Source organism: Ictalurus furcatus, chromosome 23 (assembly GCF_023375685.1).
Source record: "Ictalurus furcatus strain D&B chromosome 23, Billie_1.0, whole genome shotgun sequence".
Taxonomy (NCBI): Eukaryota; Metazoa; Chordata; class Actinopteri; order Siluriformes; family Ictaluridae; genus Ictalurus; species Ictalurus furcatus.
The window spans coordinates 7,510,799-7,572,547 of NC_071277.1; the positions used below are offsets into that span (position 1 = coordinate 7,510,799).

The window sequence follows — 61,749 nt, forward strand, 5'->3', positions numbered from 1 at the left end:
GAAATAAATAAATAAATAAATCACTTCTCTAAAAACTTATTATGCCAATCATCTATCAATATCTATCATCAGTCGTCTTGTGTAGTTGCATAAGAAGGTCTTGATAAAGGGTTTATTTTAAAGGCTGTTGTACAGTAAAAGCATCGTGACTAACACAGATGGATCACTGAGTAACACTGCCCCCTAGTGTACAACTGCATAAGAACCCAGAAACGTATGGAGAGGTCTCAGGGCAAAAAGGGATAATGAAACCCAGAGCACGGACTAAATAAGTTTGTGTTTTCAAGAGATGGGAAGAATCAGTATCAGAATACAAAGCAGGAAGAGGACTGGTACATGTTATGTAAGGGAACACGACAAGATAAGGAGTGCTGTTATAGGAAAAGAGTGTAATCCTCTTGAATCTATCCTGAAGACTTTCCCACTGACACTGGAAACTCTTTCCACAAACGTTAAAGAAATGTCCCCTTACAGACAATTTCAGCACAGCGACAAGCATATGAGCGAGTTTTTAAACCCGTTCAAATAATAAACATTTTAGTTTATATGGAGCATCCTTCATACAAGTGATGACATAAAATGATAACATATTAGCTCCTTAATATAAACCTGAGAATTCAACAGAAGTGTGGTAGAAATAAATCTATAAAGAGAGATTTCAGGAAATGATGTAACTTCCGGTTGGACATTCCTGTGGAATACTCCAAATATTTCATAGGGGTGAATGTGTTCAGGTAACAGAGTTGAGTGAAAGTAGTGGGACATTAAAATGTACATTTTTCATAATGTGTAATAATAATAATAGCAAGATTTACTTATATAGCGCCTTTCCACAAGCTCAAGGACACTTTACACTTCATATACATTTAACAGGACAAAGCACATTAATATAGATTTCGAAAGAAGTTATAATCTCAAAAGGTAATCTATTTACAATCTATTATGATCTATTTAAAGATAATGTGCACTTATAGTGGGCTGGGACAGGCAAAATGCTAAAAAAAAAAAAAAAATGTTTTTTACCTTTACTTTATGAACATATATTTTTTTTTAAATACAGACAGTGACACAAATGGCAACACAATCATGGAATCAACCAGCGGTTGATATACTGTGTATAGAAACAGTATATAACTACACACACACACACACACACACACACACACACAATCTTCCATATCAAATTGTTTACTATATATACAGTTCTACTCGTGATAAAAACTCATGCCCTAGACGTGAGAAATGTATCTAACAACAAACTTTTCGTTCATGTGTGCAAATATAAATTGTGTATTTTTTAAAAAAAAAGATACTCTTTTGATAGACAGCAAGTTGGCATGAAGAATTTTTTTCTTACAGTCATGTGAATATGACAAAATCTGATTTTAGAAACGAAGCATTGAGTAAGACTTAAACAATATAATGTAAATGATGAAGATAAACTCTATGGACAGGGACTGAGGGCCTAATTAGACTCAACTTGTTACAGACTAATGATCATCTCTCTTATTACGAAAAGCTTGTTATTGTGTAGTACTCAGGTGCAGATGTTATTTTTTCCAAACACTTCTCTTTAACACAGTCAGGTGACAGTGTGTTCATGTGGCAATGACGCAACATCACCTTTATGGGTCATTTATTCCCACTGACCTTTACTTAAATATGCTCATGCTCGCTCGCTCTCTCTCTCTCTCTCTCTCTCTCTCTCTCTCTCTCTCTCTCTCTCTATCTATTGTTTATATACAGTAATCACTCCATTACCAAACGCATACATATAGACATTTAATTAGTATACATTAAACAATATGGCATTAAGGGCATATTTGAAGAGTCATGTGATTTAAGTAAACATTTGAAACAATTATTTGGTGAGATTGTTGCTTAGCACCTGGATCCCTTGTTGACTTGGGTGTGTGGGGGGGGGAAAGGTTGGGACTGCGAAAAGAGGGCTGAATTTAACATGGTTTATTAAGTAAAGTGTGAATTTCGCTCGCAGTAACTCAGGCTTTAGTGTGCAATATGACTGAAAGGACTCGCAGCAAAGTGGATGTCAATGTCCTTGGTGATGTAAATGAAGAATCCCAGACAGGTAGGGCATTAAAACAAATACAAGCCTGTTTTACTCATTATTTAAGGATTTTTACTTACAATTGACTTAATTACAATTCCTCGAGCAGATGTGGGTCGGTCGAAGAGCTCTGGTTTCTGTGGGCTTCTCCTCACGGCTCTGTCTTATCTTCTCATTCTCATGACCTTCCCAATTTCTGTATGGTGCTGCTTAAAGGTAAGAACACATCATTTGTTTTGTTTTCTTTTTTAATTTAGAGAACTGTCTTGGTTTTATTTTTTAGATATATATCTATAATAATAATCTATAATAATATACTGTAATATGTTCTTAATGAACATGGTAACACTTTACAATAACAGTACCTGAATAATCCTGCACTAATACCTGAATTAATATTTACTTAAACATGAACTAATGATGAGTTAAGGCATGTACTAATCACAAACTAATATTTAGTCTATCATGAATTCACAAGGTCGTGTATTTATTCCTCATAATCAATTGTCCTGTTTGATTCAAAGATTGTCAAAGAATATGAGCGAGCAGTTATTTTCCGCTTAGGGCGACTCCTCGGTGGAGCGAAGGGACCCGGTGAGTTCAAATTCTATCATACACCACATCTCTAACATAGACATTTATATACTCTTAACCCTCCAATTATGTTATGGGTCAATTTGACCAATTTCCACATTTGAGATATCTGATATACTGGTTAATTTGTCTTTTTCTCCTTCAAATTCTTTGACCTTTTCCTCATTTTAGGGTCATGAGCATATATGCAAATTGTGGACACACTGATGTGTTGTGGAAAGTCTGAACATATTTTGTATACAAAGATGATGTTATGGGTCATTTGGACTCTTAAAACATTTCTTTGATTGATATTATGTCATGTCTTGTTCTCACTGCCCTGTGAGGATGAAAGGGAGCTTACTCATATTTCCATATTTCCAAGAAATGGATTCAGTGGATACAGGTGTTGGCAAGTAATGGAAAAGATGGTCTGCCCCCCTTCAGAAACACAATAAAACATCTCTACAGGATCTGAAACTAAGTTTACAAAGCACAGAGCTTACACAACTAAGGTTACAAAGCTTTACAACATCCTATTTAGGTCAAATCTATTATCCTATTCTGCAACAGCCTAATTTTTAGGTAAATTAAAAATCTTTACATTACAGTTACAGAGAAAGAAAAGGTTTAATTGTCATGAGAGAGAGTCCTAACTTGATGCAATGCTCCAGCAACTGAGGAGAAAAACCAAGGTTAAATAGAGCACTAATCAAGCAGAAGAAACTAATGAACAAATGGGTATGGTTAGACAGGAAGTGAGGGAGACAACAGAAGAAGAAGTTTTGCAAGGATAGTCAGGGTGGCCTCTAGTGGCCAAAGGTGGAATTGTCTCTGGGGGCCATGACGTTAATAAACAGTTAAGTGGTTCAAAAAAGTTAAATACAGTTAAATGCATTAAAAATAACTAAATACAGTTTATATATCATATTGTATGTTCTAAAAAATTCTTCTTTTTGAAGTCGCTGACAAGCCATAATAAAGGTTTAGTGTTTTAAGCTGTTCTTTGCTGTTTTTTTGTGTGTGTATTAAAACTGTGGAAGTCATTTGGACCCATAACATAATGGATGCAACTTTTTTTCAACATAATATGAGGGTTAATTCATGTATTTTTTTAAAAAGGTATCTTCTGGATCCTTCCGTGCGTGGACACTTTCCGCAAGGTTGATCTGAGGACGGTGTCGTTCAACATTCCTCCTCAGGAGTTGAGTATCTTTTAGTTAGCTTTAAAAGTGACTCAAATTCAGTTCAAGTAATGACCGTGATCTACAGTAATACTGTTTTGATTTTCGGCTTCTGCTCACGTTCTTCACTACAGGTGCTGACCAAAGACTCGGTGACCATACTGGTAGACGGCGTTGTGTATTACAGAGTCTTTAATCCTACAATGTCTATTATTAAAGTGGAGGATGCTAATCTGGCTACGCAGATGCTGGCGCAAACCACTCTGAGGAACATGCTGGGCACCAAGAGCTTGGCGGACATTTTGCGAGACCGTGAGGAGATGGCAGAACAGATGGAGGTAGGAGATCCCAAAAAATGTCTTCTTACTATTACTATTCCTAAATTCCTAAATATTCGCATTTAAAACACGCATTATAGAAACTGCATTACACATTGTGGTGTGCTGTTATAGGAAAATAATCAACGAGCAGCTGGTGTGATGAAGCAGTGATACTCTTACCACCCTGAAGTTGACTATTTTCCTAGAACAGCACATTCCAAAGTATCTTATTCCTTTTACCACAGCACTTTCTCTACATTTACATTTTTTATTTATTAAAGAACACCACGTCATACTTTTTAAAAAAAATCCATTTATAGTTCCTGGATATTTCTTTCCATTTGAATGTTGCAAGTCTTTTGAAATATTAAAGGACCTGCCTACATTCAGTGTTTAATCTTATAACTTTAACAATTTATTCACATTTGAACCTAAATTACATCACACACGCGCATAATAATTGAGCTAAAATGTCTAAACCTTGAAATCATCCATCACCACTTTTGTCTGACAGGAAGTGCTCTATTCTGCGTCTAAGAACTGGGGGATTAAACTTGAGCGGGTGGAGCTGAAGGACGTCAAACTGCCCCAGACTTTACAGAGAGCCATGGCTGCTGAGGCTGAGGCCACCAGGGAGGCTCGCGCTAAGGTCAGGGTTCATGCAGCTCTCTGACTGGCTGATGACTGATGGTAGAGGATGCTGACCAATCCGGCTGATTATCCGTTAGACACATCTTCACATTCGACCATGCCTTTCTGCAATATTAGGAAACATATTTAGAAGATACAATCAGCGCTAAAATTAAAGGCATCCTTTTGGTGTGTATTGAATGCTTGGGTTTATAACATGAGTAAGCATGCTATAATCTACTTCCTGTTCGTCTTTTCCAGGTGATAGCTGCTGAGGGAGAGATGAAGGCCTCATGCGCGCTGAAGGAGGCGGCAGACGTCATGTCCGAGTCTCCGGCTGCGCTCCAGCTACGCTACCTGCAGACGCTGGCTGAGATCGCCACGGAGAGGAACTCCACCGTGGTCTTCCCCATTCCCATGGACCTCATTACCAGCTTCATGAAGAAGTGACCTCACAGCTCAAAATCTTAACTCCTTAAAGTCCTGGATTATTATTTCATTATTTATACTAAAGCATATTGTTCAAAATTGCACTAATAGGAAATGTGTGTAGTTACTAGAATAAAGGCTGGAAGTCTGGACTTAGCAACAGGATATTTTGGATATCCTGGATATTTCAGATGTTTGAATTACATGTAAACTAAAAAAAAAACAACAAACCTGACATACTTATAGGTATATTTAAATATAAATACATGTACATAACACTTGCTTACTGTTTATCAGAGGATTTTAGACTTTTCCCCCCCATTTCAGAAAAGCAGATGAATAATTTGATGTAAATGTAATATTAGATATAAATATTATATAACCGAACACTTTACTATACTTTGACCAATTTTTGGTTTAGCACACTACACCAGATCGAGTACCACATCAACTTCACAAAGAAAAAAAAAAAAAAAAAAAAAAAAAAAACACCATAAACTGCAACTACAGTGCTGAAATGAAAACTGAAATCTAAAAGAGAAATTGTTCCTGAGATCTTTAATGAAGAACCGTATCAGGGCAGCGATTCGGCTTTAATAGGTGCATATTATAAACGATTTATTAAAAGTGATGCAAAATACGTTGTGAACCGAGTGAAATTAAAAGTGTAATTTTATGTCGGAGTGGTTGAGATCACCTCTGCTGAGGAAATGTTCTATTTTATTATTAAATTGGAGACTAACTGATTTGTAAGTGTCTGAATGTCAATGCTGAAGCGCATTACACACAAAACACTGAACTCGTTCTGTAACAGTCCTGCTTTAAATTAATTACTGTCAAAAAGAAGAAGAAAAAAAAAACAAAAAAAAAACAAAAACACTGAATAACGAGTTCATGTTTCATAAATGTGATTTAGTGTAAGGAAATGAATCCTAGTGATACACCAGGGCACTTGAATTGCAAGCACATTACCAAAAGATGAATGTATGTAAACGTGCTTTCGCTAGTAATATCGTGTTAGCATGCACAAGATATCCAGATACATATTTACTGATATCTGGAAACACACACACACACACACACAAACAAACACACACACACACACACACACACACACACACAAAAGATTAAAAATGTAAATGTGGCATTCCCAAGTGGAGGGAAACGTTTATCCCAAATTTAGTAAATCCAACTCCGCCACCCTGGGGGAGAACCAGGGAAATACTCCCAAATTAAGGTACACAGATAAATTCTACCAATCAAGGCAAGGAACATGAGAGTGAGACACGAGTATGAATATAAAAAATTATATTTTATTATGACACTTAAGCATCATTAAAACTTGACATGTAAATATCAAATCTCTCCCATGAAGCACAATAAGGATTTTAAAACTGAGCAGTTCTCCAGGCCCAGGCTTGTCAGGAACAAGGCAGGTCAGCTACAGCTCAGGAGGTCATCCAAACCCACTGCAAGTCACACCAAAATCATCAAACACTACCTTCAGCATAAGGAAGGTGTTGTGTTGGCACACTGAGCACGCTGTGAAGCACACACCACCGAATAAATGCAGCTAGCCTCTCCTGTCCCACCAAGACTCACTGGCTCCTGTAGAGAAAGAAGATACCAGTTAACACAAAATTACACAAAACACTAAACAATAACCAAAAAAGAAGCAAATTACAGTCACCATGGGGTGGTGGCTAGATCACCCAGGCCCATTAACACCACCACATGAACTAGAGGCAGTTAACAGCACCTAGCAGGATCAAAATGATAAATATAATGAAAATATAGCAACTATAGCATGGAGACAGTAAGGTTTAACATACACCCCATCAATAGTAAAGTGGTTGTGTGGAACAACAAACCTGAAACAGGTTGGAAGCTGGAAAACACTAATTTACCACTTAGCCTCTCAGACTATATGTGGTTGCAGATCATAAGCCAAACATACATCCAAAACTAAAGTCAACAAAAATAGAGACACTAGCACAACAAACAATACTTGACAAAGCAAGACAATAAATAAAAGCATGAAGCAAAACAAGAAACCGATCAAGCAAAACAAGTCAGATGAAGCAAAACAGCAGCAGAGTCACGTAGCGTCTTTGGCTAGGGATTTGCCTTAGAGTAGATTTAGATGCTCAACTCCCCACTCTTACCTTAACACAAAGATCGCAGTGTCAACCTAAATCTACCAAGTCCCAATGTGAAAAAGGGAGAGGTGTACTTACCACAGAGGTTCCCAAACTTTTCCAGGGCATGGCCCCCCAAATGGCATTAAGATTTGCCTGAGGCCCCCCTTTTGCAAGATGTCTTTAAAACACATTAAAAATACAGACTTCTGAATGTATCCCCCTTTTAATTAATAATTACATCTTAACATTACATTAGAAATTGACTGTGTGTGTGTGGTTGTCTGAGAGTGAGAATTTATTTTTCACACCAAATTGTTGAGGCCCCCCGGACGCCCCCTGGCGGCCCCCACTTTGAAAACCACTGACTTACGATTGGGTTTAACAAACACCAGACGCGAAGTTGAATGATTACTAAACAAATTAGCCTTGAGATGTTCACCTCATTACACCGTGAGCAGAGCCTGAACGGAAATGGGAACTGCCAGGAGAGCGAGGAACTCGGAATCACCGAGACACCTATGCGCCTACCAAAATAAGGGTCTTTAAATAATCGGGTAGCTCCCACCCTATTGGTCTGCTGAAGCCACACCCCGAGCAGAGCCGACAGGAAAGTTAAATCACTTACCCTACCACATGAATATAAATATAAATATAAACCGTCTTCATACTCTACGCATTCATTTAGCTGATGCGTAAGATTTGGAATTTTGGAATTTTGGAATCTGGAATTTTCGGTGGTCATGATATCTCGGTAGCTCATCGCTTATAACCCTGTTGCTACGAGAGTTTTGTTTATTTTCTGCGGCACGGCAGTGTTTTATTCTCGGCTCTCGCGCAGAGATATTTTTCGACAGCGAGATCTTGTCTGAGTAGAAACTGCGGATTTCCTTCAGAGACAGGTACGTGGACCACACACACATGTCGAGCAGAGGAGATATTAGAAATGTATGTAGAAACTGTTGTCTCTAATTTGACCCATTTACCAAGATTTAAAACCAGTTACTTACATCAAATTGAGGATGAAGAAAAACACGGAGAACAAGGAGTGAGAAAAGAAAGGTTCCAATTTACTGTGAGATCCACACATGGAGGAGTCTCAAAGTGCTCTAAAAATCCCCAAAGACGGGGATTCCTTTTATACAGTTTTTAAAACTTAGTATACGCCTCCTGTTTTGCCCAAATATCAACATGTCTGATTCCTGGGTGATTTCCTCACCCATTATGTTGAATTCCGAGTGTTTTCCAACAACCTTTTTATATTTTCCTTTCTTTACTTTCCGAAAAGCGTTAAAATCATGTTTCAGGTGATTTCCACAACCATTAAGTTTGACCTTGCTCTGCTTTCCTTTTTAGAAAACCATCACTGAGAGTGGACCTTAGCTGTGTTTCGTGCTTCTTCTCTTTTAATCATGTGTAAGTACATTTATGTTTACACACACACACGCACACACACACACACATATATATATACACACACATATATATAATGTATATGTGTGTATACATAATGTATATATGTTTGTCAATTTTATGTATAGTATGATTATTGAATAAATGTTAGCCACTTGTTTAACCTATTCTGTAACCCTGTGTGTGTGTGTGTGTGCGCGCACTTTTGCTGCTAGAGCTGGGCAATGATTAATCTTGTGTTTTCATGTGTAGCCGGAGATTGATTTTTGTTTTTACTGGGTTTTTCCTATAAAGAAAGAGTGTGACTCTGTTCTTTTTGTGTTCTTTCCCATCTTTAGCGGAGCAGAGACCTTTTCTCCCCCCTTCCTTTAGTGACACAGGCCTTGACCTGAATACTCGCTACCAGCTCGCACACCTTACTGCAGATCTGTCACTTCTGATTGAGGTCCTAAAAGCTGAGCCAGGTGTTTCTGGGTTCCCTCCGCCCCTGAGATATAGAATTTTTCCGGTTAAGGCATTTGCGGATGCTTCTACTCAGACAGAGTTATGTTTGACGTTTGTCTCTAAAGACTTACCTGCCCCCTATGAAAATGATGTCATTACGTACTCTGACCTTTTACCTTCTATGCCGAGCAGTCCTGACTTCTCCTCTGATCAATCTCGTTACACTCGAACGCTATCTCCGACCAATTATTCTCCCAGCAGTCCCCACAGCCCCCATTATTTTCATTAAAGTTTGATTGATTACAGATGTTTCCCTCCTGTTTTATTTCTTTCATAAATTTTATCCAACAAACTGGAAAAGGATTTGAGATACTTCCTACGGTCTATAATAGTCGATAAAAAGAATTAAAATGTTTTATATTACTTCTACGTTATTTACGACCGTTTTAAGTGTTACTCAGAAGCGACCATGGGACTGATTTCTGTGGCATGGGTCTGGTCATGAGTCACAGTCAAACTGGAAGAGACGGATATTTAAAAAAAAAAAAAAAAAAAAAAAACAAATCTAAAAATCTAGTCAGTGAAATGAATGAAAATAAACTGGAACTGTAGAAGTGATTAAACCTGAACATTTAAAATTCTAGTGTTCGATAGCTTTCTGAAGCCTTTTGAGAGCGATGGATATGATGACGGTCTACGACCTTTTTAGTCCACCCTATCCTGTAGAAGGACATGGAGCTGCAACATGCTGGAAAGGTAGGACACACGCACAGACACATACACACATACACTGCGACCTCGCCTTTAAGACCAGTGAGGAAATATCTGATGTGCCTGTACCGCTACAATGCTACCGGTCTGGAGGTGAGAAAATGCAGAAGCATCACATTTAGACCTGTAGAGTGAAGCCGTAAAACAAAATAAATTCCAACAAAATGATTATTTGTTTGTTTTTCTTTTCATTTTCATTTCTATCTCATCACTGCACACACAGACTGCCAAGCTCTGAGCTCAGGGTGCTCTTGACCATAAGGGAAAACTGATTTCCTGCTTGATTGTAATATCTAACTGTATGTTGTTTGTTGTTTTTATTTGAAAGATCTTACTCAGCCTGAGGAACAGAGTGAACTAGATGTGGGAGGAGATCCATTGGAGGAAATGCAAGGCGTATATTTGACAAAAAAAAAAACATGGTTAGCCTGTTGAGTAACCACACAAGCAACACCAGGATTAAGAATGCTCTGTTGTCCTCCAATCAGCTTTATCCCTCCCCTCAACTCCAACCTCCCTTATCTGTTCTCCACTATGATCCCTCATGTTGTGTCTCAGACAAATTCAGCTCATTGCAGTGTCGTCCTTTTCAACTTTTTGTCTGGTAACGATGGCTCTTTGGTGGTTTCTGGTTCTGGTGGGCTTCTTCTTGCTTGGCAGAGGTAAGAGACGAGACTAGCTGGTTGTCTGATCGGTTAGTTCAGTGCATCTAGCTGGTGAATCTGAAGCTAGCCGGCTAATATTAACGATAAGAGCGATTGTGAACTTTAACATTCATGGCTTAAGGTAAACTATAGGATCAATATTATAGTCTTAACCCTAGCTGTATTTGTATGGTGACCGATTTAAAGCAAATATCTCAGTTAAAAGCAGAAAAATGGAGCTTTATTTACTGTAAACATTGTGTGAAGCCATGTTGATATGATGTCAGAACCAGGGGTTCTGAGTTTAGGCAGTGTTTTGTTTTGGTTCTTCCTAATCAGGGGTCAGAAATTCTTTAGTTGGACACAACTTTACTACCCCCTGTAATCACCTTACACTTCTCGGAGGTCAGGCGGGAGGGACTGAGGTCAGCATGCAGAGAGAGAGAGAGAGAGGTGGGATGATCTGCTTTTTATAGCACCATGATCCAATTGTGCCTCTTACATGAATGATAATTACAGGGCTTAGATCGCTAAATACTGGGGCTTGTAGCACAGCACCTGAGAGTTAGCATTGCTCATTCCTTTCAAAACAGGAGCAAGGAGAATGACGTGATGATCAAATGGCAGGGATGAAGGAACTGGGTGGAGTGGGTAAATCCCTGGTTTACGATGTTGTGGATCAATTCGCTAAACTGAAAATAATAATAATAATAATAATAATAATAATAATAATAATAATTACAATGCCTTTATGAACTATTTGGACCTTGGAAGTTTTGGTTACTGGACTGTAAATGGAGGGACAGAAATCTCCCAGGTTTCATTAAAAATCTCTTAACTTGTGATGAAAGTCTTACGGGTTTGGAACGACACGAGGGTGAGTAATTGATGACCGAATTTTTATTGTTGGGTGAATTATCCCTTTAACAGTCCCTCCATGATTGTGCGATTTTTCTACCAACATAATTGTTGTACATGTTGTTATATGGGGCACGGTGACTAGTGGTTAGCACGTTTTTGTCGCACCTCCAGGGTTGGGGGTTCGAATCCTGCCACCGTCCCATGTGCGTGGAGTTTGCGTGTTTTCCCCGTGCTTCGTGGGTTTCCACTGGGTACTCCAGTTTCCTCCCCCAGTCCAAAGGCATGTGTTGTAGGCTGATTTGGTATTTCCAAATTATCTGTAATGTGTGAATGTGTGTGCGATTGTGCCCTGAGATGGGTTGGCACCCCGTCAGGGTGTCCCCCACCTGGTGCCCGAGTCCCCTGGGATAGGCTCCAGGCTCCCCCGACCCTGTGTAGGATCAGCGGTACAGAAAATTGATGGATGGATGGATGGATGTGGTTATGCAAAAGGTGAAAGTGAAATTAAATTTTGGTTGTCCATTCCAACCAGGCGAAGACAAAGAGTGCGACAACTTCTCCGACGTGAACTTCCATGAGGCGTTCATTGGAACCAACCTGTACGTGCGTCTGCTCCTGTACACACGCACCAACCTGGACTGCGGCCTTGAGCTTCCTCACCACAACTTCACCAAAGTGCCGCTGTTCCATGTGACCCGACCCACCACCTTCGTCATCCACGGCTACCGGCCCACCGGCGCGCCCCCCATCTGGATCAACCACATCACGCGGCTGCTGGCCGAGCAGGCCGACATGAACGTCCTGGTGGTGGACTGGAACCGTGGAGCTGCCAACCTGAACTACTTCACCGCCGTGGCAAACACACGCCGCACCGCCACCAACATCACCGCCTTCATACGCAGGATGACCGTGAGTCACGGGACAGCCCACAAGTCCGAATCCACGATCAACAACCTGTTTTATTTCATCTGATTTCAAACTAATAGAAAATTCAATGATGATGATTACAATTAAAGAATACCGTTTTAACCAAAAAACAAATCTTCATATAAAATGTCAAACAATATAACACACTGTTTGCACAGTAGATGTAGTTTTTTAAACTGAAACATAGTGTTTTCCATAAGTATTTCAAGTATACTTGAACTTTTCCGCATTTTGTAGCGTTACAACCTGGAACTCAGGAATCTACACAAAAATAGCCCATGATATTGAATTTGGGGGTAAAATCGTAAGATTTGTTCAATTATTTACAAATATTTTTTAGTCTTTAGTTTAATTTACTATGAAACAGAGTTTAATGCAAAAATGCTTTCTAGTGTAATGACAACCAAATGAGAATTTTTGGCTTTAGCAGAAGTGCTACAGTTCATGGAACCCCAACACTGCTCTTCACCCTGAGAGCACTATCCACACTGTGAAGCATGGTGGCGGCAGCATCACGTTCAGACTTACCCTTGGCCTCTTGGGTGCTTCTTTGACTAATCCCCTTTATACCCAGCTCTGACTTTTGGTGGACAGCCTCCTCTTGGCAGAATCACTGATGTGCCACCTTCTTTACATTTGTTTACCAATGGATTTGAGGGATATTCAAAGTTTGGGATTGAATACTTATGCAAGCCACCGAAGCTAGCAAGTAATAGAAATCTCACCCAAATCTTTATATATCCAGCTATATGTTTCCATTATTGACGTGTACGTATATGTGACTTATTGATTAAATGTTTTCTTGATAAATCCATAAACGAAAACTTAAATGTATGTAGGAGTGTATTCAGACTTTTAGATGCTACTGTACCTATAATGTGAATATACTGTATGTATATCAGTAAGCAAGGTGGTGGTAAGGTGTGTGCCTATGTGTGTGTGTTTTATTCAGGATGAGGGAGCGTGTCTCGACTCGATCCATCTCATAGGAGTGAGTCTGGGTGCACATGTGGCTGGGTTTATAGGAGCTATGCTGGGAGGCCAAGTGGGACGAATCACAGGTCGACGCTAATCCTTTAAATAACATTTAACACGTTTAACGTTTTCTCCACCCTATCTAACATGTCTGTAGTGTATATGTGATTACCATCGCCAAGAAATTCAGCATTTCCCTTCATATGATATGACGTGATTGGGCAGAGTGGGTGGAGCTTCAAGTCTTCATCATTGTTGCTCCTTTTTTTAGATAATATGGTGGCCACAAATGGACAGAAACAGTGTAATAAACATAGCACTGATACATTTTGACATATTTCTACACGTTTAAGAGTAAACTTTGTATCACAGTTGATAAACAAATGATAATTTCTACCTCCAAATGTCTTGCCTTATCCACTGCTGACTGAACTCTCCATTCGATCAGGTCTGGACCCCGCCGGCCCAATGTTTGCAGGCGTGCCTCCTGAGGAGCGTCTGGATCCGACCGACGCTCAGTTTGTAGACGTCTTACACACAGACATGAACTGTAAGCACCTAAACTACAGGTTGAATACAAAACCATCCATCTTTTCTCTTTCTCATTCTCTTTGTGCTTCCCAATCTTTAATGTGCAGTAGTCCTGGGAAATAATATTCCATTCGCTGCCGTGTGAAAAGTACAGATATATCAATATCTTTTTTTTTTTTTTTCAGACTATGAGTACAAGTACATGTTGTTTTTTTTCAATACTTTTTATACAGTATAAACACCGATTCTGATAATCTCTCAGGGCATCATGTAATATTTTATTTAGCTCTGTTTATGTTTAAAATAGTGTTCATGAAGAGCGCACGTTTGTTTTCACACACAGTCTCATCCTTTAATGTTAACGAGTTGATTTGAAATAAAGTGCATTAGCTAGCTACATTAGTTAGCTAACGTCCATCTGTCACAGTTATGTCCTGCCATATCCACATGGTATCGGATGAGTAAATGCCCACAACGTCAGGATAGCAGTAATGGTATTGATGTATCCCTAATGAAAACACGCTCCTTTGTCTTGACAGCATTTGGCCTCCAAGGAGCTAATGGTCATATTGATTTCTATGCCAATGGAGGACTAGACCAGCCTGGCTGCCCCAAGACCATCTTCTCAGGTCAGGTCAGGTCATACGAACATTAACAACTGTATTTAAAGACAGAACTTGCTGAATGTATAAACATGATATCGCTTTCTCTCGTCCTTAGGAAAGTCCTACTTTGTTTGCGACCACCAGCGCTCTGTTTTTCTCTATCTGTGCTCTCTAAACCGCACCTGTCGCCTCACTGCTTTTCCCTGCTCCACCTACACCGACTTCATCAACGGCCAGTGCTCGCGGTGTGAGGCCTTTAAACCAGCATCCTGCCCTGTTCTGGGTAACGCAAACGTCTCTCACGACATCACGGTGAATATACAGATGGGTGACGGATTAAAGGAAAATCCAAGCATGAAGTGTAGGATCACTGTGAGCCACTAGAAGAGCTTCAGTGCTCCATGGTGTTTATTCTTCATGTCAGTGGAACGGCACGGCAATGATGAACACTGTTCTTCCAACTGATCTTCCCTCAGTGTTTAGTGTTTTGATGATGATGATGATGATGATGATGGTCGTGGTTTCCTTTAATTTATCACCCATCCGTATGTATGCAATAACAATAAAAGTGACTTAATGATATGATAATGAAGTTTATGTTAAGGTTTTTCCTCTAGGATATGACTTGAGCCAGTGGAGGGACAGACTGTTGAAACTAGGACAGACGAAAGTCTACTTCTCGACCACAGCAGAGCCGCCATACAGAAGTGAGTTTACAGAACCGTGACCTCTCGATAAAATCCCGTTTTAATCTTGAAGGAGCACATTTTTCATTCTGCTTGTGTGACAGAGACAAGCTACATCGTGGACACGGTTACGTGGAATCAGTACCGGCGATGGGGGTTAGTTATCCTTCGCTTCCTCAACGGCAAAAACGTAACAGAGACAAGGATCGACCAGTGAGTAGCTATAAATTCGTATTGGTTTGTTTAGAACACTGGAGAGATTCTTCCTGAGGTTCATGAGAAACGTGTCTGTTGTCGCATAGTAAGCCGCTGCGCTTCGAGCAACACACGTCCATGCGACTGCTCGCCCAGTTTGACGAGGACTTGTATCCGGTTCGGAAGATCTCCTTCCGGATCGTCACTGCAAACGTGATCGGACCGCAATATAAGATTCGCCTCCTTCGCATTACGATTACGCCACTGGATTTGCCAGAGAGGTGAGCGCCAAAAGCAGGCAACTGCATTCGAGTGATAAAGAGAACAGGACTTTCCATAATATTATATGTAACTATAAGGCATGTCATCCATCCTACTGGGTCGTGTGGAAGCTGGAGTCTATCCCAGGGAACATTGGGCACAATGCGGGGTCTACCCTGGACCGGGTGCCAATCCCTCGCAGGGCACAATCATACACACACACGGCATGTCATGCTTTAGTAAATTTTACATTTTAAAAACCTGTAAACTTTAGCAAACTGCTGTGGTTTAAAACACAAGGAATTAAATTCTTAGGAATGTGCTCATTGGAAAAAGAATCAAATTCAGAGTAATATCGGTAACTCCTCTTTACACCGGGTTGCCTCACACTAACTACCCCACTACTGATTATTTTCTTACAACAGCGTACCCCCAAACGTTTTACTCCTTCATCTTGCAATCCAGTACGCAAAATCCTGTACGGACTGCTGTGACTCTAAGGATATCTGTCTAACTAGCGCGTCTCCGTTAGATACTGTTGAACATTTCCTCACGTTAGCAAACAAAATTCATATACATGTGAAAATTTATATCAAATAAGCATAGCTTGTCCTGCACTGTGCGTTGCTCACTCTTTTCTTGTGTCTCTGGTTGGTAGGAAGAGCCAATCACATTTGGTATTGTGAATACCTTTTTTGATTTTTTTTTTGTTTTTGTTTTACACTGTTACTAAGGAACGGCGTGTACATAAAGTTAGCGCGCGGTATGAAATATCCTAACACAATATCTTCCATCTTCTCCAGGCCTCCGATGTGCCGATACGACCTGGTCATGGAGGAGAACATGGACGTGACCTTTAAACCGCTCTCGTGTGACGAGTCTCATCTGTAAGCCTTCGCAAAGTTGTCGTGTGTTACAAAGTGCGAACCAGCTGAGGAGCACGCATGATCTGGTGAGGAAGCACCGAAGACAACGTCGTATTTTGGATGATCTCGTGCCTTTACACGAAGACATTTTCAGTAGTTGAAAAGATGGTCAGGTTTTACAAACCAATCTGCATCACAGTTTTCATTTTGGCACTGATGAGATGGTTGTGGATTTTTTTTTGCAGTGACATTCATGATTTATAGTGCATGTACAGTATATAAGGAATTGTTCCTTCTTCATATCCTGACCCAGAGTCTCTCACAAACTAATTCCTGAACACGAATCAGTTCTTGGACTTCGAAAAGTTTTAGAAGCTCCACCCATGTACTTTGATCTCTTTTGAACAAAACATCAGCATCGTGAAAGTAGAAGAGAAGCTGATTTAGCAGCTTCTCAGCTTTAGGATCCCAGGTTCGATCCTGAGCTCGGGGCCTGTGTGGAGTTTCTGTGCATGGTCAGGTGGGGTTCCTCCAGGTTCTCCTGCTTCTTTCTATGCCAAGTAGGTGGACTGGTTATGAAAAATTTCCCCTAGCTGAGAATAAGTGTCTTCTATCCCACCACCCAGGGTATGTCCCTGCCTTGCACCCAGAATTCCTGGATTAGGCTTGGGATCCACTGCGACCATGACCAAGATAAAGTGCTTACTGAAGATGATTATTTTTGGTCATACTTGTGTGCCAAGATTTAAAGGCCAAGATTCCATGCCAACAGTTAAAGGCAAACCATTGTTGTGTATATTTATTTCATACAAAACTATATGTACAACAATATTACCTACACACAGTTGTTTCTCTTAAAACAGATTAAAACACAAAGCCACAGAAATGTACCTAAACATAATCTGAACATAAGTGAACTTTATAATTTTTTTTTTTCAACAAATGTAAATGAAATCCTTTAATATGAACAATACACTCTGGACAATTTCGTGAATAATGATTAGGTTGTGAAAAAAGCCACGGCTTTTATTCTGGTAACAGCTGGTTAACAGGGAGACGGGCTTTAAATGTTACAGGGTAGGTGTGATGTGATGGTAATCAACGTCTGGTGGCTCTAAAAACAAACACAAACGACAGCCATTCAGAAACACTTCCCTCGTTGGCGCTGCACATGAACACGTTCTTTAAGCGGGCGATATAAAACCGCTCCGCTGTCTGGTGCTCTCTTCATATGCTGATGACCGAACCATGAGAACGTCACGTCAGTAATCGAGCAATTTATGATCGACTAGCAGTGAAATTTCACATAAAATGACACTTATTATAATCTAGTGTCGAACGGTAAAGCGAGAAGCGCTTGAGTACGATACTGGAGCATCACTTCGGTCCTCACCATCGGGCGCCTGGAAGGGAAGAGACAGACGTGTTGAATTTTACAGTGTGAAATAAAGCTTTACAGCATTCCCCGAGTGTGAAAGGTTTGTACCGTTATTCGCGTTCCTTTTCGTGCGCTGGCCGGGTCGATTCCGGACGCGGTTCCGTTTGGCGGTGAAATTCTGGGCGGGTCTTTTCGGACGAGGGTCGTTCTGCGGCACATGCACGCGACGGTGATCAGAACACAGGACTCGAAAACGTTTTCTACACGACCCGGTATCGACAAGAATAACAAATCCACTCACCCAGTGTTCGGTTCGCTGAGGCGCCTCTTCGGACCAGCCTGTCTCACGCGGGTCTTCGTCGACCACGTATGTGGACTCGTTCTCCTGACTAAGCGTCGACACGAGTATATAGTACTTTAATTTAATAAAGCAATTAACGAATGTATCCGTTAATAAAAGGTCATAAAGCGGGCTCGTTACCTCTGAGGCAGTATCTGAGAGAAGCTTCCTCCAGCGATCGTGATCTTCACACCTTCCAGTCTCTCCTGTCTTTTCCTCTCCAGGTCGTGCCGGAGATCTCCAGGAGCAGGAACGTGCGGCTTCCTCTGGGACTAAACGGGGAGGATTTTGATAAGCGATTGATGACTTTAAACCGAGCCGAACCATGTTATTTATGCAGATGAGATTATGTGCACTGATTTACCTGCATCGGCGCAATCTTGCAGAAAATCTGAGTGTCTAAAGATGTGGAACTGAGTGGCCTGCAGGATTCATAAATACAACAAAGAAAACATTTAATTTTCCATCTTCATCGGTGAAGTAATCGGGCTTCGTCGGAGACACTAGGGGATAGCATTGGGCATGATTTAAGGATGCAAAAGTCACTAAAAACTGGTCAATATCCGATACTGACCTGGTGCCGAGATAATGACATAATACTACGGCCTTTACACAATGACCGTGTTCGCCTCATAACCGTTTAAAACAGCCACTAAACAGGTTGTTCGACAGTCTTTGTGTAGCTAAGAAAACGGCCGTTTAGAGGATAAGTTAATAACGAAGGGAGAGTTTGTACTGCTGTACGTTACGAACCTTTTATGGTGTTACACATGGAGTCTTACATCGCTTCAGAAAAACTGATTCAATTCAAAAACCAAACTGCTCCGAAGGAAGCGTGTCGCAATCTCGTGTAAGTTATAATTCGAATTCAGCACTGCTTAAGTGTCAAATCTACAGCGAATGGTGTTTTTGCTGTAATAGAATCACAGTCTACATCAGCAAGAAGTAGCGAGTCATTATTACATTAAACAGAGATAAATTTCAAGACAAGATAGACAAGTATTATTGAAACTGCTCTCAAAAGACACTAAATCCGTTGTAGCATGGATTACAGAAACACAGCTTTTCAAAAATCACCCCAATACCCATGCTCACTGGCAGATTGACATATTAGCATGATGAGAATTATTGTGCATAAAGAAGTAGTTTTGCATCACGAGACAGCTACCTGTTCACGAGTCCCTCCGTCTCCTGCTCGTCTTCTGCAAACTCATCCACCATAGAATACTCTTGTTCGTTAGAGAACCGTTCATTAAGCGTGACACCATAACCCTGAAAATAATTTTCTGATAAAGAACAAAAGAACGTTAAACCAAACAAACGTTCTAAATGCTAATTAGCGTCAAACAACTCGATTAACCCAACTACATCAGACCTTTGACTTGATGCACCAGAGTGATGATCTCTTGCGCGAAGGTCCCAGAGTGCATCGGCGTCTCCCTGAACGTCCCAGAGTGCTCCAGCATGGGCAGGAAGTCGAGACGCTGTCGACCCACATTGACCAAATCGAGTGACAACTGCCTTTCAGAGGAATAGCCCAACTGGCTGCATAAAGGATTGGGGAAGGCAGAGGATGAAGAAAGCCATCACGATATTCAAAGGCATGGCAGGTTCTACGAAACGGAATGACTATGAATTATGCAACTGACCAGTCACTAAACTCTTTGCTAAAAATAAAGCAAAAAATAGCAAACGACCAATCGTAACTTAGCAACCGTATCCAAACACTGGAACCTCTGACGAGCTTTCAGGACTTTTATCTGATGTCCGGACGCTACCTGGAAGTCTAACTTCACCCCTTTCATAAACCCAAGAGACGTAAGGAGAGGTGTGGATTAAAATACATTATGCAGGATAGCTTTAAAACGACTTTAAATAACTGACTGCTGCAGTTATGGGGCTTGAACGCCTTCCTTAAAATCCCATAATTACCTGCTTGTCCTACATTAACAGAGCTAGACTTAAATTTACAGGTCATCTCCAAAGATTTCCAGTTGACGAAGCGGCTAAGGTGTGTAAGCTGCAGCTCTGCTCTTTATCCTTTAAACATTTTTACACCGTCGAATGCTATGTCATGGATGTTCCTTTTTTTTTTTTGTTTGGTCCTCTTTGAAAGTCTAGATCTATTGCATCGTTAATATCATGCGATTGATTACGATCAACATGGTACGTCACGATAAAAACTCCAGGCTTGAAAGCTCGTCAGATGTACCAACAATAACCAAAAGGTTGTGAAAACCTTCGTGAAAGGTCAACAGTCCCAAACAGAACTAATCCTTACTTGCCATTTCTTAAAATAAAGCGCTTTTAAGTCATCTCTTTCCCCAAACAGCTACTCAGTTGAGGATTTTTGTACTCTCTGGCTTGGAAATCAGTTGGGCTTCTAATCTACACATCTACTGTTCAGCGTGTTGGGTTTTCTACAACAGCCACCAAATCTACCAACTACACAGAACAAACCTAAACCACCCTCGGGGGAAATTAAAAAAGGTGTTCCTGCATTGTTTTTGTTTTGGGAAAAAAAAAGGCTCAAATAAGCGTTTGAACCCGAGTGTGATGCGAAACGTTTCAGCAAGCGCATGTAAACTAGAAAACATTACAAAACTCTCTCTTTCTTTACAGGGTGTATCTAAAAAGCAGAGGTGTTTCTGAGCAAGATACTGATCAGTTTTAACATTAAATTGGCCTCTTTCTGAATTCAAGCTTAAATTTAAAAGGTGATCTTGTGTTATATTACTTTACTTTGCACCAGGTTCAGGTTCTCTTTAGAACTTTGCTGCTTTTAAGTACACCACTGAGTCATAAATGGATGGTGAAAAGTTCATGCCTCTTTCACACTCTCCGTTTTGTTCCTTTGGTGTGCACTTCGACGAGCTTCTTGATAGTTGAGGATACTGAATGTAGAATTTTCCAGATTTAAGTATGATATAAGGAGTAGTTAGGGTGAGCACAAAGGAAAGTTCTTCTGTCTGGGTTTATTCCTGGAGAAAGTCTTGTCCAGTTCAGGTAGGCTTCATGCTTTAATGACTTCCAGTTTTTGAGGACGTTTGATCTTGTTCCTAGGTTTCGAGATTGAAGATTTGGAACAATTGTCCCAAGAAGAACCCTTGCGCTAGTCAGAGTTAAATGAACAAGCAGATGTCGAATAAAGACGGAGAAAACACCACCACCACACATTGGTGAGCCATCGTTCTCGGTCTTTCCAGAGCTCGATGGATCATTTTACCTTTAATAGATCACACCAAATGCGAGCTTGCTTCTTTGCAGTCTTCTCTGTGAGGAGTTGAATTTGATTTCATCCGTCTTGTGATGCGGGCGTCCACTGACGGGTCTTTACGTCAGCGAGAGACAAGAACTAAGCCTTGAGAACCGATCAATGTTCTTCCGAAAGTCCATTTCCAGTCTGGAAAGTGGACGATTTTTGATAAAGTAGATCCTCTTGCAATCTTTCAAGTCCAGTTCAGGCAATGTATTAATGCCCCCAAAAAAAACCCATCGAAGTAACAGAAACTAACCCATTTTATTTTCACGTTTTGCTGCATACATGACTTCAGAAAAACAGATCCACTTACAGTAGACATCATCCACAAAGTGTTTCACTCGTTCGTTCGTTCATTCATTCATTCAGAAAAGAAATCTCTTCTTTGCCTTGATGTTAAAAACGTCGATGCGTCCTGAAACGAAGGCGAGCGCCAGCTGGCGGTTTCAAAACCTTCGTTTCCAGGTGCGATATCAGCCAGGACCGTCTACATCTCCATCAGGTTCCAACGTATACCCAGAGTAAGTTTTCACAAAATCGAGGACTGATAATTAAAAGAATTCTGCGGACTTACCTTCGGACAGTATCGCTCTGAAAAAGGTAGCAGGTAAAAAGTTTAGAGCTGTGGATACTGGTATTTTGGTGGACGCAACATCTTCACTTCCCTCGACCAAAAGAAGCCGATAATCCAGTCTTGCCCCACACCATCGGAGTAAAGATCTCCTCAAATCCGTCTCAACGATCAGGCGCCTCGATTTGGACTGCGATGTGCAAGTATCGGACATCGAGTAAGCATAGCCGACTACGAACTGCAGAATGCTATAACCGTTGGTTGCGATTTAACGACCTCACGTTTGGTTCCTCATCTTCATGCAACGTGAACATCGTCCTCTTCAGTGTAGCTGGGATGAATCCTAGGCAATACGAACGTTGCTACGAAGCGTTCCTTCTTCTGCCACCCGTGTCCAAATTCTTGTCCGTAACCTTGGAAAAATGGTTGAGTTGTCTCACTTGATTTTCTTCCTTCGACCTCCTGAAATCCTTCAATACTGTGGCCAGAATCTTGAATTTTAGATTCCTTCAACAATGTCCGTATTTCATAAGTATGCAATGCACGTTTGGCTAATACCCTTGTGAAACTCAGCACACCTCGGAAATAAGGTGGTGGCAGAGAGACAGGATACGCGATATACTGACTCAAACATCATCCACCAGGTTAAATACCTGGTACAATACTCAAGGGAACATCAGTTGGGAGTCCCAGGTGTCAGGTCACTGTCTACGACCACCTTCGGCTCCGCTATAAAGGGTACCCGGGACCCTTCTCATCCAGAATAATGTGAGGTTTCATCTCGTCAAGGACTTATATGGAAGAGTCTGAAGTGATCCAGTGCGTAAACCATCAGAAGACCTGCGTACACTGGGGAGTTAATCTGGGGGGGTGGTAGATTAAATGCAAAGCTTGAAGGTCTGATGAGTTGAGTTATCTAACCAGTTTCCTTTAGCTTCCTGCATCCTATTTAGAAAAAATTTCCATTCTTGCAATGGTCCAAATTCCAGAAATGGGCACGTTTGAACAACAGGTTCAAGTCTTCTTTATGATGTAGCTTCATGCTGCGTGTCTGGAAAAGAGGCATGAACTTTTAACCATTCCCTAGAGTACTGCTGCGACGATACTATACCTGCTCTGGCCCACAGGACGACTCATGTCCACTTTGATCTTGAGGGTCTCGGCAAAATCCATTCTAGTTCCAGGATAGCTTGGGCTCCTATGTTGAGCATTTCTTTTCAGAACGTCTCCTTGTCTCAGCACACCACCGTGACTCCCTCTAGTTTGCATCTCCTCCTCCCAGTCATGAATGGAGGCTCTTGCCCTATTGCTCTCATCCATTCTGAAGTCTGTATCATCCACTGCCCTTTGTCCATGGAGCTCTCTAGAAAGTGATCCCATCCTAGGTTGCTCCTTGTGGTGTTGCAGGCCTAGCAAGGGACTTCCTCTTTCAGCCGAAGAGGTACGGAATCTTGCGTCTTCCCGAACGTGATAGTTTGAAGAACTGCTGGAGCCATCATGGGATGTTCCTGCATGATGGTTATAATCACTTCCATGTTTATAGCGTTCCTGGCTTCTTGAAGATTCTCTTCCCCTGGTGGGATCTCTGCCCCTTTGTAGTTCACTGCTTTTTGCATAATCTCGGTCTCTTGACAGATCAGTGGTTCTCTGAGGATCACGACTCCTTGGACGATCTCGGTCCTTAATCGGATCACGGCTCCTTGGATGCTCCTGGTGCCTAACAGGACCGCCGCTTCTTGGTTGCTCTCGGTCCCTAACCAGATCACGGCTCCTTGGATGCTCTTGCCGGCTAGGTGGATCACGGCTCCTTGGATGCTCTCTGACAGGACCGCCGCTTCTTGGTTGCGCTCGCTGGCTAACCGGATCACGGCTCATTGGATGCTCTTGGTCTCTGACAGGACCGCTGCTTCTTGGTTGCTCTCGGTCCCTACCCAGATCACGGCTCCTTGGACGCTCTCGGTCCCTAACCGGATCACGACTCCTTGGACACACTCGGTCTCTACTTGGATCGCGGTTCCTCGGATGCCCTCGCTCCCTAGCCGGATCACGGCTCCTCTGACGTTCTCTGTCCCTACCTGGATTGTGGATCCTTGCATCGTCTTTTGGGATTCCATGATCATGCTCCACTATAACAGGGGCACAATGTGGACTGAAACCCCTAGGCGACACAGTATATCCCTCACGTGGATCCAAATCTTGGTATTCTTTAAAATGTAGTTCGTGCGCCGTATAATTTGACTTCAGTGACCTGTGTTGGAAAAGCAAGTACAATATGTTCAACATTAAAATTATAGTAAAACAAACAAAACAAAAAAACTATGCTTCCTTATCAAGCGCCCATTTTAAACACTAGCCATAAGTGGTCTAAGAAATATACACACACACACACACACACACACTGCCGGTCAAAAGTTTGTGGACACTCAGCCGAAATGTTTCTCATGATCTTAAAAAGCTTTTGATGTATAGGCGTGTGATTAAATGTGTGAAATCGGTGTTGTAGACAAAAATATAATTGTGCCGACGTATTCATTTCTTTCATTAGAAAACTAACATTTTATTTACAAAAATAATATTGTTTTCAAAGGACGACTCGGAGCGAAATATTCCGAAAAGCAGCCGATAATCCTTTAATACTGTTTAAAAAACATCTCAGGGAAATTCCTCAAGAAATCGGTGAGAAAATGCCAAGAATATATTTTTGGAAATTCTAGTCAAAAAGCGTGTCTACTTTATTTTGGATTTTTCTTTATCACAATATAATTCCCATAGTTCCATTTGTGTTACTCCAGAGTTTTGATGAATTTATTATTATTATTATTATTATTATTATTATTATTATTATAAAACATGGGAAAATAATTGAAAATAAATAAAGAATAAGTGTGTCTAAACTTCTGCCCGGTAGTGTACATCTTTTACAATGTGCAAAGTGCTGCCTGGTGATCAGGAACAGCACCCAAAAATGAATAAAGTAATACATTTTAAAACGGCATTATGTAATAAATAATTTATTCGTATACATTCAAATATTCTAAAATCTAAAAACTAGAGACTTCATAACTGAATCCCATGTTTTTCTCCACTCCTTTCCTTCGCTTCAGTAGATCAGTGTTCTTGTACCTCTCGCTATAGGAGCTTCTTTCATATCTATCTTCGCGTTCTTCATTGTGATATCCATGTTCCGCTCTGTCGTGTCTCTTCGCTTGTGAATGTCTAGGACTGGAACTTCTTGAACAGTGCCGGTCTACGAGACCGGCATCGTGCGCGGTCCTCCTCTGGCCTGGAGACTGAATCCTCTGAAGCGTTTCCACGCCGTAGTGCGAAGCTTCCGGGGAAGACAACCTCTCCCTAGGCAGCTGTCTCGGAGAGCGTCCCGAGTCCTCTTCGAAACTCTGGACGCCGTCCTGGTCATGGTACCTCGACATGGACGACGAAGCTTTCCGCTTTCCAGCACGACCGATAGCCTCGATGAACTTGGCCCAGTGGTCAACCTGCTCCACTTCTTGAGAGGACCCGCTATCCCAGCGTAGGCCTCCTTCCACGGTTCTGTTGTCAACATTTTCTGAACCTCTCCACAGATCGGAACGCACCAACGCGTGGTACTGCTCACCGTAATATCCGTCACGCCTTCCGAGCAGCGTCGAGGGTCTGCATGAATGAAGTTGTTAATAATTAAATAAATTTTAAAAATTTAAAAAGAAGCCCCTCCCCCCCAAACAAGATTACACTACAATGTGAATTTAATTTTTTTAATTAGGTCAAACTAGTTGAACCCAAATACCTTGAATGTAGAGGGGATCTTGAATGTTGCCGTGACATTGTCACCTTAAAAACAAAAGAACATGAGCCACACCACCAGGCGATGTATAAAAGAATTGAACCATGACCAAAATTAAATAAAGTGCTTGACAAAATAAAAATAAACTTTCCTTTTCTTATGTTTAAAAAAGTGCCACACGAGGCAAACTACCGAGCACGGGACACGCCGAGTTTACCGCTCGCCAAAGCCGGGGGTGCCAATACTTTCCCCTTGGCAAAACGAAGAATATCCAGTTTGAACTTCGTTCAAATACAACGACACTTTTTTTTTTCTTTTTTTTTTTTTAAACGTGGAAGAATCTCAAAGCCACGTCCAATTTAAGAGAAGGCGGATTTAAAGATGATCACAAGAAAGAAATTGTTTGGAAAAAATAAAAAATAAATAAGTTTAGAATGGGTAAAGAAAAAAACAAATGTTAAATTTGTAGAAAATTTAAATGCGCCTTAGTACGGTGTGTGTGTGTGTGTGTGTATGTGTTTGGGGGGGGGGTCGTGGGAGGGGTCCTCTGGTGGTTAAATGGGTGATCGAATGATACTTTTTTTAAAATCCATTGAACCCACCCCATTTCCATCCATGTACACAAAGCTCCGCCCCTAAAATACAGCAGTTCAACTACCATACAGTTACCATTACAAAAAAAACTTAAAAAAAACAACAACAACAACAATCGTGTCAGTTTCACGTTCGCTCGGGTATTACACCCCTGGAAAGACGAGTTACGATTCTATAAACATCTCATAACGATGTATGAGGATGTAAAGGGGTGCTGGGGGCGTGTCTATAAAATAAATTGACAAGAAGCCGATCCTAATACTAAACACACGCACACACATTTGCATTAGTAAGGATGGAATGAAAAATATTGATTACTGCACCTTTAAAGTACAAAATCAACAAAAAAGTTTTATATCACCTGCTTGCAGTGAGCCAAAAAAAAACATTGAAATAAATACATTTAAATCAGGTAAAATAATAATTTATCTCGATATAGTGATCATCATCATATCAGCCTAAAGTTATACAGCTCCAACAACACTTCAAACACATGCATGGCTAATATACACTACAGGAAGCTAGCTAGTCTATATATAAAATAAATAAAACAGACTTTTTAAAAAATAATAATAATAATTGCATTATATGTTCCCTTATAATGTCCGCTACAGCCTAAATAGTGCGGTGTCTAAAGGCAAGCCATTTGGGATACAGTGTGTGTGTGTGAGAGAGAAAAAGATTATTGTGCCAAATTATCATTTTAATTAAAAAAAAAACCTTACTAATAACGAATATTTAAAAATGATTAAACAGATAAGAAAATGCTATTTATGTCCTTGTTATACTTTAGCTTAGCCTCAGAAACGTTTCCAGCTGGCAGAGTTAGCTTTAAAGCATTCTGGTGTAGTTTGTTAGCCATTAACTTGTAGTAGCAGCTATTCTGATAATCAAATATTAAATATACAGACGGTTTTTTTTAAAATGTTGTTTATTTTCCCCAAGACATGCTCACAAAATAACATTCACTGAGCTAAATCAGCACATGAGAATTTCTCATCCTAGCGAAGATAGTAGGCCTGCTAGCGTTAGCATTAGCACTAGCTCCTTACCCTGTCCACTTCTCACTGCTGAAAACGCTAGAAGTAGAAGACGGATCGTCCACCAAAATACCAGATTTCAGCACATCGTACGTGAATGTGTTGTGAGTGGAAATAAACGCTTTTCTGTATGTAATAAAGTGCAATAATGCAATAATGTAGATTGAAGGGCACGCGCTAGCTCCCTTCCAACACACTCCATGAAGCGTGAACCGGAAGTACGTCAATGGTGTGTTTTCATAGCCGGAAACTCGAAGCAGATTCTTAAAATAAGTTTTTCCCGGAGACCCTTAACCATGTTTGTCAGTTTACACACACACACACACACACACACACACCTTAATTTATATATATATATATATATATATATATATATATATATATATATATATATATATATATATCCCCTTTTTTGCAACATTTCCACAACTTGGTTATTTTATGACGTGTGTTTTTTGTTTATTTGTTCTAGTTTTTGTTTATCACATTACAACTGAATGTATTTTACTGTAAATGTCCTGCTGCTTGTCTGCTTCTGTTCTTGTGAATATTAACGTGTTATCAGTAAAACATAGCCCTAAAAATGTCAAGGCAGATTTCCTTCTTTTTTCTTTCTTTCGTTCTTTTTCTTTCTTTCCTTCTTTCTTACTTTCCTTCTTTCTTTTCTTTCTTTCTTACTTTCCTTTCTTTTTCTTTCTCCCTTTCTTTCCTTCTTTCTTTCTTTCTTTCCTTGTTTCGTTCTTTTTTCTTTCCTTCTTTCTTTCTTTTTCGTTTCCTTCTTTCTTTTTCTTTCTTTCCTCTCTTTCACTTGCTTTCTTGTTTACCTCTTAAAACTGATGCAACAAAACAACAGCAACAACAACCCTGCCATAATGATCCATCCATCCATCCATCTTCTGCCGCTTACTCCTTTTCAGGGTCACGGGGAACCTGGAGGCTGTCCCAGGGAGCATCGGGCACAACCTGCCATAATAATAATAATAATAATAATAATAATAATAATAATAATAATAATAACCCTGTCCAGGGTGTACCCCGCCTTGTGCCCGATGCTCCCTGGAATAGGCTTCAGGTTCCCCCGCGACCCTGAAGAAGGAGTAAGCGGTAGAAGATGGATGGATGGATAATAATAATAATAATAATAATAATAATAATAATAATAGTTGCGTAATTCTAAGTGTTTCTAATGAAACTGGAGATTAGCGACGGTTGCATTTATTTACATTATATTTATCCCTGAAATTATAATCTTTCTCAATATATTTTTTGATTGAAAGAATATGAACCCCACAAGTGAGGGGGAGACTACTACTATGACTACTACTACTACAAATAATAATAATTAGTTGAACATTTTGTCAAGAAGTAATTCCATATAACAAGGCACAGCTTCTTCCATACAAGTTCTGCGTAGCTAATAAAATGCATCTAACTGATTCTAATTCATCGAATTAATCTAATTGTGTTGGAATTACATCTAACATTTCACGAAGTATTATCACTGCGATTTTCTCTGTTATTATAATAAAAAATGTTTAGCAAAATATACATTTTTATATTGTTTAATATGATAACCTTTACTATATATATATATATATATATATATATATATATATATATATATATATATATATATATATATATATATATGTGTGTGTGTGTGTGTGTGTGTGTGTGTATATGTATATATATATATATATATATATATATATATATAATATATATATATATTATATACACACATATATATAAAAAACCTGAGAACAAAATTAATATTAATCCTAGTTCATATTCATGATTCATATTAATCCTATTTTGCTTTCAATGTAATTCCACCCGGATAAATTTGATTTGAAATGCAATAATCCTTCACGAGAAATCCTTCGATGCCAAACATGGAAAATATAAACCTTGTGTGTAATATTCATTACCTTGATTTTTATACAGAATCTTTAAAAATCAATTAAAAAAATTAATTTATTTCTACTATTAATTATTTGACAGAACTGAAATCGACAGAACACTAAAATATGTCGTCACTGTAAGCATTGTCTACTATAATGTTATTGCTGTACTACTTTTTATTTATTTTCAATTCTTTTTTTGTTGAAATTGATGTTCTTAGTTCTGTTTTTAACATAGATGTTTTTTTTGTGCATATTACAGCAATACAAAAAAACCCATGTAGATGCAGTCATCCTTGCCCACCGCTTCATGGCACAATAAAAGCAACGTATATTTTATTCTCTAAACATTTTCGATTGAAGAAGCAATGACGAGGGGTGTGGCTCAATAACTTTATTGTCATGTCAATATCCCAGGTTTTTTCTGCAATTCCAGAGCATTTGACTCATGCACCATTTATCACCATGAAGCAACGGATTGACGTGAGAATGAGAATGAAAATGAAACGGACCCTTTCCTCAACATGCCCCAGAACCCTCAAGCCTGAAATGCCATCTTATTCATCCTTAACCTTTCCTCAAGAGTTCCTCAGGAGTCTTACACATCTTGAGCATCGTTCACGTCACGTAGGACCACCAGCAAACCGGAACGTCAGGAATCCATACTACTGCACTGGCATGCAAAGCTCAAAACAGACCTCCCGAGTACGCAAGACTGTAATAAACAGAGCCGTTTAACAAGGTAACACACATATTTAGCGTATTGGAGAGCGTTGAAGTCGGTATGTTTACAGCTGTAGCATTGTGTTAATAATTCATCACTAGTTGTTCTGACATCACTTGTTTCAGATTTACACTTCCTGCATAGTTTACATCTTTGCAAAGTCTTTCCTACTTTTATTTATTTATTTATTTTGAGTTATGGAAAAAAAAATAAGCATACTATAGTGTTCTAACAGTTTTTATGCTCGCATTGACTTTTTTCGCATTGGAGAACCGCGAAACCCTGATACATGACACGTCACACTCGACACACATATACACACAGTCAGTTTGCTGGTCATTTGTGCTCTCGCAGCAAAACTGTATAAAGTTGCTTGCTACAAGGCTCGTGTACCACTCTACACTGTGTTTACAGGAATATAAAGATCACTATGGCTGCAAGAGTTGCAATACAGTTGCTTTCCCCAGCCATTACTACAGTGAAATATGTTGAAATGGTATACCTATGAAGAAAAGGCAAAGCTCTTTTGAAAATTATTATTAATTATTATTATTATTATTATTATTCTACGTATTATAACTACTTGATTCAGCGCTCCTTCCTTTTTCCGCAGGATGCAGACGGGTTTCTCGCGGAGAAGCTTGTACGAGCTGGAACAGAGGCACAACAGACAATCCCAAACCATTCTTCAACACAGCCAAGATGTGACGTATACCCTAAAACAAAAAAGGACATATAGTAAGGGTTTAATACCGAAGTTCTGTATTCACTTACGCACAATTATCTGACCGTGATTCTGGCTCTGATATCGGCTCGAGTAAGGAACAGAATTAAGTCCAGCGCCACATCATATCACGCTCAAATATACGTCAAATGTCCCTGTAAATACACTCAGAATACTACAGAAAGCTAATATTAAATACATAAACGTGACACTATTAATCACTTAATTAACACTATCATCACATTTAAAGTCGACAGAAAGGCTACGGAGACGTTGTTTATCTCAAGGATTGAATTATTAATGGGACACATTTAAGAATTCACTCAAACTATAGCAGATGAGCGCTTAATTGGATTATCCTTCCAACCGTAGGAGTGTTTTCTTTCCAGGAGAACGCGTCAAATGAACAACAAAAAAAACACGTTGAATTTAAAGATTTAAAAAGGTTCGGATGATAATTGATATATATCCAAATGCAAAACACGTTACGATTCCATGACCTCGATTTAGTATGTCAGGGCTTCATAAACTGCCAGCGCACAAGCTATAAAATAAAAGGCCAAATAATAGGATGTGCTGGATCAAGTGCTATTTTATAAGCCATGAAATACTGAGGATGGACGTGATTAATGTGATTCGACTAAGAATATTCATGCAGAAGTGTATTAGAAATATACTAGACTCCGAATCGATCTTTATGGCAATACTTGTCATTATTCATATGGCATTGCTTTTATATTTATGTATACTATTTAGTTATTTCTTTGTAAAACAAAGAAAAGGCTACTTCCTTCTTTAGTCAGCATCCCAATCGTTTTCAGGCTTAAAGGCAAGTGTTTGCGCTTAAAAGCGGTGGTCTTGTTGCTGTTGAAAAAAATCTAGCATCGGATGATTTTGTTCAAGAGAAATCTGGCAACCCTGGAGGCGTGAACTACACGCAGGTGATTTGCATAATCTGAATAGGGCACACGTGTGTAACCCGAGTCTGAATACGAGAAACTTTCCCAGTGTAATTACTGACGTAGCTCTTTGTCATGTCCACCATGGACAATTCCTCCCCAGACCACAATGGAAGTTTTTTAAAAAATGGGTGAGGGTGCCCCCTGATGGTCCGGGGACGTCGACGTGACAGTCCACCATGGACAATTCTTCCCCAGACCACCAGAGGACACCCTCACCCATTTTTGAAAAAAACTTTCGTTGCGGTTTTTCTTGGACTTATCTTTCTTGGACTTATCATGGACTTAAGACGCAGACTCTGAAAACCCGACCGGTTTTTCGATCACCTGCTGCACTAGACAGTGAGCTTATCCATGCTCGGCCCGAGACCCTGGATGAGCGCCGAGTCTGCAGCGGTGCTGCTGAAGCTCTGGATCAGGTTTTTGTTGCAGTCCCCAGCTTTAGGATATGCAGCTTCTCCGGTGAGATGCAGGAGATCCAGCGCCTGGGGGTTCCTCATGAGGTTCTCTGAGCTCTCGCTGACAGGAGAGTATTCTTGCATCAGCTCCTCTCTAGAGACTGGGCTGAAAGAAGCAGCGAAAATATCACAAGGATGGAATAAAATGCTTGGGTGTTGTGCTGTTCTAGGAAAATAATCAATGATGCAACGGTGTGATGAAGTGTGATGATGAAGTGTGATGTCATCATTTTAGCAGTTTAGAATTCCATACAACGATCATACATTCATTTTCATCGTTAAACAAAAACACGTTTTTACACCATTTATTTTACACTAACGCAGTGTCATGCTTGTCACCACGGTGACAGCCTACCTGACATCCATGGACTGGACACCATCTGAAAGATCATCAGCCGCACTCCCCTTAGCTTCCAGAGGCTGTAAGGTTATCACGGGTGAGCCAGCCATGACGGACGAAGAGAATCCTCTCTTAAACTCGGCAAAAGTGGAGCTTTCTGAGGACCTGATGGAGGGACCATTAATCTGTCCAGCATCTAAAAAAAAAAAAATTGACACCATGTTACTTTATACCTCAAACACTAAAACAGCAATCATTTCCAGGTATGTTTGATTTCACCGAGTCGTTCATGCCACATTTCACTCTAATTTTCATATGATTTTATACTCCAGTCTCGTCTTGCATTGTTTGCTCAACAGGATCTCTTTCTATCCATCACACGCAACTTTCTCATTCGTAAACGATCATCTCTCGCTTATTGCATGTGAAATATACTGAAACTGAAATTCACTATATTACAGTAGGCTATATCATTGTGAAAAGTTTTGCCGTCTTCTACTAAGGAACGAATTTCACTGGAAACCCGAGTCAGTATTGTGGCAGTACTTGGGACAGCAACGTGTTGCTGCATCATAAAACATAAGAGCCAATCATGTTCCGGTATGCAAATGCAGGTTAGCAAAATGCTCCTCGTCTCCTGTTGTTCCACAGGTTTAACAATTTCTTTTTTTACGTAGAAGTCCAGGTCGATCTTTTGGAAATAAGGACTTTAACTACCAGTTCTAATGATGTCGAGAAAAGCTCTGATTTCAGATGCAAAAGTCGCGTATAGAACCTTTAACACGATTATGTTAATATTTGCAATTCAAGGTATGATTTCACAGTAAAGAACAATCAAGTCGAGATCTTATTAATACGATGTCTATTTTATCTAGCTATTGTAAATGATCAGTGGCCTATTCTAGAGCTTAAAATGCTACCTCAAGAAATCATTACAAAAAACAAACAAACCCTCATAAATCCTCATAAACCCTTACGAGTTGATTTTTCTGTGTTTATAGGATTATAACTTGGCTTTCAAGCAGTTGAACGGCCTATCATGTAGCTTAAAATATTAATCATGCTAGCATGTTAATCCCGAAGTCTTAAGGCTTACGAGACCTCGTTATAAAGAACGCTATGACAGAGAAGTGAGCATTCCTACAAACTCTTTTACTTCTCATAGCTTTTTTTTTTTTTTTTTTTAACTGTAACCTGGCTTTCAACCTGTGCTTGAAAGTGATGACAGTCCTTGCTAATTCTAATGCTATCACTATCACTATATCTATGTAACTTAAGCCACCATAGAATAATAGGTTCTGGTTAAATTTCCTTTCAAGACTGGTCCTTCGCAAAAAGTTCTGCGCTCTCACCTGCAGACTCCAAGACAGAGACCGACTCTATCACGGAGGAGCTTGACTCGACGTGCGTGTCATCTTTCTATTCAAACATGAAGTGGAAAAATTGGTGTTTCAGTGACTCATTTCACTTCTCAGGTGCTTATTTCTGAGGTTTTGAACGTGGGTGTGTGTGTGTGTGTGTGTATGTGAGTACCTTCGGCTCCACGTCAGTTTTCCTTGTCCTTTTCATGATCTCCTCGATGCGCTATAAGGCAGAAAAATCCGTTATTAAGTAAGGAATAAAACACGTTCGCAGTGATGTTCTGGGAAAATAATCAACGACAGGACAGGGTGGTGTGGAAAAAAAGAGATTCTTTTCCTCTAATGGCACATCCTGAACCCGTTTTATTGTGTTAATTAAAGAATGACACGAACGACCGTGTACTTTTTATCTGATTAGAGTTGCATACAACATTGTGAAACATTCATGTTCATGTTCGTTCCTGTTACCACTTCAGCTTTAAACCCGACTTACTTTTTTACCTTTCTCTTCCTCAAGTTAATAAAAAATAAAAAAACCCTGACAATGCAGGTTGTCACGTTACAGAGACGCCGGATTTAATTTTACTATTAAAAAGTGCTGATACTGGAGACTCCTTCCATAGATTTAAATAAATCTTAATAAATCTCCCTACGGGGCGCACGGTGGCTTAGTGGTTAGCACGTTCGCCTCCAGGGTCGGGGGTTCGATTCCCGCCGTGGCCCTGTGTGTGTGGAGTTTGCATGTTCTCCCCGTGCTGCGGGGGTTTCATCCGGGTACTCCGGTTTCCTCCCCCCAGTCCAAAGACATGCATGGTAGGCTGATTGGCATGTCCGAAGTGTCCATAGTGTATGAATGGGTGTGTGAATGTGTGTGTGAGAGTGTGCCCTGCGATGGATTGACACCCTGTCCAGGGTGTACACCGTCTTGTGCCCGATGCTCCCTGGGATAGACTCCAGGTTCCCCGTGACCCTGAAGGAAGGATAAGCAGTATAGAAGATGGATGGATGGAAATCTCCATACGGAAAACGTCGCACACATTTTTAATCTGTTTACGTGGAGCGTCCGCCGTACAAGTCCCCGTGTTAGTCCTTACTATAGGAACAATAATGTTTCAACGAGGTATTTTGATGTAAACAAACGTGTTTATTTTATTTCCTCTATTTGAATTGAGTAAACTGTAATTAGTGTCAAAGATAACTCCTTGTGTTGAAAACCTTTTGAACGGCAGTCTCATTAGGATTAGACAACATAACTAATCCTCGTTCAGTTTAGTTAGTACTGACTGACTATACTAAAAGCAACTGATAATTGATTTTATATTACATAGTTATAGAGCTTAACGCTGATTGGTAAACGAGCAGCTCGTTTAGTAAAATCAGACCGGATATAGAAGGAGGTTGCGTGTAATGCGTGCTCAGTGGAGATTTATTTAACGTGTTGGTGATATTATGGGTAAAATAAATAAATAAATAAATAAATAAATAAAAACCTTCTTCCTCTGCAGTCTCTCTTGCTCTTCCTGCAGTTTCAGCTGCTCTCTTTCTAGCTGCTTCCTCTCCGCCTCCCTCTGCACCCTCTGGTAAGCCTCCTCCCTCTATAACACACCGACACACACACACTGACATCACCATCCCAACCACACTGCCACAAAATCCATTTTTCGAAAGCAAACGAGGACATTTTGATGAATAAATGAGATTTAGTTATGGGTGACCTCTCTGTCCAGCTGATCCTGGAGGTCTTTCAAACGTCTTTCCTTCTGCCGCTTGTCATCTTCGTCTTTCTTCCTGCGTTCTTCCTCTTGCCTCTGCCGCTCCTTCTCCGCCTGCTGAGCCGCCTGCTCCTGTCGCTCCCGCTCCTCCGCCTGCTTCCTCTCAAACTCCTCGGCCTTAAGCCTAACCGAGACGGCAATCGAAGGTGCAGTTGGTAAATGCTTACGGAGCCTTTTAAACCTGGAATAATCCTATAGATTCAAAAATACTTTGGGGGGAAAAATACAAATTGGGATATTTTCACGCTGGGAACATGCAGATTTGGACATTTCAGAAATGAGTCCCGTACTGTCTTTATATACAGTATAAACGGACACCAAAAATGTCCTGTTGAATGACATGCAGTTTTTTTTTTAAACAAATCTGTTTATGTGTTGTGTCCACCGTATAGTCCCTGTGAATGAGCTGTTACTATAGAAACAATAACGTATTAGAATGAGCACATTAATGCAAATAAAGGTGGCTTAGATTGGAAGGTCGGGGGTTCAAGCTGCCACTGTTGGGCCCTTGAGCAAGGCCCTTAACGCTCTCTGCTCCAGGGGCAATCTATCATGGCTGACCCTGCACTCTCATCCCAGCTTCCTAACATGCTGGGATATGAAGAAAAGAATTTCACTGTGCTGTAATGTATATGTGACAAATAAAGACTCATTATCATTAAATATAAACCCGTGACCTGAGTCGACTGAGCTGCTGTCAGCACTTTCTGACCAATGAGGACGGAGCATTCAGTAGCGCTGCGGCATATATTGCGGTATGCGGTATATTGTTTACACCTCTCTTCTTCCAGTCGCTGTTTCTCCTCTTGTTCCTTCTGCACTCTGGCCAGCCGCCGTTTCTCAGCCAGCACTCTGGAGGCCTCCTCAGCATCAGTGGTTCCAGCTTTTCCAGTCGGAGTCACTGGAGACTCTGATATAATAATAAAACATCACACACATCAGTGCGTTTAGCATGCACCTCCGTCCAGCCAGAAAAATCTCCACAGATAAGAATAAGAAGCACTGAAAACACTTCAACAGGTGTAGCCTTCAGCTAAACCTGATCAGACACTATTTTATTAAACAGCCACGGAGATCTAGAAGCGTGCAAGAAAGTACAAGGCGTGGTGCGTGGCTCGATCGGCTAACTAGCTCCCTAGGTCGTGAATCAGGCTCGCTACACATTGGAACACTCAATGGATGACTCAATTTCCAGTCGTCTCAGGTGCTATTTCGGTGAACAGCCGTTCATGCACTCACATCAGGAGAACGAACCTTCTGCTTTAACTGTAATAAAAAACAAACGTATAAAATATTTAAGTTTTCTAAGTTTTCTAGGCTAGCTAGTGGATTTTTTAAAGTCGTTAGACTCAAACGAACGTCAAATAAATTTGAAAATTGCTAACGTAATGAGCAATCGTTCGAGAGCCACAACAACGATAACAAGCTACTTACATCCGTAGACGAAGTTGGCTGATTTATTTATTTATTTCTTTTCGAGCTAAGAATCTTCAGAAAACATGACATCTTTTCCAGTAAGGGAACATAGTAAGCATCGACACTTCCTGGTTTTTGCGGTGCATTGTGGGATTTTTTTAAGGGAGCGAATGTTCCAGCGCACTGGAACTGGAAGGATTTTGCGATTGTAGTGCCCTGACTGGATCTTCTAGATCTGGCTTCTCCCTTACAGATAGGGTGAGAAGCTCGGCTATCCGATAGGAACTCGGAGTAGAGCCGCTGCTCCTTTGCGTTGAAAGGAGCCAGTTGAGGTGGTTCGGGCACCTGGTAAGGATGCCCCCTGGGAGCCTCCCTAGGGAGGTGTTCCAGGCACGTTCAGCTGGGAGGAGACCTCGGGGAAGACCCAGGACTAGGTGGAGAGATTATATCTCCACACTGACCTGGGAACGCCTCGGGATCCTCAGTCAGAGCTGGTTAATGTGGCTCGGGAAAGGGAAGTTTGGGGTCCCCTGCTGGAGCTGCTGCCCCCGCGACCCGATTACGGATAAGTGGTTGAGGATGGATGGATGGATGGTGCCCTGACTACTGAACAAGGGAGCCGATTGAGACACACCCCATGGATTAGAGAGAAAACTAATCCATGAATACTGAATACTGTACAGACACACACACACGCTGCAAGTCGAAAGCCAGCTTAGTGCTTAGTCTGCTTCGTTCCAGTCACCTCGAAGACGTTACACAAGCCGAAGATTATTTCATCGTTTACGTCAATTTAATAAACATCCTAAACGTTGAACGTCCTGAAAGCAAAATGTAAAAACTCTAATAATGTCATTACTCCATCAGTCAACATCTTACCTCCGTTATGTCCGAGTTCTCTGCTTGTAGATTTGGGAATCTTTTCAGTCTTTGTTGTTTTCCTATCCAGAGTGCTGGAGTTTTTACTCTCCAGTCCTTTGTCCTCTCCATCCAGCCTCTTGTTGCTCTCTGCACCCGGGGTCACGGCTCTGTGCCTCATAGGTGAGCTGGGGTATTGGCCGGGAGAACACGGAGACTGGATACGGCTCTTACATGACCTGGACCTTAATTAGAGCACAGAGGACAAGGTTTTCATGCAAACACTGCACAAGCAGAAACTGAGCCATATTCAGAGTTACGCATACTGTGTGAGGATTCAGTACAAAAATTTAGGCATGTTCGTATTCAGACCTCGGGTGTAACTACAGACAGTTGTACGAGAGTTAAGTACCGAGTAATCAAGCTCGGTTTAGTATCCTGGTTTTATTTTCCTTTATTAAATTCTCTTGCTTGTATGGTACATCGTACTTCTTAAATTTAGTCCGCATTTTCTATCCCTGAAAGCGCTATTTACTCTCTTATACATACATGAATTCACAGATGCCGAGGATTGGCTAGTCTCGCTGTGATTGACAGGGGAGAGAGAGCGAGAGAGAGAGAGAGAGAGAGAGAAAGAGAGAAAGAGAGAATGTCCCTCCCACCCAGAGAGCACATCCAACTTTGCTCTCAAAATTCCAGGGCATGGACGTCAGGATTTGAACTCGTGTTCTTTCGCTACGTAAATATTAACCCAACTTATAGACTTAAGTCGTCGAGTCTGAATACAGCCCAATGCGATGAGAGAAGGAAAAACAGAAAACGTGACTGTGTTTGATCTGAAGCAAACCTTTTGGGTGTACTGGGCTTCTTGCAGCCAGCTAAGCTCTTGGTGGGCGTCATGGGAGATTCGAGTTGCTTTGCTGAGGACTCAGTGACCACGCCGGCTTGTTTCTCTGTCTGTGAATGACAAATATTACTTTCTGCTGCTGTGTCATTTGCACTTCCATAAAACAGTGTTATTCCCAAGCCTCGTTTTTAGTCTGCTTTAGTGCGTCATCTCACCCGGATGCTATACATTTGTACCTGTGAAGCGCTAATAAACGAATAAGTTGAAATATTGATCTGCGCATGGATGTGGCAGCTTGAAGAGCTGAAAAAAAAGAGAAAAAAAAAGCTCTGAAGCAGGAAACACCACGATCAGAGCAATGCGGTTGCTAGGAGACCGTCTCCTTGGTGGTTTGGATCCTACAGTTTTGCCTGTTGAATAATCTGAATCTTAAAATCTGAGCCGTGGAACAAAAAATGGATTTGGAAAAGAACAAAGTAAACAGCTGAGGTACTGAGCGGCTGACCTGGGGGGTTTTGGGGGTCGTGGCGGCCCCTTGGGATTCCTCCAATGGTCCAGATGGGGAGCTGGTCTTCCTGCGCTCGGCTCTGCTCGGTGAGGCCTTATACGGAGACCTGTGGGGGCTGGGTGAGGCTAAACGAGGACAAAGGAACGACAGCGGAGGGTCAGAGGTCATACAGGGATGATGAGAGGACAGAATAATGGCTGATGTTTGGTAGTGGAATGAATTACACTTGCCTCTCCCTCTTGTTTGTGCTAAAGCAGCTGAGGAGTTAGAGGAGGAAAGGCAGGCGATCAGGTCCAGCTCTGGACAGTCCGGCGGAATCATGAAGTCTGGTACTGCAGAGAGAGGGAAAGAGAGAGAGAGAGAGAGAGAGAGAAAGAGAGAGAGAGGGGGGCATTGTGGGAAGTCAGAGACCACTGAAATGCTCAGGGAAAGTCATTTTGAGACCCGATTGGAGCTGTGATTAGTGTTAATTAGGGAAAGAAAACAAAAAGTACAAACATCTAACTTTATTATCTGACAAATCTGTCGTTTTGAACACTTGTCAACACATTAACCGTATTAAATACAGTTAAGTGCAAAAGTTTGTACACCCTTAGGGCCAAATGCCAAAGACAAACAAACATAATTAATAACATCAAGAGCATTGTGTTTCATTACAACGGTCTAATAGTGTGTTTTAAATATTAACGGTGAAAAAAATGGTCCCACCCACCACAAAATGGTCAAGTGACAGTTCAAAGGCACATCCTATTGCACGTGGACGGCTTTATTCCTGAAGGAGTCTCCAGAGTCAGGTGAAAGTAAAGAAACGACAGCTTTACTAAATGTGATGTAATGCCTAATTACAGGAAAACTGCAGATCTGGCAACACTGCTTGCTGTGTTTAACTAACTTATCGCAATCATTTGTTTCATGCGTTTGCTCTGATTGGCTGCAGGTGCAGTTCTAATATCAGCCATATCAGATTCGGGATCATTTTCTGATAATATCAGACAATCTTCGACTATCACCCTGCTCTAATATCTAGTATCAGCGTTCATGGGGATTGGTGGAGTGATGTCATTGCTGTGACATGGATTTGCCTAAATATAATTAATCAACACACGAAGCATCCACCCTCCAGCCCCTTTGTCCCATCCCCTCAGCACTGAACCAGCACTGCAGCGCCAAGCTGATCCTGCACATCCGCCCTTCCACATGCGCAGGGAACAGGATACAGATCTGCCTCTGGCTACGTTCACTCTGTCCTAATGATTAATTACATTCAGTGGGTTTTATTTTCAAGAAATGTTCCAGTGGCACATGATCCACATTTACAAGCATTACAGAGGAGAAAGTGTAAAAATGTATAGGCATGAAAAAAACATCACAAACAGAAAAGCCTGAGAAACAGCACAAAGAACACAATAGAGCATGACATCAGACACATAACATGTGGTGAGTAACCCCCCCAGCTTGGCTTGGCGCTGCAGTGCTGGTTCACATTTACAAGTATTACAGAGGAGAAAATGTAAAAATGTATAGACATGAAATAAACATCACAAACAGAAAAGCCTGAGAAACAGCACAAAGAACACAATAGAGCATGACATCAGACATATAACATGTGGTGAGTAACCGCTCCCCCCCCCACACACACACACACATAGAATATACTGTAGCATAACGGCAAAGACGACGACGACACACAAAGCAGCTGTAGATTAGTACCGGCTTTGGATTGGTTGGCAGACAGGAGAGAAGCAGGCTCATTGGCTAAGATGGAGGAAGCAGCAGAAGAGGGCGGGGCAATCTTAGGATTACCTACGCAGCAGGTGATGCAGAGCAGAGAAAGCACAGGTTTATGTGTTCACATAAACACACTTCACACATTCACATACTTCAGTTACTTCAGTTCATGCTAAGGAGTTAGTTTACTGTCAAAAGCAGTCACACATGAACGCAACAGCGAAACAGTCATTTGACAAATCCTGCCTTTTAGGAGCATACGTAATTGTACGGCACGTAATTGTAGCTTAAAAGCTATTCCTAAACACCTTGTTACTCAGGGACATCACATAACCAATTCCCAAACATTTGTAAAAAAACAAACAAAAAACACAACAGCCAATCAGAAAACACATCAAGAAGAAGGCCGAAAGGGGAGGTCCTTACTGAACAGCACACACCCGTTCCTGATTGGACACTGCGTATGATTATAAGGGGGAAAAAATACACTTTTTCAGTCTGTAAACTAGTCAGCCTAGAGGAAATCACTTAAAGTGCACCTATTATGCTTTTTCAGATATTACTTTTCATTTAGCGTGCTATAGAGCTGTTTGTGAATGTAAAAAAGTCTGCAAAGTTTCAAAAATCAAAGCACACGACAGACGGCGTTATCGACTCCCAAACGAAGGAACCGATTCTGAACAGCTAAAACGAGTCCTTAGTGGTTCCAGACTTACTTCCTGTACTAACCTACGTAGGTTTGTAACAAAAATCCCCGTCTCTCGTCTTCATAGGCTGCTCGCTGACAGCGGTAGACCAATCACAACAGACTGGGACATTTGACCAATCAGATCAGAGTATGCTCTCTGAAAGGAAGCGTTTAGAATGAATCCTTTAGAACGAATCATTTAATGAGACGTTTGTGACACTGGGAATAAAAGGTAATGCTGTAATTTAAATTATGAGCACGTTAAAGTGTTTTTTGACCTCGGATGCATGTTAATCTATTGTATGAGACCGTTAAAACAAAATTAGGCATGTTTCAAAACCATAATAGGTGCACTTTAACGCTGAGTTACTTAAGTCATTATAGTAGGGAGTATTTATTTCTTCCAAATAACCTGAGGTTTGTATACGTGAATTAGTCAACAGAGTAAACAAATGAACATAATACGAAGGCCCGTGATCAATATAAGCATAAATAAATGCTTCAGGCCGTTTTGTGCTATGTCTCAGACTGGCACGTGTCAACAGCCAATCAGCAGAATGCATGTGATCTTCTTCAATAAGGACCGCCCCTTTCCATTTTGAGTTAATGTCAGCGTGTTACTGATGTTGCTATCGCATTTTCACATTGTGTTGTGTACTTGGATTGTTTGTGTTTTGCACTTAGACAACCGTAAAGTGGATATATATATATATATATATATAAATAATAATGTTTTTAAAAAGTCGACACACCCCTGTTAAAACTGCAGGTTTTCTGTGATGTAAAAAGCTAAACCAAGATAACTCATGCCAGATCTGTTTTTCCGTTAGGATTTAGGTCTGGGCTCTGAGTGGACCATTCCAAAACGATGCTCTTCGTCTTCTGAAGCCGCTCCTTTGTTGGCTCGGATTTGCGTCGTTCAGGTTGATACCGTGCTGAAAGGTGACATTTTTCTTCAGCTGTCTAACAGAGGCCTGCAGGTTTTGTGCCAAACATGATAGCTTGATATTTGAAGTGATGCATGTTTCCATCGAGCTTGACTAGAGCTCCAGTCCCAGCTGAAGAATACCAGCTCCATAGTGTGATGCTGCCACCACCATGCTTCACCTTGCTGTTGGTGTATGGTGTTCTCCGGGTGATAAGCTGCCTTGTTTTTGTGCCAAACATACAGTATCTTTTAAAATTATGCCCAAAATGTTCTACCTTGTGCTTATCAAACCATAACACATTTTGGGTGATTTACACTAAGGTGGGCTTAAATGGATTCAGGGGTTTTTTTGTTGTGAGAAAGGGCTTCTGTCATGCCTCCCTACCCCAGAGCCTAAACAGATAAAGAATACAAGAGATTGTTGTGACATGCAGGGAGTCACCATGACTTGCCAGATATTCCTGCAGCTCCTTTAACGGTGCCGTAGGTCTCCTGGCAGCCTCCCTGACGTTTCTTCGTCTTGTCCATTCGTCAATTTTGGAGGGACGTCATGTTCTTGATAATGTTTCCACTTACTGATGAAGGCTTCCACGCTTTTCCACGCTACAGTTAACGTTCCGGAGCTTCTTTTGTCTCCCTCTCCGGATCAATATCTTTCAACGACGAGATCCCGTACATCTCTTGTAAGACCATGGCTTCAGCAGTCAGATGAAGGCAAAAAGATGTCAAGAAAATCCAAAAGAAACAGCTGATCTTTATCCGGGGGTGAATCTGAATCCTGTTATTGATGAAAAGGCGTGTGATAATTACTTTTGAACGTGAGCCGGAACGTGATAGGTTCGTTCCGAGCACAGCGACATACTGTATCCCATTATAAAAGGGTGTGCATGCTTGTGCAACCAGATTAATGAACGTTTTGATCTTCTTCTAGTTGGTTCTCACTTAAATCTTATCGGTTGTTCGTCACGTTATAGCCGGAAAAAGATCCGACATGATTTATCTCGTTGTCCTGCCATTTTAACTGCAGCGTGTACGCAGAGATGTTTAGGTCAGGCCTACAGACACGCCTGAACACGGATTTATGAACTCATCGTCGAATTCAGGTACATACATTTGACAGACAAAATGACTCCGCAGGCCTCCGAATCACTGTAAAACCGTTCAGAAATGACATGATGAAATAGCGTGATGAAATATTAATCGGCTCATCAGCAAAATGCTGGAGAACAAGTGCACTTGATGAGTTTTTTGAGACAAGCTGGATTGGTAATATGATCTGCACTGGGGGGGGGAAGGAACGTTCATCCTGATGATGAGCTCAGGTTATCTCAGAGCAGCTTTCTAGTTTTCTAGAAGCAAAGAGAACCCAATATGAAGTCGGATCGATGTACCTCTCTTTATATGTTTGTACGTTTACACCGTGCATCGACTCGCGCGTCGTGTGGGCCGATCGTGGGGCTTCGGTCTCTCGGACAGGGTGAATTATTAACGTCGTTATGAATGCACCACGGAGTCGAGTCCGGGTGGTGCTACTGTGTCTCTCTCGCTGTCTCTGCTTTGTGGAAAAGCACACGAGAGGGTTTCTCTGATGACGGGCAGGGCGGCTAAATGCCATTCTGTTAAAGGAGTGACGAGAGACAAAATGGAGATTTCGTCCACGGCAAAACGCAGACAATGATATTTAGGAGGAGGGGGATGTTTTTAAGAGGGACGCCGGAGTTTATTCAGCATCCGAGTCACTATGAATTGCTAATCAGGTCTAACCTTGAGCTTCTTTAGAGATATCAGCAACACACACACACACACACGCACGCACAGACGCCACCTTTTTCTGCCAAACTGCATCACTTCTAACGCTGTGCTACTGCAGTTTGTTAGGTAACACCTACACCGGCTCGGGCATCTTAAAAACCACAAAAATCCACCCCTGCATTGCAGCGTACACACCCTGTGTTACATGCTCTCATCCTCCTCCTCCTTCCCCGGGGAAATTTCGGACTCACCCTCGCAGGCTCGTGGCGGGCCGCCCCATGTCCAGCGCTTGGGTCTCTGCTCCAGCGGGGGGCCGCGGTCCTCCGAGCGCCGCATCAGCTCCTCCAGGTGCTCCTGCTCATTGCGTTCCAAAACAGGGAAGACCAGATTCTCTCTGACTGAGCTGTCACTGCGGCGCCGCGAGGACGGAGACAAGGCCGGCTGATGCTCCATGCCAACCGCCTCCCACCCTCACGTTCACACACACACACTCACACACACACGCTCACAGAGATGCACAACGTCTCTTCCTCACTGACTACTGGATAATAACAAGGAAGGGCCTTGCCCTGTTAGTGTGTGTGTGTCTCCGTCCCTCTCTCTCTGTCGCTCTCTCTCTCTTGCTCGCTCTCTCTCTCTCTCTCTCTCAGGTGATGGAGTGCACAGCTACACAGAAACGAATATGGCATAGAAACCCCGCCCAGACCCCTCCCTTCATCCCCCCAGATGCACTCGGCTGTTCAAACATACGCACACGCTCACACACACACAGACTCACAGTGTAGCTATGGTAATGGCACAGGTCACATCAGTGCTATCTGTAATCTCTCTCTCTCTCTCTCTCTCTCCTCGTCTCTCTCGTCCTGCTTGTTCTTGTTTTCCATTTACTCACTGGCTGCATTTCCTCTCTAAAATTAACTCTTTAAGTGCCCCAGTGGCACAGATTCCAACAATATATTCATTACATACACTATATACACAACGCATTCTATACATACTGTAGATTAACACATCAAATCTGTTCAATCATATTATATATGTAAGCCAAAGATGGAAAAGGATTCAATAAAAACCACAAACACACACACAACAATAACAAAAAAGGGGGGAAACACATGCCACTATGGTTTCCTATGTCGTTTTTATTATATTAGGTTATTAAGTTTTGTTTAAGAATAATCCATCCATCCATCTTCTATACCGCTTATCCTTCCTTCAGGGTCACGGGGAAACTTGGAGCCTATCCCAGGGAGCATCGAGCACAAGGCGGGGTACACCCTGGACGGGGTGCCAATTGTTTAAGAATAATGTAAAACATATATTTTGGAAAGGATGAACATATTTTCAGCCCAGTAAAATGTCATTCAGTACAACAAAAGATCTGTTCTACAGCAAGTCTGTTCTAAGAGTAGTCAGGACACTGTTGCGTTTCTGTATGTAGAGTATCATGACTCTGTGTTTAAAATAAAATATATATAAATACAGTTACAGTTGCTGTTATTCATATATATATATATATATATATATATATATATATATATATATATATATAAAGAATTTCAAATTGACTTATTAACAATAAAAATAACAATATAACAGCTCGTGAAAATGTTATTATTTTTTTTTAATTCTGCCAAATAATGATAAATAAAGAAAAATTAATCCTAAGAAATAAATAATTTAAACTATTTATTATAAGCAAAAATATTATATAAATAAAACAAAAATATTATTGAAAAAAAAATCTTAGTCAATAGCAGTAATATTTGATTTTATTATTGAATGCCGCTGTTATAACGTATACGACTGAACACCCTTCATGACTTTGACCCATATATTGCATCTCTAGTTCTACATTTTCACCATCACCATCCACTAGTCAGATCAACTAGACGAGACGGGACGACTGTAACTAAATCGCACTTTATTTTCTGTTTCTCTTGCTCGTGTGTACACATTTAAAGCAGCGAAGGTTTCAGATATGGATTTATTCTGATGCCACTGCAGAGGAAGTCAGAGCAAATCAATGTGAAGGCAGCGCACTAGCCAACAACAGAGTCATCTAAAGTAAGACTTTACACACACACAGCATTAAAACCCCGTACTGGAGCAAGCGCGTCGATCCGACATCAATCCAACAGCATGGATGGACGGTTTCAGACGCACTGCTTTGTTAAAGGTTGTTTGACACAGACCCGGGGCCTTTCTCATAAAATAACATCTTTGTTACATTTAGAAATTACTCATTGCATTAAATCATAAACGATGCCGAGTGAGTCAGTAACTCATTGTGATTTTATGCACCTGCCAGCGTGCAGTGGATATCGGGAACGGTGAGGTCATCACGCCATGCCGGAGCGAATGATCGTTAACATGGGGGATGGTCATGCAATGTTTTCAATCAATAAACACAATGAAATCCACCGTAAGCTCCGCCCCTGTCTGTAAAGGTCCTCTTATTGAATAATAAATAGCCAATAGGACGTCGAATGTGTTTGGCTTCTTTTCTAGCATCATGCTATTACATACTGGCATACTGTAGCTGCTTTATCCATTATAAGGACATTTAAAGGTGCAGTCTGTAATGTTTACAAGTCTTTCTAGATTTGTTCTAATCATTTAACTTCAAAGATATTTTTGTAGAAAATGTGATTTGGCATATTTCCCTGATGAGAGCTCTCTAATTTTATTTTTTATTTCAAGATCCTGTAAATAAAATAATAATAATTCTGGCCCTGAAATTAGCTCCGCCCCTAGCTAGAACATCCCAGCATTTCAGCTTTTATTTTAAAGGCATTCAAAGTTTTAACAGAGATGGTGGAGTCAGTTGGAAGCACCTTTAGGTTCTGGCGTTGCGGTTCTAAATGATGCTCATTGTGTCACTCGTTATACACCCAACTATTTAAAGCTGCGGTCTTTAATACTTAGATGTGTTTCTAGATCTGAACTACACACACTATTTCAAGGAAACTCTGGATAATATGTGATTATGCAACACTACAGTGCAGTAGATCGCTCTGTTGTTCTTCATTTTAGAAAATAATAATAATAAATTTTCTGGCCCTCAAATTAGCTCCGCCTTGATCTGAAAAAGAGGGCAGGGCAGCTCTGTAGCTTTTACTTAAAAAGGAACTTACTTAAGAGGTTTACTTAAGAGTTTTAACAGAAGGGGTTGAGTCAGGTTCGTTTGCGCTAATAGGAAAATGCACCGAGAAATTCTAATTGTATACAATTATTATACATCCGTAATATTTAAAGGTGCAGTCTGTAATATTTTAAAGTGTTTCAGGACTTGTACTAATCGTATTATTTCAAAGATACTATGGACAAAATATGATTTGCAATAGTGCCGAGCAGCAGATCTCTGTATTCTCTTAATTTCCTGCTTCTGTTTCAATTATTCTGGCTCACAAATGAGCTCTACCCCCAGCCAGGAAAGAGTGGCTCAGTTCTGTAGCTTTCACTTATCAACATTTTAACAGAGCGTTTAATCGGACAGCACGACTAAAGCTTATTAATTATAACATTTAAACCGGACATTATAAACATCCTCAACTTGTACCACATGACCCATGAGCCCAAGCTCAAGCGGGGATAAGGATGAAACAGACAGATGAAGAAAATAAGGTAAAAAATGAATAAGAGTGATGACAGGACATGTGAGGCACTGACCTTCTCCTCCTCACCACGCTGCCTCCTCTTCTGCTCCACAGCAGCTCTGCGACGCTCCTCTCTCTGCCGCTGCTCCTCCAGACGCCTCCCTCGCTCCTCCAGGGAGCGCTCATACTGCTTACGGGAGCGCTGCTCCTTCTCCAACAGCTCCTTCTCCCGAGATGCTGTACACACACGGTGAACGTGGGTATATCGAAATAACGGCAGACCATCTCTGCATTCCATCACGTTTTTTCACGCCCACCCATAGTGCTGTTCCAACACTATGTTAGCTCAAGTGTAGTTTGAAGTACTATTTTGGAAGATTTGGACTTTACTCAATTGGTATTGAAAATGAATATTTAAAGTAAATTTTCAATAGGAAAAAAAAACAACTTTTTAATCTTTACTTTCATCTTGACCTTCAAAATCCTCATTACAAATATCAGACACCAGGATATCGTTCTTTCTTTTTTTCCCCTTCCTTCTTAGTACGTTGTCTTTTACTTGATTTATTCAGGATGTGATTTATCCCTTTCTTCCTGTGTAAAAATTAAACACATGCTTAAAAATTTTTAAAACCTAAAGACATATGCTAAATGTGTTTAATTAGCAAGCTAAGTTTTCTCATTTAAGCTCATTTCTGCTAGTTAAATTAGCTAGCTAGTTGAGTTTCGAAATTTAGCTAGCTAAACTTGCTGCATAGTTAACCTCTTTAAATTAGCTTGTTAAATTAGCTAGTTTTGTTAAACGTTAATTAACGGGCAATGGAAATTCTATTTTTCAGAGGTATGTTGACTTAGCATTATATTTTCCTGATGACTGACTGCTTAGCGAACTAGCTAGTCCTGTAGAATCAGGCATGATCAACGTCTCAGCTCTTTTCATCCATTACAAAAGTTCGCGTTTACTCTTCTAATAGCTGAGCATGTTTAACTGTTGATACTTTTGGACCTAATTAGAGTTTTGCCTTAACACAATACTCACGCTTTTACTTAAGTACAGTTATTATTTGTTCCATTCCTGGAACTCACACAGATAGCACTGATGCACGGTTGATTAGAGGTTTTTTTTTTTCTCAAATAGTGTTAGTTTAACCATCTAGTGATAACAGGCATATAGGATTGACAATATTGTGCATTTTAAACAGATATAAATACAGATACGAATATGAGGCACTGTTTGCTTTTTTTTAATACTAGATCATGCCAGGACTGGGATTCAGCGGGATGCTAATTAAGCAATTAATAAATGAATTAATTCGTTGATTGAGTAATTTATTGATTGATTACGTGAGTGGGGTGTTTTTACCTACATGTGGGCATGAGCAGAAAAAAAAAATTTGCAAGCAGGTACAGACTAAAATATTAATTGTGTGAGCAAGATTTTTTTTTAAAAAAACAAACAAACAAAAAAAAAACATTCCTGTGTTTTATTAAGTCTAGTTGAGAGCATTTATAAACTGGAGCGATGTAGCTGAGGTTGAGGAACTTTCAGAGCCTGAATTCACACCATGCTAACATTTCTACCTCAGCTTTTTCCAGTGTTCCTGAGGACAAGGTCATAGGGTTCATGTTCAAAATAATAATAACAATAATAGTAATAATCATCATCATCATCAAAAACGTCTGGTTTAGGCCACGCCCACTTTGGGTTTAAATCTGAATATAGATATGAACATTTGGAGCACGGACACAGATAGTGGCACTGTGTTACACCCCCAAAGCCAATTTTCTCTCTTCAGTAAATGAGAAGCGCGCTCTGTTGGGTTGAGGTCATCAGACATTTAAGAACGTTTCATTTCTTTGCCTTAAGAAGCTCTTGGGTTGCTTTCTCGGTACTTTTTGTGTCGTTATCTATGTGTACTGTGAAGCGCCGTGCTAGCCGTTTTGCAGCATTTGACTGAATATGAGCAGAAATTAACGCTCTAAACACTTCAGAATTCGTCCTGCTACTTCTATCAGCAGTCACATCATCAATAAACACCACTGACCCAGTTCCATCGGCAGCCGTACATGTCCATGCCATAACACTTCCTCCACCAGGTTTGACAGATGATGTGCTATGCTTTGGAGCTCTTCCTTTCCTTCTCCATACTCTTGTCTTCCCATTATTCTGCTACAAGTTACTCAAGCATCACGTTAAGATGAACAAATTAATCTAGCAAATCCATTGTGGTGGTGTACAGAGGCACAATGACAAAACCGTGTCACTGTCTAAATACTTTGTGGACTTGACTGTGTATACAGAGTCTACACAAAATAACCCCTAATATTTATGTTTTGCGGGAAAGCAAAAATAGTTTGCAAAATAATTTCCAAATAAAATAAGTAAAAGTTGCAAGTGCATAAGTATTCACCCCTTACTACCTTTCGGAGGTGAGATAACTATTCAAATTTCGTCTAGACTGTCCGTGCCACAACTTTTAGGATTTTGATTTGTTTAGCTTTTTTTGTATTCCAGGTCAGCTAGTGTACCTTTATGATGATACAGGGTTTTAAGGGATGCATTGTTGATACATACTTAGCTTAGCTTAGCTTAACTATGGCTATAGTTCTACAGCATGGCTATAGCTATAGTAGACAACAGAATTCCCAGAAACACTTCCTGGATAATAACTCGTATCAGGATATGAAACGTAGTGAAGGATGCTGTATCAGAAATGTGTCATGATGTCATGAAGAACTTAAGGCGCAAGATTTTTAGTCAACGTACCTTGAGTCCTCTCTCTCTCCTCTCTCTTTTCTCGGGCTAATCTCACTCGGTCTTTTGTAGCATCTTTAAATAGAGAATTAGAATATAACAAGCACACACACACACACACACAAACACACCCCTTTGGAATATAATCAGTCATGCATGTGCATGCTCATTGAAATTCAGCTTCTTGATTGTGTTCATTGCCCATTGTTATGCATATGAACGTAGATCACTGCAAAGAAAAATTCTCATTTTCCTCATTGTAAGACTTCACCACTGCATCTCCATAGACTAGGATGGAAATCATTGGAAAAAGCGACTCCTCCATCTTGAAATGAGATCACACCTCTTTTATGAGGAATAATCAATGGATTCTTCATATTCCTGGGAATCTTACATCCATCATTTTAGGTCATTTACACCAATGTTGATGCATTTTGTTTAAATAATCAATCAAAATACAGCATTAATTGGAGTCTGAGACCAATTGTGAGTCTATCATGCACATGCCAGATTAATATCAGCCCTTTCTTCATCTATAGCACACATCACTCTTATAATCGGATCCGAATTCTGTGAAAGGAAGGGACATAATTCCTGTCTTTCACAGAAGTCTTGACAGTGCAATGGACAAATCGTGCAAACAAAAGCACATTTTCAGTATTTCAGTATTTTCTGTGCATTTCTGAACTCATCTCTTGTGCACAGAAAGATCTCTTAATATTTCTGTCCTTCTGTTACAGTATATAATCTAATACACTAGGCAGAGATCTGCTGATATTCCTCCAGCCTAAGAAATCATTCAGTAAAGGTATATTCATGTCCGTACACTTAAGGATATTAAAGTCACTTACTTGACTTCTCCACAATTGCAGCCATCTCCACTTCTTCCTCCAAAAATAATGCTTAAAAAAATAATATAAATATTCACTATAATCAGCTGGATTCTGGGTAAGATTTAGCTACATGATATGAGTGAGTGAGAAGTAAAATGACAGAATGATAAACGTGTCCGTTTCTCTCTTTCATTTATTTATTTATTTTAATCCATCTGTTTTGCAGAGCATCCAATGAGGAAAATGCGCGCGAGCTCGCGCGTGTGTGTGTGAACGGCAAGCTCGCGCTCTCGTAAAAGGCGATGCGTTACGTCATGGTCAGACCTGGGTCTACGTATAGTAGCCATGGCAACTGCTCGATCAGGAGCAACGAAAATCAGCTTCCATGCAAAGCCATTCAAAGCATAAATGCATTTGGGAAATGCACCATTGCATGCCATGCTGATTACAGTGGCTGGCGCATGCGGTTGTCCGAAAAGGTCTTATGTGCCAAATTGCCAGGCGCGTGCACGCATTTTAACGACTGAAATTGAGCACGTGCGTTCCGTGTTCTATGCACATGCATACGTACCTACACAGTATACTGTAAATGCCGACGTTTCTGCTTCACGTGCATGACGGAAATGAACACTTATCCACGTCCAAAAACACAAAGGGTTGTATAGGATGAGGTTGCATTCGCAGAAGATCTGATTTGTGGCTAGGAGCAAAGGTATTAAGTATAGTATTAATCTGTTTAGCATTAATTATTAACGCTTGACTGAAATACTACACTCTGTAGATTAGTTCTGTAGATGTCCATCATGTGGAGAACCCTACTAACCCCAAGTACTTAGACAGTTTGGCTAGACGTTAAACGTCTAGGGGGGGGCGGGCGGGGCGGCAGCAGCTCATCAGTGGTTCGTTAGATAATTAAAGGCAGTTCAGGTTCCTTCTGAGAGTTCTGGGGATCACCACTGGTACAATGCACAATCATTATACATGCGTTATATTCCAATACAAAATCAGGATCAAGGATACAACAGAAGCAGAGGTTAAAGATGCAACACATACCAACGAATGAAATGAACCGACTAAAACCTGGAAAGATGAAGGAAAGCAAAATCGCAAATTAATTTCACTTAATATTGTCTTTTATTTCAAAACCGTTCATTTTTCTTTTGATCAAAAGCAGCAGAGAAGGAAAATTATTACACCGTCCTGGTATTAACGACATAATTCCACAAATTTACTGACAATTTGCTTTCTATGAAAGACACAATTCATGAAAAATGACACTAATAATAATAATTATTCATTTTTTATTCTTGCGTACAAAAATATTGATTTGACGTCCATTTCTTCTTCAAATGATAGAAAGTAAACATTCGAGCCTCACTTCAGAATAAAGAAAAATCGACAGATTTGAACTAGACATGCACCGATGGAAACGTTTCTATTATTTCATTTGATTATACGGAAGCAGGGAAGCTTCCGGAGCACAGGAGTAAAAAACTCACAGGAGTAACGAGACATGCGTAGATATTAAAAATGAGATCAGAATCTGTGCAAAAAGCATCGGTGCATCTCCAGTGCGAATTTATTTATTTTTATTTTATTTATTTAATGCAGCAGTTCTGTAATAAACAAACAAAAAAAGAAGTAGAAATGTTTCAAAACCATTCACAAATAAAGAGGAAACGTGTTCCTGTGTGTTCAGAGACGGACTCGATGCATGTCCAGAGACCTATCGAATAGCTAATTAAAGACAAACAAACAAACAAACCCACAGAGAGTGGCAAGTTATAGGCAGCTACTCTTCTCTTGATCATTTTGAACGCTACAAGAATTATAGACTGCAAGACAAAAACATTAAATTGTTTGTTTTTTATTGCGAATCCAGAGATCCTTGAACTAAATTCCACTCTGTGTGAAATGAATATAAATACATTAAAAACTAACAATGTATTGTAGATAGTGATGCAGTCATTTAGTTAGTGATAAAAGTCCTAAATCTGAGTCACGGGGGTCCGAGAGAGGGTCAGAATCCAGGCTTCCTGTCTCCTCCGGCAGACAAAAGTCCACTTCGTCCTTAGCAGCAGCTCCATGTTAGATCTACATCAATACAATGAATGCATTAAGTCAAATTCAATAGGAAACAACACCATGATGATACAGCGAGTATAAAACAGGCTTTTTTTCCCCCCGACTAGACAGGGTGAAGGCTAACACGTGCTTCCTCTGAGACACGTGGAGACAAACCGCTGCTCGTGCTGTGTCCGAGGATCTCCACGATCTGCCCTTCTTCCGCATACACAAGCTCACACTCACTCACGTTGGTCTACCATCTCTGTGATTGACAGAGGAGAAAAAGTAAGCCCCACCCACCCAGACACCACCGCCGGTTTCGCTCTCTTGGACACTTGGGAGCCCTAGACGCTATATTCTTAATGAAACGACCGTGTTCGCACTTACATCGTCTATGTCCTCATCGTCATCACCAATATCGTCGAACTGAATTTCGTCGTCGTCTCCAGGTCCGAACGTGTCCGTCTCATTGATTTTGGCTTGAGGAGGTTAGAAAAACAAGGTTAGTGACGAAGCTCTTGATCAGCACGACTATGAGATTGAAGTGAATTACAGGAAGACAGATACCGTGCTCTGGAAGCTCTCCATACGCCTTCAGACTTCGAGCCTCGTCAGCATTGTACTTCAGAATAACGTCGGCTTTCGTGTCCTAAAATATAAACGTAGAACGATGAATCAGCGATGGTGTGTTTCTCGATGTTTAAACTCTTACCTAGAACACAAATCTAACCCAACCTGGACAGTTGAAGTCTGGAAAAGTCTTCCAGGTGATTTTTATTCTTCTAATCTTTTCTATACTGTCCAGTTTGTGTGAGTATGTGCCAATAACAGCCTCAGATTCCTGTTCTTGGCTGATGGGACTGGAACCCGAGGTGTGTGTGTGTGTGTGTGTGTGTGTGTGTAATTATATATATATATATATACATATATACACACACACATACACATTATATTTTATATATATTTATATAGCATCTATACACAATGTAATATAAATCTTTTTGGCTCTTGCAGCATTCTGTGTAAACTCTACAGACTGATGTGTGTGAAAGTCCCAGGGGCTTCTGAAACACTCATACCAGCCCATCGGGTACCAACAACCATGCCACGGTTAAAGTCACAGAGATCAGACTCCTACCCAATCTAATGTTGGATCTGAAGCTCTTGACCGGTATCTGCATGACGTTATGCACTGTGCTGCCGCCACATGATTGGCTGATTAGATAAATGCATGAATGTGCAGGTGCTCCTAATAAAGTGGACAGTTAGTGTATATAATGTCTGGCATAGAAACCTGTAACGTGGGTACATCGGTACCTGAGCTGTAAACGCACCTGATAATCCCTCAGGCCTATGAGGATAATATCTGATGTGTTGATCCAAACCTGGGGAGAGAGAGAGAGAGACAGAGAGAGAGAACAATGAAACAAGAGATCAGCTTTAAGGCACCACTGTACCACAAAACATCCACATTCAGCTCAAATCCGAAACCATTAGAGATTATTTCATGAGTGTAAATTAAATAAAAAAAATAAGTGGGTATGTTTTTTTTCCTCCACGAACAGATCCATGCTGTCACTTCACTAAATCTGACCACAGAGAGTAAATTACATACTTCCAGGTTAATCATTTGCATAAAAACACACCAGGAAAGAAACTAAACAAAAGCGTTCTGCTGTTAATAAAGACACAGGACTACAGGATAACAAGTGAAGGGATCATCTGGAGCGTCTTATTAATATTTAAACTATGACATATTCGGTGACGGAACGGATAAATTGTTTGGAACAGAGAGAAAAAAAAAAAAAACTTGTGATCATGAATAGTGCTGCCTTATTGAGACGTGAAAACCATCATTCAGTTTAATCCAGTGACGTTGGATAGATCGCTCGGAGTTCCATGCAGCACAGGAAACTGAACACTAACCTGTGGACAGCGCGTCAAGAAAGCGCCACGTCAGCACAGTCAGTGTGTGTGTGTGTGTGTGTGTGTGTGTGTGTGTGAGAAAGAGAGAATCAGAGCGACAGAAAGAATAACACCTTTTTCCGGAGTTTTCCTCGGATGTGACAAAGCCGCTTGACACCGTCGAAACACATGGCCTCTAACCGGCCGTTTCCAAGCATCTTTATCACCTGGGCGTACTCTGGAGAAAATAATTAATAAATAAATAAATAAATAAATACATAAATAAATAAAATGTTGATGGGTTTTAAAACATGATGATGGAATACAAACTTTCACATCAGTTTTGGAGGGGTTAAAAGAAAAAAGAAAGAAAGAAAAAAAAAAAGTCTGTTTGAGGGAGGACTTTCCCTTTAAGGAGAGAAGCATATGTTACCTTGTCCATCCTCTTTAAACACCAGCTCCCTCTTCTCCGACTCATTCTCATTCTTACCACGTCGCCTGTTCTTTCCTCCTTTACCTAGAGACGAGAGGAAAAAGACCATCACTCAAACAAACCCCAAAAACAAACATTTTTCCTCCCTGAATTCTGCAGACTTTCACCTAAAGACCTGCTGCTACCGTAACCACCAACACTGTCCTGCTGCTCTTCCCAGGACTCTTAAATCAGTCCCTACAGGACTTCGCCGAGTTTGTTTATTTATTTCTCATCGTTGCGGCTAAAAAAACGCTCGATTTTGCCGTGGGTTATTTTTCAAAAATTTGCGGAAATCTACTTTGGAATTCGGTGAGGAACGCTGTTTCGCGGTGAGGTTTGTTGGTAAACGAGACCTTTTAGCTGTACTTGTGTTCGTCAGACCAAAACGCACGGAAAATCTGCGAGCTCCTACGAATACTGTGGCGTTTCCTTGATGGAGGGACTGAATAATAATAATAATAATAATAATTATTATTATTATGCTCACAAACTGCTCTTCCTGTAAACACTCAGCTGCTGTACTCATCCACACTGTACAGTCTGTACGCTGGAGCGGTTTATAATCGGGTGCCATTTTGAGTCTGGTTCCTCTTCCTCACGTCGTCTCTATCTTGTTCGGTCGAGATCTAAATCTGCAGAGAGTCCGAAAAGTCAGGAACTGATGGGACCATGTTGAGTGAAGTCGTCGAGCAGAATTCTCCAAAACAAGCAAAACACAATACAGAGGATGAGAAATCAAGCATTTAGTTGGGTTTCTGATATTTCGGACACGCCGTACATCAGGATTTTTGTGAAGCTGCTTCGGGACAACGCGTGGCTCTGAGGACGGGGTCCAATTCGAGACTGGTTCTTCCCAAAAGTTCTTCTCCTCCTCATGAGCTCTTCCTCACCAGTGTCACCTCTGGCTTTTTGATTATTCAGCATCTGTATCCAGATGTTAAATCTTTGGTTAAACCTGCTATACGTATAAAACCGAATCATATTACGTAGTTATGGGTTAATGATGTTTTTTTATTGGTGAATTTTCAGATTTTCAGATGCAGTTTGATTCTGAAGAGGGAAACCATGAGAGAATGTAAAGAATGAGATTGAAAACATTTAAAACAGGAAATGTTCAACTCGGTCAACCTGCAGAACTTTAAATCAGCAGTTCAACATCTTATCAGCTCGATTCATTAACCTGATTTTCATCTGTTATTAAAAAAATTATTTATTTTGCATCCACGCACTAGTCGTATCTAAGCGCGCGAGCCATTTTGGTTAGATACGAATGCATTAAAAAAAAGGATTTTCCTGACTCTAAATAATATCAATAATATTAAATACAACACATTTATCTCCTCAGATACCTTTCTTCTCTTATTTTTTTAAACACATTGTTAAATATTTTCATAAAAAAAAATACAAATAAATAAACGTTAAGATGCTAACGCTGCGACGTTAGCCATGTTTGCTAAACGAAGCTCGTGCCCCAAATCCATAGCTCTTTTTGTGAACGTAATAAAATAATTAAACATATTACCTTTGTTTTTGGGCATGTTCTAGATGTCCGACTGTTGCCTCTCTGCACCAGGTCCAAAAATAAATATGTATTTAAATCTTTAAAATGACAAATTTATTCTTACAAACAGGCGGTGAGCGACACTCGGTCGAAAAGAGAAGGAGGCAGCTCAATTGAACGCGTAATGCGCATGCGCGGGACATTCAAGACAAACAAACTTTATTGAAAGTACAAGCAATATTTTATATTCATACGCAAAATCTGCAGAGTTGAAAGATCTCGCATTCAACAAACGTTACTGTTATATGGACACGTTTCTTTGTGCAATGATATTTCGCAGATTCTCATGGATAATGCAGTAGAAAAAAATAACCAATTAAATAACGGCAATGTTAGAACACAACAACAATAAAAACAACAACATATGAAGGTTGGCATGGACGTGTTCTACATAACCCTACACTGAGACTGTATAGACCTGTTTGTCCAAATTGACCCAGAAAATATTGATTTTGTCTAAAACTTCTCTCTAGAAACTTCTCTGAGACCTTCATGGAGACCTCGGAAATAAAGAAACACAACACAGGCCAGTGTGAAGTAACCGTGGAGCAGGTGCCATAGATATATATTATCTATTAGTTTTTTGACCAAGTTTCTTTATATAGTTTATATATATATATATGTACATTGTATGGCCAAAAGTATGTGAACCCCTGACCGTCACACCCGTATGCGGTTCACAATTGTGTCTCTCTATGCTGTGGTATTACAACTTCCCTTCACTGGAACTAAGAGGTCCAAACCTGTTCCAGCTGTACACAAAGCCAGCTCCATGAAGACATGGTGTGTTAAGGAAGAACTCGAGTGTCCTGCACAGAGCCCTGACCTCAACCCTACTGAACACCTTTGGGATGAACTGGAGTCTCCTCACCCAACATCAGTACCTGGCCTCAACCCTACTGAACACCTTTGGGATGAACTGGAGTCTCCTCACCCAACATCAGTACATGACCTCAACCCCACTAATGTTCTTGTGGCTATATGAACACAAATCCCCACAGCCACGCTCTAAAATCTAATGGAAAGCCTTCCCAGAAGAATGGAGCTCATTATACCAGTAAACGCAGGAGGTGGGGGGGACTAAATCTGGATTGGGACGTTCAACAAGCACCTACGAGCGTTATGGTCAGGTGTCCACAAACTTTTGTATGTCTATATTACTAGTGAATGAAAACAGTCATGAATGCATCGTGCGAGAGCAGGGGTCGGTAGGCTATAAAATAGGTCTGAGACCCGCTGTGTGTGCAGAATCGCTTCTGAAACCTCTAAAAGATAACCTTGTATTCAGATACACACGTCACTATTCTGACCATGTACCTAAGATGTAATATAAGAAAAAGATATCAGATCAATTCTTTTTGTTGTAGCTGAAACACTGACTAATCACTGACGATGCTTATTCTAGGCTGACTACAGTAAAAGGAAACTCTATATTTTTGTTACTCCCACAGTGTCTCATGACAGTCATTTAACATCTAGAAGCAGGAAATGGTCTTTATTCAGTTTCCAAGATGAAATTTCTCAACCATTTTAGAGAGCAATTGTAAAAAAAAAAAAAAAAACTTCCATGGATTCCCTCAGTACAGGTTTATTTTATGAACAAAATCCATATATTAGACTCGTGCGCTAAATGTGTACAGGAATATTCTGGCTATTTATTGGAGCTTTATTATTATTATTTTTAATTCCTGAGCATTACACCGATTTAACATATTAGATCCAAATTTAAGTTACTTATATGTCACTTTTATCCGAGTTAGTGAGGTCTGGATTCAACACGTTCGATTCAAATGACAAGAAAGGGTTTATAACTCTAAGAAAGATATAATAACTTCGATAATGGTGAATTGTGATTTCTAGTAATGAAAAATATATATATACAAGGTCTCATCAACGCTAAGAACCTCTGCTTATCTTTCCTAGCTTAGACAGCTCACTGGCCACTTTAATAGGAACACCTGGACCCTGCTCATCCATGCAATCATCCAACTGAACAGACGCCTGGTCTTTTTCCAATCTTCACCTGTACAGTTTGGGTGATCCTGTGATTTGGTCTTGTGCAGTTGATGCTTTTCTGCTCAGCACGTTTGTAAAGTGTGGTTACTACAAACTTCCTGTCAACTCGAACCAGTCTGACCATTCTCCTCTGACCATCTCTCTCATCATCGAGGAGTTTCCGGCAACACGTCGTACAGACTTGCTGTGAGTGAAAAATCCCAGGAGATTCTGAAATATCAACCGAAGAGCTTGACCTGTATCTTCATGATTTTATGCACTGAGCTACTGATACATGACTGGCATAACCGCACGAACGTTCCTATTAAAGTGGCCGGGGAAAGAGCGACGATTCAAGCACAAAAAAGCAGCAACTGGACGTTCTTCCAGCATTTTCTTTCCCTCCTCCAAATTAAGAAAGATTACGAGAGTAAAAACGTAACTTCAGTTAAAACACGGTGAGAAAATAAAAAAGAGAAAAACACACCTGCTTGAATTCAGCTGCTAGCTTTCCAGCCACTGCAATAAAAAATTTAAAGCATCTATTTGGTGCATTTATAATATAAAAATATATATTGAGTAGTGCTGCTTCGAAATCCATTTTCCCTCTCAACTGTATTCTTTTCACTCACACACGTGAAAAACGTGTGCATGTCTGAATCTTTTCATGCAATGCCTTAATGTGTTTTGTAAACCTGAGTCTTGTAAATATTTACAGTCGTGTGGTGTGGTGTGTCTGTGCTGTCTTTAATGCAATCTGTAAAGCTGAAGACGAGGCTGTCGGAGTGATGAAGACATTTAACAGGGATTCCGTTTCTCTCTCATGGACATGGCAACATCTTTTTTAGAACATTACACGATTTAGGGAGTTTCATCAAGATGCATAAATTTAAAGAAAAGGAAAAAAAAACAAGAAAAAGGAAGTCCGTTGATCGGTAAGAGACTACGAGGAGCTGATATTGAAGCTGATCAAAAGGCTTTGAACGTGTGTTTATGTTGATCTTTTGTTGGTCAAAAAATTCATCAAAATACTCTGCTCTCGTGGAGGTCAAACAATTGCAAACACAGCACGGGTTTATCCCGGAAAAAATCTGTTAAACATAGGCGTGCAACAATTATTGGCACCCTTTTATTCGATACTTTGGGCTACCTTCGTTTTGATAAGATCTGAGTCTTGCTCTGAGTCTTCTATAATGCCTGATGAGGTTGGAGAATACAAGGCGAGGGATCTGAGACCATTCCTCCATCGAGAATCTCTCCAGATCCTTCAAATTTCAAGGACGCAGGTGGACTCTCCTCTTCAGTTCACCCCACAGGTTTTCTATGGGGTTCAGGTCAGCGGACTGGGATGGTCATGGCAGGACCTTGATTTTATGGTCAGTAAACCATTTTTGTGTTGATTTTGATGAATGTTTTGGATCATTGTCCTGCTGGAAGATCCAACCACGGCTCATTTTAAGCTTTCTGGCAGAGGCAGTCACCAAGGATTAGATTTTTTGTTTTTTTTTTGATAAACCTGTGTTGTGTTTGCAATTGTTTTGATATCCATGAGAGCAGAATATTTTTGTGAACTTTTTGAACAAAAGATCAAAAGGTTAAACAATAAAGACAAATTTTCACAGCCTTCTTTGTTCATATTTACCAAGGGTGCCAATATTAGTGGAGGGCACTGTGATCATATATATCCATATATAGTGATCCAGGACTTCCAGGGAAAAGCAGACACTTTCAGAGCAATTCAGTGATCACAGTCGTCTTTCGCACTCGCACCCATGACCGCGAAATCAAAATGGAGGATATTGACCATACTGATGGACTAACATCTAAAGTTCTCATGTTCTGCTTCAAATAGCTACATTCTAAAAGACTAGTTAAAATGTTACCTAAATAGTTCCACTGGACATCCAGTGTTCAATACCACGAAGAAAATTTGAGTAGAACATAAACGTTTTTATTTTGTCCGACCACTGAAAGCATCTTTTCTCTGGGAATCCCAGATGCTTCACCTTTGGGCTAATTTGCATAACATTTACATATCCGCATTTATCAGATTAGAATTTTTGACATTTGTATTCAGGGTTGTTGTTGTTTTAAATCCCAAAAACATG

At 40.5% G+C, this 61,749-nt stretch overlaps 5 protein-coding genes and 1 long non-coding RNA gene across 16 annotated transcripts; 2 read left to right on the forward strand and 4 right to left on the reverse strand.

Annotated features, from left to right (window-relative positions):
• The first annotated feature begins 1,954 nt into the window (after positions 1 to 1,954).
• zgc:112408 (uncharacterized protein LOC550260 homolog) lies at positions 1,955 to 5,656 on the forward strand. Its single transcript, XM_053611442.1, is given in 6 exon segments — positions 1,955 to 2,284; positions 2,593 to 2,662; positions 3,764 to 3,873; positions 3,960 to 4,163; positions 4,660 to 4,794; positions 5,037 to 5,656. Coding segments are annotated over 6 exon segments (921 nt in total). The 5' UTR covers positions 1,955 to 2,071; the 3' UTR covers positions 5,226 to 5,656.
• An 841-nt stretch (positions 5,657 to 6,497) lies between these two features.
• On the reverse strand, positions 6,498 to 8,723 carry LOC128599638 (uncharacterized). 8 transcript variants are annotated; one of them, XR_008384451.1, is made up of 5 exons: positions 7,971 to 8,040; positions 7,785 to 7,869; positions 7,076 to 7,523; positions 6,895 to 6,963; positions 6,498 to 6,812 (listed from the first exon to the last, which is right to left on the reverse strand). It is a non-coding gene; the product is annotated as an uncharacterized LOC128599638 (long non-coding RNA). The 8 variants fall into 8 exon arrangements; XR_008384449.1 differs by lacking the exon at positions 7,971 to 8,040 and having other exon boundaries at positions 7,076 to 7,169; positions 7,442 to 7,523; positions 7,785 to 7,925; XR_008384446.1 differs by lacking the exon at positions 7,971 to 8,040 and having other exon boundaries at positions 7,076 to 7,369; positions 7,442 to 7,523; positions 7,785 to 7,925.
• Positions 8,106 to 17,521, forward strand: lipib (lipase, member Ib). Of its 4 annotated transcripts, none has more exons than XM_053611438.1 (14): positions 8,106 to 8,244; positions 8,699 to 8,758; positions 9,094 to 9,955; positions 10,299 to 10,632; positions 10,954 to 11,067; positions 12,008 to 12,384; positions 13,355 to 13,463; positions 13,826 to 13,927; positions 14,448 to 14,537; positions 14,629 to 14,796; positions 15,131 to 15,220; positions 15,304 to 15,412; positions 15,502 to 15,675; positions 16,459 to 17,521. In XM_053611438.1, exons 4-14 carry the CDS (start codon positions 10,515 to 10,517, stop codon positions 16,544 to 16,546), a joined length of 1,539 nt encoding a protein of 512 aa, XP_053467413.1. In that variant the 5' UTR covers positions 8,106 to 8,244; positions 8,699 to 8,758; positions 9,094 to 9,955; positions 10,299 to 10,514; the 3' UTR covers positions 16,547 to 17,521. The 4 variants fall into 4 exon arrangements, with proteins under 4 accessions (XP_053467413.1, XP_053467415.1, XP_053467416.1 ...); XM_053611439.1 differs by having other exon boundaries at positions 8,153 to 8,290; XM_053611440.1 differs by lacking the exon at positions 10,954 to 11,067.
• Positions 17,296 to 27,712, reverse strand: zgc:112982 (uncharacterized protein LOC503771 homolog). Its single transcript, XM_053611437.1, has 11 exons — positions 27,497 to 27,712; positions 25,854 to 25,897; positions 25,193 to 25,720; positions 23,181 to 24,317; positions 19,615 to 19,784; positions 19,408 to 19,525; positions 18,604 to 18,661; positions 18,381 to 18,511; positions 18,201 to 18,288; positions 18,008 to 18,107; positions 17,296 to 17,924 (listed from the first exon to the last, which is right to left on the reverse strand). The coding sequence occupies exons 2-11, from the start codon at positions 25,889 to 25,891 to the stop codon at positions 17,911 to 17,913; spliced, it is 2,382 nt and encodes a 793-aa protein (XP_053467412.1). The 5' UTR covers positions 25,892 to 25,897; positions 27,497 to 27,712; the 3' UTR covers positions 17,296 to 17,910.
• Positions 27,713 to 30,607: 2,895 nt separating this feature from the next.
• map7d2b (MAP7 domain containing 2b) lies at positions 30,608 to 48,372 on the reverse strand. The gene is made up of 14 exons (XM_053610935.1): positions 48,124 to 48,372; positions 44,703 to 44,805; positions 41,066 to 41,158; positions 39,353 to 39,687; positions 38,848 to 38,957; positions 38,022 to 38,245; positions 36,504 to 36,636; positions 35,670 to 35,850; positions 35,445 to 35,549; positions 34,127 to 34,177; positions 33,946 to 34,012; positions 32,609 to 32,789; positions 32,123 to 32,359; positions 30,608 to 30,828 (listed from the first exon to the last, which is right to left on the reverse strand). The coding sequence occupies exons 1-13, from the start codon at positions 48,346 to 48,348 to the stop codon at positions 32,131 to 32,133; spliced, it is 2,037 nt and encodes a 678-aa protein (XP_053466910.1). The 5' UTR covers positions 48,349 to 48,372; the 3' UTR covers positions 30,608 to 30,828; positions 32,123 to 32,130.
• Positions 48,373 to 52,925: 4,553 nt separating this feature from the next.
• eif1axb (eukaryotic translation initiation factor 1A X-linked b) lies at positions 52,926 to 57,770 on the reverse strand. Its single transcript, XM_053610901.1, has 7 exons — positions 57,608 to 57,770; positions 56,044 to 56,127; positions 55,745 to 55,848; positions 55,040 to 55,090; positions 54,273 to 54,354; positions 54,093 to 54,184; positions 52,926 to 53,732 (listed from the first exon to the last, which is right to left on the reverse strand). Exons 1-7 carry the CDS (start codon positions 57,621 to 57,623, stop codon positions 53,727 to 53,729), a joined length of 435 nt encoding a protein of 144 aa, XP_053466876.1. The 5' UTR covers positions 57,624 to 57,770; the 3' UTR covers positions 52,926 to 53,726.
• Between the last annotated feature and the right edge of the window lie 3,979 nt (positions 57,771 to 61,749).

What these genes read in the sequence shown, in the direction of transcription:
- zgc:112982 (XM_053611437.1), bottom strand. Translation starts at nt 25,891, where the DNA reads ATGTCACGGCAACATTCAAGATCCCCTCTACATTCAAG. An exon ending in TCTGGTGCATCAAGTCAAAG is followed by an intron (nt 19,526 to 19,614) that starts GTCTGATGTAGT and finishes GTTCTTTATCAG; the next exon opens with AAAATTATTTTCAGGGTTAT. An exon ending in ACGGAGGGACTCGTGAACAG is followed by an intron (nt 18,662 to 19,407) that starts GTAGCTGTCTCG and finishes TGAATCCTGCAG; the next exon opens with GCCACTCAGTTCCACATCTT.
- eif1axb (XM_053610901.1), bottom strand. An exon ending in GAGGAAAACTCCGGAAAAAG is followed by an intron (nt 55,091 to 55,744) that starts GTGTTATTCTTT and finishes CTCTCTCCCCAG; the next exon opens with GTTTGGATCAACACATCAGA. An exon ending in TAGGCCTGAGGGATTATCAG is followed by an intron (nt 54,355 to 55,039) that starts GTGCGTTTACAG and finishes TTTATATTTTAG; the next exon opens with GACACGAAAGCCGACGTTAT.
- map7d2b (XM_053610935.1), bottom strand. Translation starts at nt 48,348, where the DNA reads ATGGAATGCAGAGATGGTCTGCCGTTATTTCGATATACCCACGTTCAC. An exon ending in CGACCCCCAAAACCCCCCAG is followed by an intron (nt 38,958 to 39,352) that starts GTCAGCCGCTCA and finishes TGTCATTCACAG; the next exon opens with ACAGAGAAACAAGCCGGCGT. An exon ending in AGAGACTGCAGAGGAAGAAG is followed by an intron (nt 34,178 to 35,444) that starts GTTTTTATTTAT and finishes TCTGCCTTATAG; the next exon opens with CGCATCGAGGAGATCATGAA.
- lipib (XM_053611438.1), top strand. Translation starts at nt 10,515, where the DNA reads ATGTTGTGTCTCAGACAAATTCAGCTCATTGCAGTGTCGTCCTTTTCA. An exon ending in GCAGAGAGAGAGAGAGAGAG is followed by an intron (nt 11,068 to 12,007) that starts GTGGGATGATCT and finishes CATTCCAACCAG; the next exon opens with GCGAAGACAAAGAGTGCGAC. An exon ending in AGCAGAGCCGCCATACAGAA is followed by an intron (nt 15,221 to 15,303) that starts GTGAGTTTACAG and finishes CTTGTGTGACAG; the next exon opens with AGACAAGCTACATCGTGGAC.